The following is a 70,060-nucleotide window of genomic DNA, read 5'->3' as shown; positions in this document are numbered from 1 at the left end:
TTTTTTTTAAATTTTCCACATATTTTTTTTTTCACATTTTAAAAATTTGTTCTCCTTAGTTATACACGATAGCAGAATGCGTTTCAATTCATTGTGCACAAATGGGGCACAGCTTTTCATTTCTCTGGTTGTACACGATGTAGCGTCGCCTGACGTGTGCAGCCGTACATGTACCTTGGGTAATGATGTCCAACTCATTCCACCATCTTTCCTATCTTTCTATTGTTTTTAATATATTTTAGTTGTAGATGGATACAATACCTTTATTTTATTTATATTTATGTGGTGCTGAGGATCAAACCCAGTGCCTCACATGGGCCAGGCAAATGCTCAGCCTCTGAGCCACGACCCCAGACCTACAAAGTCCTTTATCTCCAGAAGTGATTATTGCATCTTTCCCCTTGGTTGGAAAGAAACAGGCTCACGATGCTCAACCCCACTTTTGTAAAACTAACATGGACATTCTAGATCAGCTGGTCCTCATTCCTCTCCGGCAGAGGACTGGCCTGGGCATTTCTGTATTCGAGGGACTAAAAGTGGTTGAGTAACTTCCAACCTTGGTTTGAAGGGACTGTGGAGAATTCAGAGAAATAAAGTCCCTGTTCCTGTCACCCTGTCTCTTCTAACCCCCTGGCCCTCAGACAGACTCTACTTCATCCTCCCTGTGTCCCTCCTCCCTGGCCAGCTGGAGAATGGTCTCTGCCTTTCTCTTCTGAATTGCTCCCAGCAGGCCCCATGGGGAAAATTTGGGATTCGAATGGAGAACATAAAAATGTGGTCAGCATATTGGCCCTGGTATTTTTTTTTTCCATGCAACTGGGCCCAGGAGGTGACTGACAAGTTGGGCCAAGTGCACTGAAAGCCCAGTCCCAGCTGGCCCATAACTCCTGAGCTACACAGACCCCCGAGGACCCCTCAAGCCCACAGAGAGTCACAAATCCAGGAAGCTGGAGCCTCGGCCCTCACTGATTGCACTGAGGAAAAGAGAAAAGGTGTAACACAGCGACTTTGGGGTGAAATGAAGTAACAGAGGGATGGCAGTAGGGTCGGGGCCTTTTCACCTACACCACAAAGAGACTGGATTAAGAGGCATCTGAAACCCTTTCATTACAGAAATCCTGGGTTCCCCTTTTTTGTTTGTTTGTTTGTTTTGTTTGGTATTTGAGATTGAACCCACTCAGCCACATCCCCAGCCCCTTTTTTCAATATTTCATTTATAGATAGGGTCTCGCTGAGTTGCTTAGGGCCTTACTAAGTTGCTAGTTTTGAACTCATGGTCCTCCTGCCTCAGGCTCCAGAGCTGCTGGGATTACAGGCATGTGCCACCATGCCCAGCTTTGGATCCCCTTTTATAACTAAGGTCAAGCATGACCAAGCAGACATAGGAGCATATCAGGGTATGAACACAGTACTGGGGACCTAGAGAAGCCAAGTGGCAAGGAGGAGAAGGCATTTATTTGACCAACCACTGTCCCATTTAATGCTCAAAATACCACTGTCCCGTTTAATGCTCAAAATACCAAGGTGGACATAGTCACTCCAGTTTTACAGAGAACACTGAGGCACAGAGGCTAGATGAACTTCCCAAGTTAGGTATCAGCCTGGACAGAGTCTGACCCGGAGGGCGCAATCTTGGTCATGAAGCCATCAAGCCTGAGACCCCTCTGTGACCAGAAGAACCCTGGAAGATAGGTGTACACAGCTTCGGTTTTCCAACTTTGAAGAAGTGGAAAACGGACCATGCTCATGAAGTGGACTGACCAGACATACACCTGGGAGAGAGAGAGAGAGAGAGAGAGAGAGAGAGAGAGAGAGAGACCGTGCACACACATTGGCCATCAAGGGTGTGGCAGACAGGTCCAAGAAGCACATAGGTGAAAACATTCACTAGGAATGAATACAAACTCCTGTACCTGGACACCGAATCCCCATTATATAGGAACAGGTTTGGGATGGGAGGACCAAAAAGCATTAATTTCGAGTTTCATCTGATGGCAAGCTCAGGTTGGGTCACCAGTGGGGAGAAGCTTCCAGAAAGGCCCACGGCAGGGCTGCATCAGCAGAAGCTAAGGATCCTGAGCCTCTGGAGCATGCATGCTGGGTTGGGTTCCAGCCCCTTGCTGTCAAAGGGACAAGGACAGACAGGAGACAGAAAAAGAAGGGAGGGTCGAGACTGAGATGGACATCCAAGGAAGAGGTAAGACACTCACTGGTTGAAAGAACCAGGTGATCAAGTGCAAGTTATGCAGTATTTCTTATTTACAAAGGGTGCCATGAGGGGTTGGCAGAGGGTAGGGTCAGGCATGAAAACTGCTTAGCTCAGTTAGCAGTTGAGCATGCTCACCTCCCATCAGTCACGGCTGGAGGTTGGAGGATGGGGGTCTCGGTGGCATCAGTCCAGAGCCACCAGTTCTGTGTAGTCAGAGAGTGTGTCCTAAGCTCTGGAATTCCTCCTCTGACATTGGTCCTGATAAACCTCTACAGACCAGTCTTCTTGATGGCCTAGTGAACCCACCTGGTGGTTGAAGCAGAGAGGTGTCTGGCTAGCGCATTTTGTCCTCCCCTGCAGGCCAGTTGGATGGGCAGTGGGAGAGCATGGGACCAGCCTGGCCCTTTCTGACTGCCAGGTCCCAGTGCACCTCCTGCTTGCCCACTGGGCCCCTTCCTGCCTGGTTTCTTCCTCTCTGCAGCCCCTGCCCCATCTCATCCTTTGCCCATCTTCTCTACTTCTTTGCTGGGAGCAGGGACAATGATGTTAGTCTCCTCTATGGCTCTTTCTCTGAGTCTTGGCTGATACTCATTTTCCTACACTGGCAGGGACAAGGCACACAAGAGGCCTTTAAGGACAAGCAGCACAGGACTGAAGGCTCAAAAGACAGGAATGTATATCACAGGTCATCAAGATTGAAAAACACCTATGAGAGTTGGGCGTGGTGGCCAACACCTGTAATTCCAGCACCTTGGGAGGCTGAGGCAGGAGGATCTCAAGTGTAGAACCAGCCTCAGCAACTTAGTGAGTCCCTAAGTGACTTAGTGAGATCCTATCTCAAAACAAAAAATAAAAAACCAGTGGCTAAGTGCCCCTGGGTTCAATCCCTGGTACAAAAAGAAGGAAAAAGAAAAAGAAAAGAGCCAGACATGGTGGTGGACGCCTATAATCCCAGCAACTTGGGAGGCTAAGACAGGAAGATTGTGAGTTCCAGGTCAGCCTCAGCAACTTAGCAAGACCCTCAGCAACTTAGTGAGATCCTGTCTAATAATAATAATAATAATAATAATAATAATAAAAAACATGACTCAGTGGTTAAAAGCCCATGGGTTCAATCCCCGGTACAAAAAAAGGAAAAAAGAATAAAGAAAATCACCTATGAGATCACCTAGGTCAAGCCTCAGACCCACTGGGTCTCTCATTTTACTCAGCGTAGTGTTGTTACCTGGGAGCAGATTCTCAGCCCCCGACCCATTGAATCACACCCTCTTGGGTAGATTCCTAGGAGTGTCATTTGTCAGCAGCTCCAGTGAGTGACAGCCCATGCCAGTCGTCTGGGGAGACGTTTGAGAAACCCCTCTCCAGTTCCCTACTCCTCTCCCTGTTCTGGCTGTCTGCCTACCCCGCACCAGGGGGATCTGTCAGGGTTCACAGCCGGCTCTGCCTGCAAGCTGTTCAAGACCACCTGGGGAAGAAGAGGTCCACGGGAGCAGGCAGCGTGAAGGTCCTGATTTTGACCTGGGTTAGAGGCGACTGGCCCAGTCAAAGGTTCCAGCAGGGCTAGGATGACCAGTTTTCTTCCCCAAGCCACTAGGATCGGCTTCTTCGTGGAGGCGCTCAATTAGCCAAGCTCATGAATTCTGCATGTGCTTCTGGCTTTCATCTCCCTCCCCCTCCTCCCTGCACGGGAGCCCTCTGCTCCCTGGGACATAATTACAATATCTGGCCTGTTTTAATGAAGGCAAAAATATTCAGTATTTGTATGTGATTTCTCCTGTGTTGGCGAGGGCTGAAGAGGGCAGGGAAGGGAGGCGGGGCTCCGGGAGATGAGCGAGCAGTAACCCCACCTCACACCTCCATCAAATATGTCAGTTCACAAAGCCTGTTCGCAGATATTTTCTCATTGAATCCTCCACCCTATCACGGCAAGCATGTGTTTTCGAACCATTTGTGCCCGCAAGGTGTGCCCGCACGGTTTTTTAAATGATGTTGACATTCTGTCAACTCACATAAATCAGTGTTTTCCAGCTCCACCAACTCCTTTCACTGGGCGTTCACAGACCAGGATACAGGTTAGCTCACGTGGTCTCACATCCACCGTGTTTTATGAGGGAGTCAGTTTTTATTTCTCTTATTGTTCACAGTGATATTCACTGACCTATGCCCAGCGTGTCACGCTAACCTTGAACCTCTGATTGTAATAAGCACCATGATTTTATAAATCACTGAGAAAATAAAGAGCTTGGCCAATTACTATACAGTCTTCGGTTGTGAGATGCATGCCAATTTCAAAGAAGTTAACATTTGAAAACTCGTGCATGTTAAAATTGGTAAAATGGTCCACAAAACAGAGAACAGCGCAGCAGACATTAGTCTGCCTGCCTGACTTTGGCATATGAATCATTTTATTCAACATCGATCCCAAATTCAATAGCAAATGAGAAAGGGGTACGGAAAGAGAGAGGAAAAGCACTTTCTACTTTATCAAGCTGGAGGCTACAGGCCCTTTTTTCTTGTGCTCTAAAAGAGCTTTCGAGATTTATAAATTTATAGTTCCATTTTACAGGTAGAATTGTCAAGGCTCAGAGGCCTACATGACTGCTCCAGTCCATACAGGTAGGAGTCGGGTGAGACCCAAGGCTGGGGATTCTCTTTTAAAATCCAATGCCTTAAAAAAACCAAATGTCCATCAACTGATAGATCGTTGGATAAACAAGATATGGTACAATCCTATAGTGGATTATTTTGTATCCAGAAAAAAAAATGAATGAGCCAGGTATAATGGCACACCCCTGTAATCTCAGCAGTTCAGGAGACCGAGGAAGGAGAATTGCAAGTTCTAGGCCAGCCTTAGCAATTTAGCAAGCTTGTGTCTTAAAGTATAAAAAGGGCTGGGGATGTAGCTCCCAAGTTGCTGGGATTATAGGCATGGGCTATAATAGCTTGGTTAATAGGTTTATTTTTAATTATTTTTATTTTTATTTTCCAGGACCAGAAATTGAACCCAGAGGTGTTTAACCACTGAGCACAGTACTACAAAATAAATAATTGAAGCAACAAATAAATAAATTGTGGCTAGAAGGTGGGGAGGGGCTGGTTGCTTTTCAGAGGGCAGGAATCTCCCCAAAGAAAAGGCTGTGGGCTCTCTGGAGGTCACCTCGGGTTCCCGGGACTGGGATGGGCAGAGAAAGAAAGAGATGAGAAGGGAGAATTGTAGACGGACAGAAAAGGGTGAGAAACAGGAGGAGAGAGAAAGAGAAATGGAGAAGGGGGAAGGGCCTGAGCCCCCAGGGAAGGCAGGGAGGGGGAGAGCCGAGGACCCAGAGCCGAGGACCCAGGACTGCAGCCGGGAGGTAGCAGGGGGGTAGGGGAGAAGCGGGGCAGTTGGAAAGCTGAGAGCCAGAGGAAAGGGCACGCCAGGCGCTTGGCAAGCCCTTGCTGCCCCACCCGGCCCCAGGTTGTGACACTCCCCCTCCAGCAGGATGAGCGGAGCTGGCCAGGGATCATCTGTCTTCATTACGCCATCCCCACCAGCCCCGTCACTTCTTGCCAGAAAACTCATCAATATTCCCCTGTGGCTGGGCAGACCCAGCCCCTCTCCTCCCAGCTCCCACCCGGGACTTCCTCCTCCTCCTCCCAGGCTGTGTGTCTGACCCAGCTGATGAGCACAGCCCAGGGCTTCACTCTGGATTTCCCAGCTCAGCTCTCCCTGCTAGGGAGATCCAGAAACACCTCCCTCCTGGTTTCTGGGTTCCTGCTAGGGAGGAAATTCAGGGGGCTTCCTGGAAGAGCCAGACTGAAAGGTGCATCTCAATCCCATGGAGGAGTCTCCCCTAAACCTCTCTTTGAATTTCAAGGCACCCCAGTTCTCTGTGGCTACTTGATTCTCCTCCTCCTCCTCCTTTGATACTGGGGATTGAACCCAGGATGCTTTACCAGTGAGCTATATCCCCAGCCCTCCTTCATTTTGAGGCAGAGTCTTGCTAAATCGTCAAGGCTAGCCTTGAACTTTCATATCCTGCCTCAGCCTCCCAAGTTGCTGGGACTATAGGCATGGGCTGTAATAGCTTGGCTAATAGGTTTATTTTTAACTATTTTTATTTTTATTTTCCAGTACCAGAAATTGAACCCAGAGGTGTTTAACCACTGAGCAGCATCTCCAACCTTTTTAAAGATATTTTATTTAGAGACAGGCTCTTGCTGAGCTTCTTAGGGTTCATTAAATTGCTGAGCCTGACTTTGAACTTGCAATCTTCCTGCCTCAGCCTCTCAAGGTGCTGGGATTACAGGTATGGGCTGTAATAGACTGATTAAAAGGTTTATTTTTTCATTTTATTAATTGATTGATACTTCTGGTACTGATGGTTGAACCCAGGAGCACTTTACCACTGAGATACATCCCCAGTCCTTTTTATTACTTTTAAAATTTTTGAGACAGAGTCTCGCCAAGTTGCTGAGGCTAACCTCTAACCTGCGATCCTTCTGCCTCAGCCTCCGCAGTCACTGGGATTACAAGTGTGTACCACCACATGCAGCTTCAACTCTCTTGAGTCTAAAGCCTCCAGTGTTTTTCACATGGCCTTTCTAGTGAATACTTAATGTTCTTTATACATCTTGACCTGTAAGAGTGCTCCCCAAGGGCAGGACGTTGCCACATGTGTGGTGTTCATTGCTGCATATCCGGCACCCAGAACGGCAGACAAGCACCTGGGACATAATAAGTATAATGAATGAATGTTGGGGTTCGGTGCCTAGTAGCAAGTCCTTAGCACTTTCTGTGGCCCTAATGGTCTCACTAAAGTTTGGGGAAATAGACCAGATTGGAAATTGCCTGCTCTCACCCATACTTTACAACAAAATCCAAATTACTTTCCAGCCTGGCCCAACTTGAAGAGGCCCCTGCCTGTCATTTCCTCCGAGGCTTTGCCTCATTTGCTCTGCAGGACTCACTCTGGACTAAGTTACTCTGTTACTCTGCGCTTGCTCGCTCCAGGCCTTAGCTCTGTGGTTCCCCGGCCCAGGTGCTAGTGCAGACATGTAGCTGGCTCCGGGCAGCCCATTGCTCATTTTGTTTAGATCTCAGCTGAAATCTCATCCCCTCGGAGATGCCTGCCCTGACCTAACGCTGCCTGCCTCCCGCATGGCCTCCACCCGCCACCCTACAGTATTTCCCAGTCTGCAGGGCTCAGAGTTGTGCCTGGAGCTCTCTGAGTAGAGTGGAAGCTCCGTGAGGGCAGGAACCTTCTGGACACACCTCTGCCCTAACCATGAGCACAGCAGGCTTCACTCCCTGCCAGCAGCACTTTGCCAGATGGCTTTCTCCTGCTGTGCCAGTTTGCTTGACTTTGCATAAAGCAAAAGAGAATTAACAGGAAATTAGCACACGCAGGCAGAAGCTCTCAAACAATGGCTGTTTGGAGGAGCTGGTGGATCAGTGCCCATACACAAGCCCCTCAGGTGGGATAACTCTGAAGTACAAGTTCTATACAGCCTACAGAATTTCTCGGGGGGCCTGGTGATTCCATGACTCTCAGAGACAACTGCCTGATAATGATCCTTTTTATTGGCTGCTGTCCGTTCTTTTTTTCTCCTTCCTTTGTCTTCTATAGGTGCTCCTGGGATCACTTCCTAAATGAAATTCTACAATTAAAAACTTATCTTGAGCCAGGTGCGGTGTCCCAGCAGCTGGGGAGGCTGAGGCAGGAGGATCGCAAGTTCAAAGCCAGCCTCAGCAACTCAGCAAGGCCCTGTCTCTAAATAAAATACAAAAAAGGGCTGGGGATGTTGCTCGGTGGTTGAGTGTCCCTGGGTTCAATCCCTGGTACAAAACAAAACAAAACACATCTCAAATTGGAACGCCTCATACGTTGTAGGTGAGAATGTAAAATGACGCAGATGTTTTGAAAAGCAGTTTTGGCAGTTTCTCAATATGTTAAACCTGGAGTTAGCATATGATCCAGCATTTCCACTCCTAGGTACATACCCCAAAGAACCGAAAATCTATGTTCAATCACGCGCACACAGGAACTTGGCCGACTTTCTCAGCTGTTCTTGCACAGTCGTCTCATCTACCCGGGGTTGGAGGGCAGAGAGGAGAAAAGGGAGCCCAGCTCTGAGCAGGGGTAGACAGAAGGGCTGGCTTCAGCCATAACCCAACATCCAAAGCTTTTTCACTTTCTTTTTTTTCCTTTTCTTTTCTTTCTTTCTTTTTTTTTCTTTTTTTTTTTTTAGGAAGGGGTTCATTAAGAAGAAAATAATTTATTTTCTTTCCTTTTGTCCCCTTGTCCCCTGAAGTTATGGGGATAGAACCCAGGGCATCCCTCCCATGTGCTAGACAAGCTCTTTATTGCTGAGATGCATCCTAACCCATCTTTTTTATTTTTCTTTTCTTTTTTTTTAATGGTACTAGGGATTGAACTGAGAGGCCCAGGGCGCTCTATCACGGAGCTCCAGCCAAATAACTTTTAATTTTTTAATTAATTAATTTATTTATTTATTATTAATTAATTTACTGTTTTGTACCAGGGACTGAACTCAGGGACACTCAACCACTGAGCCACATCTCCAGCCCTATTTTGCATTTCATTTAGAGACAGGGTCTCACTGAGTTGCTTTTTTAAGTGCCTCCGTGGCAGAGGCTGGCTTGGAACTCATGATCCCCTTTTCTCAGGGTCCCGAGTCACTGGGAGACCAGGTGTTTCGCCACCGCACCCGGCTTATTTTTTATTTTGAGACAGGGTCTGACTAAGTTGTTCAGGGCCTTGCCGAATTTTGCTGAGGCTGACTTTAAACTTGTGATCCTCTTGCCTCAGCCTCCTGAGTCACTGGGTTTACAGGCTCCTGCAGCAACGCGCCCAGTAAGAAAACCAGTGCTTCACTGACTTGGAGCCTAATCTCCATTAGACAGTGCTGAATTGTCCTCCCAGCTGAGTGAGAACTGGGTCTCCTGTCCCCTCTGACCATTTATCTAGGACTCAGCTGAGCTTCAGGGATAAAAGCAAGTAGCTCCACTGAGGGTTCCGAGGCTGTGTGATGAATGGGAAGCAGTGCGGTGGCCAGTGTGTGGGGCTGGCTCTGCTGACACTTTGTGTCCTGTCCCACAGGGGACAGCCCTCCTCCCGGTTCAATTTGGTAGCTACCAGGATCACCCTTGTCCCTTGAACCCCAGAGTTCTGAGGTGCCCTCTGCGCCTGCCCTGGCCAGCTGGCTGCCCCATCCACCCCGCAGGGCCATGTGGATGCTCTCTCGGGCTGTCCCTGGTCCAGGAGCTCAGTGGCGGAAGCGTAAATCCTCTAGGCTGGCTCTGGGCTCTACTTCCCTGGGCACCTACCTTAGAGGACGTGGCTGTCCTTCCCTTCCCCAGCAGATGGTCACTGTTCCCCGGGATCTACGCAAAGGAAAAGAAGAAGCGCAGCACGTGGACCAGACATCCCCCGACCAGCCTCCTAAGATCCGGCATCTTCTCTCAGACCCTTGCCCAAACAGAGGACCCCTGCCGACCTCTGGGCAGCACTGGCTTTCTGCCCCAGCCCAGCCCAGGGCTCGTACTGACTGCTTGTCAGTTGTCACTCAACAAATATTTTTGGCCTGTCTGCTCTGAGCCAGGCCTGGTGCCAGGCCCTGAGGATACCAAGACAATCAAGGAAGTCAGAGGGTCCCTGCTCTCAAAGACCTTGAGAGGGAAGTGGAACACCATGTGGTGAGAGCTCATCAACACAGAATGCCCTGTGTGCAGTCCCTGTGCAAGCTCTCCCAGACGCCAAGTCATGTCATCAAGTGGACGGCCTTACCAACACAGGAGCGGAGGCTCTCAGAGATTAGGTGACTTGTCCAAGGTCACGCAGCTAGTGAAGCGTTGAGATAGGAATCAAACCCAGGCTGCCTTGTTTCCCAGCTGAGGCTTTCAACCATGTTTGATTGCTTCTGGACGCATGCAGAAGACAAAGGCACAGACATTCATTCCAGCCTCCTGAGGGCAGTAGGGGATGGCTGGGCAGGTGACCTCTTCCCAGATACCTTGAGCTCACTCAGGGTGAATACAAGATGTTGCTGGGGCCTTGGAGCTCCGGGCCTTGGAGCTTTTTTAAATCCTTGCCAGCTCAAAGGCCTTGCAGGTGCGAGAGGAAGCAACTTTGCCTCCTGGGTGGGAGAGTGGGGGTGGGAGGGTCGAATCTGTGACCAAAAGACTCCCTGTTGTTGGCCTCTGTCCCCACAGGAGCAGAGGGAGGTCCTGGGGTTCCCATAGTCACAGTCTGAACTCCCTTGATTGGGAGCATTGTTTCGTGGCGTGTCTGCCTCATAAGTCTCCAAGTGCGTGCGTCTCTCCCAAGGTCACGTCTCCGGCAACTAGAGCCATGCCAGGAAGAGAATAACTCGGTGAAGGCTCAACTGAACGGATGGGTGGGTGAAGAACGGCGGTGGGTGAACCGGAGCCCTCTGGTCACGCTGCAGTAGACTGGGTATTAGTTATTGTCCCCATTCATTGGGCTTGGGGTGGTGTCCCAGCTGAGCCGTGGAGCCCAACCCTTGCTCCGAGTCTGCCCCAGATCCCTAGGGTCACAGGAACCCCTGAGGGTTCAAGGGAAGTTGGGGACAACTGCCTTTTCATCATGCCACTTGGAACATTCCATCCCCTTCCCTCTTCCCTCTGTTGGTCCCTCCAGCAGCCCTGGGGGAGGAGGCAGCATCCACAGACCCCAAGGTGCGGTCCCTCTCCTGGTCTGACCTGTCACTGTCTGCTTGGTGCCCTTTACTAGTGGAGCATGCGTGGGACCTAGCAGAGGGACACAGATGTCAATAAGTACCCCTAGGACCATGGTGACATCCACAAAATCCTCCTACAAAAGCGTCCCCAATCAAGGAAGACCCAAACCCCCAACTTCGTGGCTGGCATTCTACCATTGGCCGAGCACAGGCTTGTTCAGGGCCCCTGGACACCCGCAGACTCTTGGCCATCAGGGACACAGGCCTGCCCTCCGGAGCCCTCTGTCCAGCCAGGGAGACGGGGGAGAAATGAGGCAGCCTCCATCTAGGGGGCCCCATGTGGGGGGAGAGCAGTGGGCCCCAGGGCCGGTCAGAGGAGGCCTCCTGGATGAAGGGCCAGATGCTGGGGCGAGGAGCCGCACAGCTTCCTGGGAGACACCAGAGAAGGGCTAAAGCATCGCAGCATTGTGGAGGCAGGCAGAGCAAGGAGAGGAAGCGGTGGGGGGGGTGGGGGGGTGGGGGGGTGAGGGTGGGGGGGTGGAGGTTAGGGACACACCTGGGTCTAACAGCTTCCACAAAGAAAAAAAACAACAGCTCATTTGCTCCTCACAACAAGGCCATGAGCCCAATGCTGTTAAAATTTCTGACTTCACAGAAGAGAAAATGACAGCACAGAGAGGTTTGGTCACTTGCCCTCAGTCACACAGCTGGAAGTTAGCAGGCAGGATTTGAACCCAGGGAGTCTGGCTCCAGCCTCTGTGCTTCTAAACCCATGCTGTGCTGCCTTGGCAAGCCGAGGTCACAACCACCGAGGCGCTTTGGGCCCTGCGAAGGAGCTCAATGTGATGGGGACAAGAAGACCCTGGCAATTTAAACAGCTGGTCAGGCTGGACCTTTAGGGGGTGAGCCAGGAGGCCAGCGGAGGATGGGTTCTAAGGGCAAGGCAGGAGGGCTGCTAGGAATAGCCATTGTCACAGCCAGGCAGGAAGAGGGCACCGGGAGCTGGGGGTGGGTGGCGGGGGGGCAGGGGTTGGATTTTGAAAACAACTGAGAAGACAAAATTGGCAAAATGTGGAGTTCGGCAGGAACTGCAGACTTGGAAAGAGGGAGGTGTGAAGGGGAACGTCCTCAATTCCTGGCAGGCTGCTTGGGGGGGTGTGCGCCACCAGCCAGGTCCCAGGGAGTGACTGAGTTCACTCGGGGTGGGACACACAGCCTGGGGGGTGTCTAGGGAACACCCAGGTGGAGGTGCTCGGCCTCCCAGAGAGCCCCACACCCCGAGGCCCCTTCCTCCCCCCACCTGGGCCACCCCAGCCTCATCGCCCCGCCCCAGGGCCACCAGCTTCCTGGAAATCCCCGACGCTTGCCCTGGACTCCAGAAGCCCCGCCAGGACCCCCCCCCCCATCACCCGTGCCCAGCGGGCACGGTGCCTGCCATGGACAGGCTGACGGGTCCTCCCCCACTTCCCACCCACGCCTAAGGTCTTCAGAGGCTGGAAGGGACTTTTCCACTCTGTTTTCCCCTGGCAGCTGGGGACATGCTCTCCCTCCATGTGACATGACCATGGCCTGTGATTCCACCCCTGATAAGTGAGCCCGCCCCACGGAGAGGGAGACACCGTGCCAACCCGCACCCAGGAATTGCAGGTTCACCCCAGCGCCCCGGAGGGCAGTGCCCAGGTCGGTGGAGAGAGGGGACATGTGGCAGGCAGTGCTTGGGACAGAATGGGGCCTCTCTCTGGAGGCCATACAACCTAGATGCTGACCCTGGCCCTCTACTGACCTGCCAGGATCTACCCACCTGCACGGGTCTCCTCTCTACTATTAGACTGAAGCAGCGTGGCCTTGACCTTGGCCGCTAGCCCTCCTGAAAGGCAGCCTCCTGCCAGGAGGAGAGGGGAAGCCCACGGGGCAGCGAGGTCAGCCCCGTGGGGGAGGGCCTGGCGGATGTCTCAACAAGGTGTTTTGGCAACAAAGCGGGACAATAGGGTGGCTTAGCGCTGGGAGCTTATTCTGCTTATTTTCCTCCGTGTGCCGGGACATGCCAGGGCTGGGTGTCTGCCTTTCGGTAAGCCTCTTGCTACAATAGCATTCTCGGCAGCTTCAGTCACTTAGACCACAAAGGTAATCCGCTCAGGAAGGGCCTGGCCCTTGTCACAGCCTAGGGCACCATGTTTGGGGCAGGGCGCCCGCCTGCCAGCCTCGGCAGTCCTCCTACTGGTCTGCCTCCCTCTCTCCCCGCGCCCATGCAGCACCTTCTGTGCCCTACAGGCCCACCCACAAGAGCAGGCCAGAGGGAGGGCGGAGAGGTAATCTCAGCAGGAGGAAATGGATTAGACACTAGGATGAACTGGACTGGTATTGAGGTGGAAAAGGAAGAATGTGGTCTCTTTTTGCCTATAGAGTTTTTAAAATAGTTTTTTTTTTCCTTCTCTGAAGAAGTCAGGTGAGTGAGGTTAGCAAGGGGGTAGGGAGTGGGCCATTAAGCCTCCAGAGTTTTCTGGAAAGGAATCGAAGGGGGGGAGGGCTGCTTGGGGGTTGTGCGCCACCAGCCAGGTTGTGGGGAAGGACCGAGCTCACTCGGGTTGGGACACAGAGCCTGGGAGGGGCTACAGGGGCACAGGAGACCCCCAGGACCAGGAATAGCTCCCCAAGGACCAGCCCCCCTGCCCCCTGAGGTACAGGGAGTCCTGAGTCGGGGTGTGGGGCTTCCTGCCTCTGGAAGCCAGTCTGACCCCTAGGTCACAGAGTTTGGGGAAGGCCCTCCAGACCATTCACCCGCCCCCATTCTGACATGTCCTCCCTGATGACCAAGGCACATTCTCCAGGTTCTGCTCCCTGGGCAGGACGGAGACTCTTCCATTTGAAGGGAACAGAAAACGCCCCAATTGACTGAACAGTAAAGGACATTTTTTCATTCGCAAATGGCTCAGGGACAGAGGATGGAGGAACTTGGGGGTGTCACCAAAGACCCCGTTGCTCTGCCCTGTCTTCCTCAGCCTGGTGTCCCCCAGGCGGGCTCCCCTGGGGTTCCGTGGGGCGAGCACTTCCTGTCTCTGTGGTATCCATGGAAAGAGCTTCCTTCTCCAAAGCCCTGTCATCCTCTGAGTGGCAGGATATGGGACAAATTCCCTCAAGGACACCTCGGGGTTGCGGGGTGCCCTGTGACCTGGGAGCCTGTGAGGCTTCCAGACCCAGGAGCTGCCTGGATGTTCCCACTGGAAATCGGAGCTGCTGGGAGGGGGAAGGGGACTGGCTACTGGGGGGACCCCCACACACATGCCCTTCCCCGAGGACCCCCTGCCTCTGGTTCCCCCTCCTGCCTCTCTCTGCACCAGAGTGGCCAGTGTCCATGTCCCCTCTCAGGGCTGCAATGGCCACACCCGATAGAAGCCAGGGACGCTCTACCACCGAGCTCCATCCCCAGTCCTTTCCATTTTTAAATTTAGAGACAGGGTCTCGCTAAATTGCCCAGGCTGACTTGAACTGGCCATCCTCCTGCTTCAACCTCCCTGTGTCTGCTCACAGAGCATTTCTACTTAATGCCCTCAAATCCACCTTCTCATGAAAAGAACGGGTCATCCTCTCGTGACACCATCTCCACTACACACACACACACACACACACACACACACACACACTCCCGTACCTGCTCTCTCCACTCTCCAGGTGTCCCATCTTGGGCTGGTCCTTCTCCTTCCCTCGACCACCCATCAGGTTTGATGCTCTGGCAGTTCGTCCCAAACCTGCACCCTCTTCCTCACACCTCCAGTCACCACAGGAACATCTGCCAGCTTCCTTCCCAACACGGCCATCCTCCTCCTCACTGGTCACTCCCTCCCTCCACAACCTTCACTGTCTCCCCATCGCCCCCGTGACCAAATCTACCTCCTTTCTCCTGACATTCAAGGCTCTTGGTGAATCAGCCTTCTCTAACGTGATGGGCTCCTTGGCTTTGCTGGGTTACATGTTTCTGTTTGTCACTTACACCCTGAAAGACCCTGAGCCTTCCTGCCTTGTCAATCCCCATAGCTTCCCAGGCCACTCCTCCTGACAGCCTTCCCTGACCACTTCAGCCCCCAACCTCTGTCCCTGGCTGACCCTCGAATCCACTGTCTAGTCTCACATCTGTGTGTGTGTGTGTGTGTGTGTGTGTGTGGCAGGAGGGCTCTCTGTGTTCTCAACTGCATCTAAAGCCCTTAAAAGAATAGTCACTGTCCTCAAATCCTCTGGGATTCTCAGTAGGAACGAGCTCCTATGGGGAAGCCCTTGTTATGTGGTGTAGAAGGTGATTTACCAGCCACAGTGGCCCAAGCAGGAATAGGGAGAGAAGCTGTAGCAGGGAGCCTCCTCAGAGAGCGCGTGGGCATTAAGGGCAGCTGCTCTTAGGGGAGAGCCACAGCCTGACGTCAGAACACACCAGCTCCAACCCCAGCCACCTGCTCACTGGCTGTGGGGTCCTGTGCAAGTCACTTGACCTCTCTGAACTCCAGCTTCCTCACCTGGATCAGAGGGTATCGTGCCACCTGCTCTGCTTGCATCCCAGGGTCATTAGAGGATCTTGTGCGAAAGAGCTTTGCAAAGCCCTGCAAACAGACCAAGGAAGTGGCCAAGGAAGTGACCTGGCCATAGTCTGCCCTGTCCATGGGAGAGGGAGAAAGGGCAAGAAGGAGGCTGGCCTGCCCCAGCAGTATCTCTGTACCAGTCTAGCCCTCAGCAGGCCACAGGAGGACAGGAGCTGATCAAAGGCCATAGTTGTAAACAGCAGGGGAGGGCACTCTCCCAGGCCGGGCAACCTGCAGATCAGCTCCATCTGAGCGTCCAGCATCCACAGGGTCTGCCTGCCCTCTAGTGGACATAGGTGGGAGGTGCACTTACTTCAAAACCAACCTGCTCACTTAAAGGTAGGGTCTAGGGATGGCAGAATGCCACGGAGTGCCAGCTGTGGCATGAACTTTGTTGTCCTATAGAATTCCCAGAAAACTTTGCATTTTCCTATACCCATTGTAAATATGAGATCCTAAGGTCTAGAGGTATGGGCTCAGTCAAGTCCTCACGGTTCTTGGTGGTAGAGCAGGAATTCCTCTGTAGACCAGGTTCTGTGGAGCCAGGGGCCAGGAGGACGTAGGTTCCTTTTAGGAGGAAGTTTTGTTATGGCAAAATCAGGGCAGCTTGGCTGGGCACAGTGGCACATGCCTGTGATCCTAACAACTTGGGAGGCTGAGGCAGGATGATTGCAAGTTTGAGGCCAGCCTCAGATATTTAGCAAAGTCCTAAGCAACTTAGCAAGAGACTCTGTCTCAAGTTAAAAAAAAAAAATAAAGTGGGCTCCTGAGTGTGATTCCCCAGTACTGCAATATTTCCACAAGAAAGGAAGGAAGGAAGAAAAAAACATACCTAGCCGGGCATGGTGGTACACGCCTGTAATCCAGTGGCTCAGAAGGCTGAGGCAGGAGGATCACCAGTTCAAAGCCAGCCTCAGCAACTTAGCAAGGCTCTAAGCAACTCAGAGAGACTCTCTCTCTAAATAAAATATTAAAAAGGAGCTGGGGATGTTGCTCAGTGGTTAAGCACCTCTGGGTTCAATCCCTGGTACTAAAAAAAAAAATCATTCTTGTCTCTTGGGTGGTACGAAAACAGGCAGCAGTCTGTACTTTGCCGACCCCTGCTCTAAGATGTAGGAGTCCATCTCTAAAGTATTCATGATCAACTCCTCCCATCTGACTGCTCCTTCAGGCTTCTCCCCTCAGGCTTGCCAGAACCCAGGGTCCTGTGCTCTGCCCTCTGACCCCTTTTCCAGGGACCCATTCATTCAGGGAAACTGGTGCAGGAGACTCAGTGCTGGCTTTCCTGCAGCCCCTTAGCCACCAGCCTTGGTCTGATGGCTCCACGTGGCTCACAGGCCCATCAGGTTCCATACCTGTTTGTTCTGAAAGCCATTTCCCTTCTCCAAACCCCTAGGAGTGACAACATATTAGAGAGAACAACAGGATTGGCCACCACTCTGATTTGGGTCTAAATCCTGCCTCTGCCACCAGCCATCATGTGATCTTTATCTTCCTCCCTCTCGGGGCACTCCGTGTGCTCTTGGCTGATGCTGCATGGTTGGAAAAGCAGGTGGCACTGTCACAGGAGGAGAGCTGGGGTCTGGTTCCTGCTCTGCACTTGGGAGCCATATCACTTGAGGGAGGCGTGGGATGCTGGAGGGTTAGCTGTTCACATTAGGATACACAGACCTGGATCTCAGAAGACAACGATTTGGAAGTCAACAGCATATGGACAGTCCCATAGCCACAGGGGAAGATGACGTCACCCAGACAGAAAAGGGGAAAAATCCTGAAAAACATGCACAGGACCAGTCTTAACTCTCTGTGGCCAGCAGGTGGCAGCATAGGCCATCAAAGGGGGCTAAGAAAAAGTGCTGGTCTCCCCAAGGATTTACCTCTTCCTGAAGCTGAATCAGAGGGAGGTGGGACCTGTAGCCTTTCCAGCTGAAAACGCCCTGGATGAAGCTCACCCAGGTGTTATCTTGGCAAGAACACTCAAGTAGGATCTGGAAGGATAGCGCTCATCTGAGCAGATGAGCTACCAGATCCAAATCCCAGTTCTACCGTTTATTAGCTATGTGGCCTTGTGACCTTGGGCACATTACTTAACCTGTGCTTCAGTCTCTTCAACCATAAAACAGGGACAATGATAGCATCTGTATGCCCAGGGTTGTGTATTGAACGACAATATGTTGAAAGCTCTTAGAACAGTGCTGGGCACATAGGAAGTACTTAGAAATACTAGCAATTAATATTATCTTCAAGATCATCCCTGAATGGAAAATCTCCCAGGTCTTTCCTTCCCAGGAAGAGGTCCTAAGACTCAGAAAGAAAGCAGCCATGACTGATCAACAACAGGGAGAAGGGTCCTAGCAGAAGTCCACATCCTGTCTCTCCAGGGGCCTCAGATTTCAGGGTCATGCCCAGGGAATGGTGGGCTCAGAGGCATGTCCTCCTTCCCTTGATGTCCTTTTAACCTGATTGGTAAGTGTCTAGCACCTCCCTTTCTTCAGACTCCAGGGGTGATTAGAACTAGAGTGTGTGTGTGTGTGTGTGTGTGTGTGTGTGTAGGAGATAGGGAGAGAAGATTGTCTCTTCTCCCTTCACCATGTTTGTCTCTGGGCTGGGCATTAGGTGACCCAAGGTCTAGTCCTAACTTGGTGACTCTGGGTGACTTGCTTTCCTGCTGTGACCTCAGTTTCTCTAAGCTCTAGGTCTCCTATTTCGTGATCTCAGGGTTGACCTGTGATCCTTCTTCTCAAGTCCTGTAGCTGGACCCCAGGCTTTTCTCCCCTCCGCCCACCCCACTTCAGTGTCCCTGTGAGGGGCTCCTAGATCTTGAAATGGGTTAAATGGGGGTGGGGTGCAGAGAGGCCCTAGGCTCTGTTTCCATTCCCCTGTCTTGTCGCTACCTCTCAGGGGTCAGGAGGAGGGCCCAGACTGCCAGTTTAGCAACGGCCTGGGCCTCTGGGGACAGGAGTCTAAAACCAACTAAGGGGTAGACACGGTGGAGGTCAGGCGCTTCTGAGAAGCCTGGGCTGGAGGGAGATGGGGGTTTAGCCCCTGCTCTCCGAGCACCTGCCTGGCACCCCTTCCTGGCTTGTGCTGCTCAGAGCTCAGCCCCTTTCCCAGCCTGCAGCCCTCACCCAGTGTCAGGGGAAGAGGCCACACCACCCTGCCAGCCCCCAGTAGAGGAAGTGAGTGCAGGGGAACTGGAGGTTCCCAAGTTGGGAGGCATTGGATACCTCGCCTGGCCGGTGACACCAGGAACACCATGCTGGATTGCCAGGAGACGACGGCTCAGATCCTCCCCCAAAGTCCCTCTCCTGGAAGGAGCAGGGCGCAGGAGGAATTGCTGCCACCACCCTGGAGGTGCCAGAAGCTGAAAGGACAGACCCTGTCCTGCCCAGCTCCCTCTGATTTCTGTAAGCCACAGTGAGATGCCTAGGGGGTGAGCAGAGAAGCATTTCCTGGGCCTGGGGAACGCGAAAAGGATGAAACAGGGACCTGATTTTCAGTAGGGGGCGCAGTTAGTCCTTTCTGGATTCAGGGAATGGAACCCAAACTAAGTGGCTAGATAATTGGTGAGACGCAACCCAATGAAACGCAGAGCCCCTGGTTCAAAAGTATTACGAACTCCAAGGAGGGCTGGAGATGGGGCTCCTGGCAGGGTGCTTGCTAACATGTAAGAGGCCCTGGTGTTTGATCCCCAGCAACACACACACACACACACACACACACACACACACACACACACAGAATTTCAGGGAGGCACCACAGAATATTCAGCCAAGCATGGTGCCTTCTGAGTGCCCTTCTGAGCACAGGGCCTGCATGACTGCACCAAGGCACGTTCCTGAAGTCAGCCCTGCTGAGAACACTCAGTTCTTAAGCAATTACAAGGTGTTAGATTTTTATAGATACTATCTCATTTAACTGTCAAACAACCTTATGGAGTCGGCTAATCAAGATCTCTGCCTTTGGTGTGGTGCTGGGGATGGATCTCAGGGCCTTGGGCATGCTAGGCAAGTGTTCTACTGCTGAGCTACACCCCAGCCCACCATTCTCTTCGTGGATTAAAAAAAAAAAAAGCTTAGAGAAATTAACTCCTGGCCCAGGGTTGCATATGGCGGTGAGAGGCATCTGGACCAGACTCTTCCTAGCCTCTAGGATGCTGAAGGGTTACCGGGAAGCATGGCATTTGAGTATGGGCTCCCTGAGGTGTGGCAGAAGATTGATTGACCTGCCCGAGTGTGACCTGCCCTGTGCTGAGTTGCTGGCATCTGTAGGGGCCCCAGAGCTTCGGCGCAAGGGCAATACACAAAGCATACATGCTCAGGACAGGCACGCCTGGATCCATATTCAGCACTGTCCCACGCTAAGTGACTGCGAAACTCACTTCACCTCTGTGGACCTCAGTTTCCTCATCTGCAAAATGGAATAACAACAGCTGCTTCATGTCACCCTGAGGACTAACTGTGATCTTGTAGAGATAACGCCCTGACACGTCATCAGTGCCCAGTAAAGTCCATTCTCCTCAGCAAAGTGCCTCCCACTCTCACTTTCTCTGTCTTCCGCAAGCCCTGCTCTCGGCCCCCTCTTGGCCCCTCTTTGAAGCAGCCCAAATTCCCCCTCTCTCTGGCCTGCTTCTCCTCCAGGTGCGGTTGGAGGAGGCCTCTCAGCTGCTTCTCCCTTAAGTAACATGGCAGCAGTCTCTGGGTTTCCAGGCTTGTTGCTAATCACGCCAGGAAGAAGTCAATCAAGATGCCAAGTGTGGGGAAATTTCCAGATTCTTAGAGTCCCCCTGGCCCAACTCCTTCCTGGGGCCTGCAGGGGAGGGGGCAGCCACCAGCCCTGGTGCCCACAGAGCCCTTGCTTCCATTCCTAGCAAGGGTCTTGCCCAAGTCCCCCCTCTTGCCTCCTCCCACCCTCTTTCGGGGAAAACCAGGCCCACCCCTTTTATGGGAGCCCTTTCCTGGCAGCCTCCCACAGGGGTACCTGGCAGGACCAGGCACCTGCTTGTCCCCAGGGGTGGTTTGGGTTTCTGAGGTCTCCTGGCTGAGCTCCCTCATCTCTTGATTTTCACCCCCCTCAGGAATAGTTCCCTGGGGACAAGGTTCCCTTCCAGACCTTCCTGGTGGTGGTGGGGGGGTGCAGGGAGGGATACCTCAGGTCTGGAAAGAAACCCTTGGTCCCAGAAAAACCAACCATTCTCCCTTCTCCTCCCCAGAACCCAGCCAGCTGCTCCTTGGGCTGTTTGGGGTGACGCCTGCCCCTTGCCCTCTTTCTAGGAGCAATATTGGATCAGGTCCCGTCGCCAGCTGTTTAATTAAGAACAAAGTCAGTCGCGATCTGCAGGTTTGTGAATGGCTGGAATCCTGGAAAGAAGAAATGCTGCAAGATATCAGTGCCCCGGGGGCCTGTGGGCGGCGGGCTGCCTGGGGAAGTACCCATTCCAGGTCACAAAGCCTTTGCTTCCCGTGGCTACCTTAGGCACTGCCAGGAACCACCCACCTGTGAGGCTGGGCTGGGCACCTGGAGAGGCTGCCCCTTGGAATGGGTCTTTCCTGCCAGGCCATTTGGCACGCCAGTCTGATTTGGGACAGCTTGGTCTATTAGGTATTGTGTCTGGTCACACCTAGTCACTCAGCTATCCGCACACCGAGGCCTGGCCGCAGGGGCGTTTTTACTGGTGGTCACCGACACGTTCAGATGATTTTAATTGGACGTGCCTGCTCATTTGGATGGAGGGTCCCTGGACCTAGCTGATCACCCAGGTGTGCCCGAGCTGAACAGGCCTGGCGTCTGCCTGTCATGCAGCCAGTTCTGGTCATGGGGCTCACTCCCCCCCTCCCCGCCCCCCCACAAGGGACAGTGAGGATAACCCTGCTGACCCTCCCTGTTCTGCCACTCCCCTCCCTTGAGCCACACCTGGCTTTGCTGGGGCCCCAGTCCCTCCCAGGCTGCAGAGAAAGGGGAAGCTGATCTAGGAGGAAATTAGGGAAATTAGCTGTGACTCCAGGGCTGGGTTCACTTGGGGTGGTGGCAAAGGATTCCCTGCTGGTCCCAAGGAGCTATTCGCTGGGGGCTCCTTTCCTCCAGGCCCCCGTCGGGGTGGGACAGCTATTTTCCCTCTGTGATGGGCACATACTGAGCCAGGCCAAGAGCTGAGATTTCTAGCAAGAGGTGAGAGGGCCACAGCCTGCCCAGGCATTTCTTTGGGCTGTGCTAACCTCAGAGGACAACACCATGAGTCACCACCACAGGCTGTCCTCACCTCTCCCTGCCCACATTGAGGGAGGGGGCAAAAATCATAGCGTTGACCTGGGGCCACTCAGAACCAGAACACCCACCCGGGGAGGGCCGGGCTGGGGGAGTTTTCTGTGCCGTTTCCTGTCAGCAGAGTCAGGGCCCTGGGCACATCTGGATGCTGGCCACCAATCCAGTGGCTCAGTCTTAATATGAAATGTCATGCAAATCCACACCAAGCCGCGTCCACATTCTCTGCGTGCCCTCGGAGGTTTCAGGGGCTCTGGCCTCTAGGTATCCCCTGTCTGTCCCCAGCAAGCTCACCTTCCTGCTTATGCTGGATGATTTGGTCTGTGGCTCTGTCCTTTCCCATCAGGATCCAGAGCCACACACAGCACGGAGCATCCAGGCCCCCGCAGCTGCCCTCTGTCCCCTCTCCTCCTGCCCCCTTCCTCACCCTGGGCAGGGGCCCTTGGGGAGGCTAGAGAAGCCTGGGGCTTCCTCTCTGTCCTCAGGCTGGTGGCCACGGATGGCTGGAGACATGTGGGTGTCCAGGGCAGGCTAATCGCTTGGCACCTTTTCATCAGGACATCTTTTAAATATTTGTTCAAAATAGGCTTAGAAGGGAGGTCAAGGGTTCTGTGGGAGTGGGAGTGGGGAGAGAAGGGTGGCCAGGCCAGCCTTGTCCCTCTTCCCTCTCCAGGCTGGTTTGCATGACCCGCTCAGCACAGCACAAGGCCTGCTGGTTAGCCGGCCCCAGCATCCAGTCACTACAGAAGCTCAACAGTGAGGGGCGTTTGCCCGGCACCCTAAAAGGTCTGTAGAATGATTTCTCCTACCACACATCTGGTTACATGGCCGGCTACCCCCGACTCCATGGGGCTCTAAGGCCTCTGGGGGCATCTCATCTAGGTCCTTGTACACCACTCCAGCACCGATCCCATCAGTCTTTGTTAGGTTTCAAACCAATGGAGTGGGGTGTGCATGTGTGTGTGTGTGTGTGTGTGTGTGTGTGAGGCAGGTGGGTGGGGGTGTCCAGCTGTTCTCAAAGATGGAGCCAGACCTCAAGACCCCTCTTTCTAGAAGTCCAACCCCAGAATCTCCTAGGAGCCAAACTGACTCATTTGTTCCCATTGGGTCCTGGGGGCCCAGTTAGGAAGAAGTAGGGCTCCCTCCTCTCCTTCAGTTCCCTGCCACTTCCCTTTCCCAAGGCTCCCAAATCTGCTTCCAAGGTCATGGGAGGGCCTGGGGGGCTGGAAGTTTGCAACTCGCCCCTCTAGTTACCCTTCTCCTCTGCAGGGCCCAGAGAAAGGCCTCCCCCCTGCTCTGACCCTCCCCACTGTCTCCCTATTCCTCCCAGGAGGGGTGGGTGGGTGCCTCCATGAGGTTGGGATTTTGTGTTTAATTATGGAGCAGGAACTTGGCAATGAGGCAGCTCCCAGTAGGGTGTGCAGTGTCTCTCGGCACCCTGGCTAATGAGATAGTGCCAGCCGGCTGACAGAGGCAGGCTGTGTAATTTACGGGTGCCTAATTACTGTGGAGGCTATTGCTTTTAATGAGATCAAGAGCAAAGGCCTCTCCCCCCAACCCCACTGGCTGGGGAAGCGGAGTTCTGGTCTCTCTCCTACCATATATCAACGTGGCTGGCTACTCTGCAGCACTGGGGGGTCCATCCCAAGAGTCTTGATTTCTGAATAGCTGTTTAGAGCAGGGCCCTGAGCCAGTTGGTGCTGGGGAGATACAGAGAGGAAGTTCAAGGTTCCCTAACTGCTCCTCAGACTAAGTCCCCTTCAGCACCTGTCACAAAAGCCACCACAGTCAGCACACAGATCAGCTTCACCCAATGGATGGTGGCTCCTAGAAGCTTTTGAGAATCTCTTAAGAGCTCCTCTCTTTTTCTCTGCAGCCAACAATGACGAATACTAACCATCCTCTATGTTCCAAGAACTACTCTAAGTTATTTACATACATATTTCATCTGCCCTCACCATGACTCCACGGGAACAGTGCTTACCTTATTCCCATTTTACAGGTCAGGAAACCAAGGTACGGAGTGAAAAATTTGTTTCTGCCACACAGAGAGAACTTGAATTCAGCAAATGGACCACACTTGAACGTGCCAATTTCTAGAGACTCTGTCTTTAGAAACATATTCTGACTCCCCAAAACTTCTCTCTCCCCCTCTCTCTCTCTCCCTCTCTCTCTCTCAATGTTGGCATATAACATTATGATTTGTAGACTCCGTAAAGTCCCATGTGAATGCCTTCCTAGAGCTCAGGGCTATCAAACTCCCCACTTTTAGGAGGCCTGATTCCAGACTGGGAGATGCCCGAGGGCAGCAACTGTGACTGGCATCTCGCCCACTGAATAAACAGCACTTACTTAGTGTCAACTGAAGGGAGCAAAGGGAAAAGTGAAGGAGAGAGAGGGGGGGGGTGGGGGGCAGGGATTGAGGAGGTCAGAATGGAAATAGTTGGGTAATCTTCACAAAGCAAAATGAGATTTTGTTTGTTTGTTTGTTTGGTAGATGGAATCCGGGATCCTCTACCACTGAGCTCCACCCCTAGCCCTTTTATTATTGTTTTTCAAAAGTTTCAACACAGGGCCTTGCTAAGTTGCCAAGGCTGGCCTTGAACTTGTGATCCCCCTGCCTCAGCCTCCCAGGTAGCTGGGATCACAGACGTGCACCACAGCATCTGGCCCCAAATGAGATTCTTAAATCACAGTTCAAAAGTGGAGAAGAGCCCTCAGAGTCCAGGCAGGACCGGTCATGCCAACAGGATAAGACACACAGATGCTTGCAGCAGGATATCAGAGGACGGAGGGTTCCTGGTCTCATGGGGATCAGAGGTGGTGGCAGGACTAGTTGGGTGACCGCAGTAGCGCGCTCGGAGCCCTTCAGGAAGAAGTTATTAAGCGTGTAAGCTGTGTCCCTGACGTCCATTGGCTTTGTTTGCCTTCTCTCCAGGGCAGTGAGGGCAGGAGACACCGGCCCCGGGGCTGGCACAGTCCTCAGACTCCTCCTCCTTTCAGCACAAACAGCTCAGAGCCACAGCGAGGCCAGGGCCCGTCTCCACCTTCCATCTGCCCCTCAGCTCACCACATCAGGCCTCTGCCCAGCTCCTGCCTCCAGAACAGCCCTTGGAAAGGTCACCAATCTAGGGCGACCAACTGTTTCTGTTTGTCCAGGGCTTTCAGTACTAGAACTGGGAGAGTCCCAGGCAAAACGGGACAGTTGGTCACCTTACCAGTGGCTTCCTAATTGCCAAAATCAGTGGTGTCTTTCAGTCCTTAACTACTTGACCTCCAGTCACAAGGGACCTCCTATGTCATACCTTGATGAAGGGAGCCTCTGAGTGAACTTGAAGAGGCCCAAAGCTCCTCAAAGTGCATGGAGAAGACTGTACCTGTGTGTTTTCAGTTCCGGGGAAGGGGTTCCTCGGATTTCATTAGATTCTGAAGGTGAGCTTAGGACTAAGAGGCCCACTGTTGGGAGCTATTGGAAGCAACCGGGCAGGGTAGCTCATTGTCAAGTTGTTGTTAAGGTGACTGACGGAAGCGAGGGTTGTGGGGTGTGAACAGAGGCCTGGTTACAAGTGGGCCTGCGGGGTCAGAGCTTGGCCTCCTTCCTTGGCCCTGAGCCAGGCCTCTAAGTCGTCTGCCACCTCTGCAAGCACCTACCCCAGGCCCGTCCGACAGGCTTCCTGGATGCTTCTCAAAGACTCAGCCCAAGATGTTCTATTGGCCCCTCAAAGTCTGCCTGGCCATAGCTGAACACAGCATCTACCTGAGCATACAGTAGATACTGAATAAATGTTTCCAACCAGACTCAAGGTTAACTCTATGATGAACTTAGGAGCTGGATCTTAGGGCTGGATTTTAGATCTTTCTAGGGATTGGTCAATCAATCCTCTTTTACCCAGAAGCCTCATAATTCTTAAGGTCTTCTGAGAGGAAAATCTATTTTTCCTCATTTATTAGTTGAAAAGTTGATTACATGCTCTAAGTGCATACTACAATACAAGTCAAAGTCTTTGGTCCCATTCTAGAGGTAAAGCAAACCATGGCCCAGGCCTAAAGAAATAGGCTAAGTGAGCCCAGATAAACCAGCTCTCCCCGTCCTCCCCACCCTGCCTGGAGGTCCTCCCGGTGACCTCCCCCACCAATGTTGCCTGTGTCCTCACCCCAGTGACCATTTCAGTCCTGTTGCTAAGGGACACTTTCCCATTTACTCCAGCCCTGTATGATGGTTTCGTTGCCATGGCAATGCATCAGCCTGAAGGAAGAGTGAGTGTGTGTGTGTGTGTGTGTGTGTGTGTGTGTGTGTGAAGTTTGGAAGGCACTGCTGGATGCAGGGGTGAGGTTCTAATTGGTTTGATGGTTGCTAGGGTCAACAGGCTTATGATTGGCTGACTCTGTTTATGTGGCCACCCTGTCCTAGAATTCTCTGGGGATGCAGTTGTCGCCCCACTGAAGTCTAGAGTGTCATGCGAGATGTGTGCGTGCCTTCACGTGCTTGAGCACTCACGTACCTGCACATTTAACACAAATGGTGAAAAGAAGATGAATGCTTGGCCCAGAGATCAGGTAGGAAGTCCTGGGCTCTTGCTGGATTCAACACTAGGACCAAATAAATGTCATTTTTCTCCAAATTACACCCACTCCCCATAAATCACTAGAAAACATCATTCTGAGGTCAGCCAGAGGAGCAAGAATTGGCTCTACCTGGCCCAGTCCTGCTGTCCCCACTGACTCATACACCTCAAACCAGTTGGGCCGCAGTGGGTCCATCCATGCCGTGGTCTCTCTGCTGCCAATCTCTCTCCTCCCTGCCAAGGACGGACATGCTCTGGCGGTGAGCTTCTCTATCCTTGCTTGGCTTCCCATTTTGCATGTCTTCACTTGACTGAGGAGGGCCGTAAGCCAAACACGAGTGACCTCCTACACATGCAGATGGCTTGACGGTTCACAAAGCACCGTCATCTCCAGGCCCTTTCAATGCTCACCTCCCAAGAGGTGGACATTCACCCTCTTCCCATTTTGCTGAAGAGGAACACGGAGGCCCAGATAAACAGAGCACCTCCTGTACCTCAGGGGCAGAATCAGGTCTCCAGCCTCCCAAGGGCCTGCGGTGCTTTCGGAACCTGTGCCTGCTTGGGTGTGGGTAGGGCCAGAGGGGAGGAGAGGCTGTGGGTGGGAAGGAGATTCTCCCCGTCTGGAAGCTGTGGCTGGGATGGAGGAACGGGGCGGACTTGAACTTTGGGTTTCCAGAAGCTATTCAAATGTGCTGCCCACACAGTCTGTAGGGGAGAGCTGTTTCCAGCTTCCCCACTCAGCCCTCAGGCACCCAGAGAGACCGTCCTAGCTGCTGAGTGGTGGCATGTCCCTGGCAGCAAGGAGGACAGCCAGGATGGGAGCCGGGAGTGGGCTGGGCTGCTGCTGCCCCCCCCCCCCCCCACTGTCAAGCTCTGAGGCCCGCCAGCATCCCTGCTGAACTGCTAGGGCCACCAGGACCTCCCAGGGATGCTACAGACACCAAAGGCTGGCAGAGGGAAAGGGAGCTGCAGGGCCCACAGGGGAGGGACTCCAGGAGCCAGGGGACCCCGGGAGTAGGGTGGAGGTGGGAATCCCAGCTACCAGGCTCTTGCCTGACCCTCTGCAAGGAGGAGTTAATGGGCTGCGAGAAGGAAAACAGCATTGACTGGGTGCCAAGTTCCCATCCCATTGGAATCTCACAGCAGCCCCAGGGGAGAGGGGCTGAGTTACAGTCAGGAAATAAGTCAGAGGTGGACCTGCCCAAGGTCACACCGTCTATGTGGCCTTAAAGCCCCATAGGGCTTGCTCCGTGGGCAGCAGGGTGGACGTTCCTCCTTAGTGGGAGGCCCAAGGTGATGTGGCTTCTGTAAACCTGGGCTTTCGAGAGACATATGGAAAGTAAATTGGCACGGGAGGAGGGCCGGGGACCCTGAAAAGTTTGGGGAGAATTTTTGGAAGGGCATAGACAGGAAGCAGAAAAGTGAAGGCAGCCCAGATAGCACATACACAGGGACCTCTCGCCATCCAGCCATAAGCCCACCCACGTGCATGACGTCACTCTTATGCGGCTCTCCATTTATCCCTGAGCATCCGCCCTTTTCTTTTTTCTTTCTTTCTTTCTTTTTTTTGTTTTTGTTTTTGTTTTGGAGGGGTATGGGGGATTGAACTCAGGGGCCCTCAACAACTAAGTCACAGCCCTAGCCCTATTTTGTATTTTATTTAGAGACGGGGTCTCAACAAGTTGCTTAGTGCCTTGCTTTTGCTGAGGCTGGTTTGAACTCGAGATCCTCCTGCCTCAGCCTCCTCCTGAGCTGATGGGATTACAGGCGTGCACCTCTGCTCCTGGCTGCTCATGCCTATTTCTGTGGCTGCCAAATCTCTGCATCCCATCCTCTGGGCTCCATGGAGATACCCACCTGCAGCTTAACCCTTCCTGCAATCCCAAGAAGCAAGACAATGCCTTCAGAACTGCCAACCTCAGAGATACTGAAATGCAGTTCCGTGTCAGGGATGGGGAACTGGGGATGGGTAGGTAGCGTGACAGTCTCTGAGCTGATGGCTGGCTCTGCAGTGTTTAGGCTGTGACTGCTCCCTGTGAATTTGTTCCTGATTGACTGGGGCCTTCTCCTCCATCCTTGCCAATATGACAGTCCTCTGTGCATCTCTCTTCCAGTAGACAGCTTCTTGAAAGCAGGAACTGAAATTCAAAATCATCCCTCTAGGGGTTGGGGATATAGCTCACTTGGTAGAGTGCTTGCCTTGCATGCACAAGGCCCTGGGTTTAATCTTCAGCAACACACACACACACACACACACACACACACACACAATCATCCCTGTAGCCCAAAGATCAATATAGTCCTTGGCACATGGCAGGAGTTCCATAAGTGTTTGTTGAAAGAACAAATGATGGTAACCATATCTGTTATTTATCGCGTTCCTATATGAGCCAAGCCCTATGCTAGGCCCTAAGCATACATTGTCTCTACCATGAACAACTACACAAAACTGATTTTAGTATCTTTGCCCTGCAGACTGAAATGTCGACTCAGAAAGGTTAAGTCACTGGTCCAAGATGACACAGCAATACAAGAGAGTGCGATGAATAAAGGCACACCTCAAGTGCTCCAAAGCCCCACCTGCACTTTGGTGCTTCCAACCTTGCCTGTCTTCACTCCCGTATCTTCTAGAATCAAACAGGCACAGAGTTCTGAGGCTCTGTCTCCCCAATCTCTCTCAAATCAGTTGCCTCCTTTCTCCCTGCTGCTGCTGCTCTGGTCCACGCCTGCACCATTTCACCAGGACCAGCCTCTAAACTGGGGTTTCCACCGTCACATTTTCCTCCATCATGAGTCCTCCACTCAGCTGCAGGAAGGTTGTCCTGCACCACAGACCTGGTGATATCTCTTTCCTCTGAAATGCTCCATGGTGCCCCATGTTTTGGGGGGCAGGGTCCTGGCTCCTTAGCCACGGTGCATGTAGCAGGGTCTTCAGGCCCCAGCACCTCCTTCCCTCTATAGTCAGAGCATGGGTTGGAACCTCCAAAACCACAAGCCAAAAAATAAACCTTTTTTCTTTATAAGTTGATTATCTCGGGTATTTGTTATAGTGATGGATAGCTAACTGACACAAGTCTCCTATTCATTTCCCTCCTTTGTTCGACCACAAGCTCCTGGAGGGTAGGGACTGGGTTTTATTCATATTTTGTGCTCAAAGACCTAGCTATTATTCAGCATATAAGAGATATTTAGAAAATATTTGCTGAGATCTCTGTCTCATCCCCCTGGCTCCTTGAAACTCTGCCCTTTGGCCACATTCTCTCTAATCCTCTAGTAAACACAGGCCCTTAACCATAGTCCTTCCCCCTGCCCCGCCTGCCCTCTCCTGCCTCTCATGGCCTTCCTTCTCCCCAGTATTCTCATTGTGCACAGGGATTATGGAGCCAGGCAGGTGGCTTCTTCCTTCCAGTCTCAAGGCTGTGGGTCCAACCACTCTTTGCAACTCTTTGACACTTGGCAGCTTCATTTTTATGCAGTGCTCATGCCAGGAAATCCGCATGCCCTGGCAGAGGAAACAGAGGTCGCAAAGAGCTGGGAGGCCCTCCATGAGATGCCCCTGCTGACTACCTGCTGGTCACTCTTGAGCATGGGCCCTGTGTCTTCTCTCTCTGTCTCTAGCTGAGGCCGATGTCTTCCTGAAGGAAACTGTTCTCTTCTTAACATCTCTCCCCAGGGAAAGGGGTTCAGGCCGAACACGTGCACACCGTGTGGTCTAACCCCTCCTCAAGAGACCTTGGCCCCAGATGTCCCTGGCTGGGCTGAGGACACAGACCTGCTCGATTTGGTGCCCCCAGAGCTGAAGCATATCTTTTCTCACAACCCTCAGAAGGAAGCAGGCCTGAGAGGGGCCCAGAAGAGGACATTGTGTCCTTCATGCCACCCCAGCCTTTTTTTTTAATCCCCAGTCAGATGGTGTGGGTTGAATGGCCATGCATGGACTCCCCCATGCCCTCACCCCCAGTACTGGGGATTAACCTCAGGGCACTCTACCTCTGAGCTATGTCACCAGTCCTCCCCTTCACACGCACACACCCTCTGCATTTTTTTTTTTTTTTAATTGAGACAAGGTCTCTCTGAGTTGCCCAGGCTCACCTGGAACTTGCAATCCTCCTACCTCAGCCTCCTGGATCACAGGATTTCAGGCATGTTCCAGCGTGGGGGCCTGGCATAAACTGGATTCTAATCATGACTTGCCACTAACTGCTTGTGGGACTTTGGGCCCGTTCAATCTCCTTTCTGGGTCTCATTTTCCTCTTCTGTTAAATGGAAGCTGAACTAGCACTAGTTATTCTGTAAACCTTCTTAGATGTGTCTCAATTGGCCTGTGGGGTTTAACTCTGGAAAGGACAAACTGGATTACCCTTCAGGATGAAAAGTGTGAAGGATGGCTGGTAGCAAGGGTTTCACTGGGGCCCTGGAGACACGGAGTTGACATGGAAGGTAAGTGACAAGTCCCATTGGACAGAATAGAGTCCCAGGGTGACCGCTGTCTTGAAAATGGTGAACAGAACCTATATATGCACATCAGGGTGCTAAGTGCTAGGTCCAGAATCAGACTCAGAGGGTAGGATAGCTACATTTAGAGATCGCCATTCTTGGGGAATCACATATAGTGCCCTGGCCCCTGTCCTGGGGTGATCCAATCTTGAGGGCCACATGCCCCTAGTCAAGGCTCTCAGGGACAGCCCTACGAAGGAAACAGGAAGAGGCAATTGGACCCTGGTTCCCAGAGTGGGAGAAAGGGGTGGGCACCCGGACCAAGGGAGCCCTGGGGATTGGCAGCGGCTGTGGGCAGGGCGGGAGGGAGGGGGAGGAGTCAACTTGTACCGAGAAAAACTCTGGCGGGGGCCGGGCTTTTCCCTTCCTCCTCCTCCTCCTCCTCCCTCCTCCTCCCTCCTCCCTCCTCTCCCCTACCTTCCTCTACCCCTCCCTTGCCCTCCCCGTCTCCCTCCTCCTCCTCCTCCTCTTCCTCCTCCTCCTCCTCCTCCTCCTCCTCGCCCTCCTCCTCCTCCTCCAGCTCAGGTTGCAGTTTCTCTGGGAGCCGCTCACCTTTCGGGAGCAGGGGAAGCGGCCCCACGCCGGGGCAGGGACCCCAGCAGGGCGCAGGGCGCAGGGCGCAGGGCGCGGCGCCCAGCCCCGCAGTCTCCCGGCCGTGGCGGGCGGGCGCGCGGCGACCCAGGACACGCGCGGCGCGTCCCGCGGGAGGTGCGGTGAGTGCGGCCAGCGGACCGCGAGCTGCGCGAGCCGGGAGGTCGGAGGAGGGGGCACCGCGGCGCCCGGGGAAAGGAGCAAAGGTAAGCCGAGCGGCCCTTAAAGGCGCCGGTCTGCTTCGCCCCGGGGCGAGGGGTTGGAGGGCACTGCCGGAGCAGCGAGGGGAGATCGGCGATCACGAGACGTGCGTGTGTGTGTTGAGGGGTGGGAGATGCCCTGGAAAGGCCACTCCCAAGTTCCAGGTGCTCTGGAGGGAAGGCTATTTCGCAGTCGCAGAACCCGCGCCCCGCAGGGACTCTCCATCTGGGACTCGCTTTGGCCCCTGAGCTACCGTCGGAACCCTGCAAAGCAAAGTTTTCCACCCCGTGAGAGCTAGGCGTTTTCTAAGCGCCCTTCCTCTGGGAAGGGCAAGGGTCAGGAGTCCCTGGTGACCAGAGGACCCGAGAGTGTGGGGCCAGATCGCTGCCTTGAAGAGCTTTCTGGGCTCTGGTGAACTTTCCAGATCCGCAGCATGAGAGGTGGAGGGGGTGGGAGTCCAGAGCCCTGGAGAGAACGTGGGAGGACACGTGAAACCTTGCAGGTCCAGCGTCGCGGGTACGTGTTAAAGAGGGGCCGTTGGGGAATGTGCCTCTTCCTTCTCTGGACGCCTGGGAAGTCCAGAGGGGCAGTGACACCCCCGCCCCATCAGCAGTGGACAAAGGGTTAAGGCAGCCATGGGGAAAAAAGGGTGGGTGGCCTGTTGGGCTAAGGAGGTGTGGCTTGAGAATTCTGCTGTCTTTGGGGAAGGCCATCAGGAGTCTGAAATCCGAATGGGGTATGGGCTGCAGGCATCTGTTTCCCAACCTGGGGGCAGGTTCCCTGAGCCGCTGCAGGCCTTGCAGTGGGAATTAGGCAAAGAGGCAGTGACCAATTTTCTGTGCTGTGGCGTAAACACCCTCTTAGGCACCAGTGATCTCTTAATTCTCTGAGACCTTCCTGACGGTGGGGATGGGAGATTTGGAGCTGAGGAGTGGGAAGCCCAGTCCCCAGAACCTCTTTGGCTCTGGGTGCTGCTATCTTCCCTGCATCCCCACCCCCAGCACAGCCTGAGCAACCTTCCCTGGCTTTCCCCATCTGTGGCCTGTGGCTTGATTCCTGTGACTCACAGACACCACAGACTTGCCCCTTCCCTGTCAGCACCTTGTGAGATTTGGCATGTGAGGCCTCCCCCACCCAGGCATGGGCACACAGCCATTCCTGGACACTGACCTGAAGGAATAAAATCCTTGAGAACACCTGGAACCTGACTGACAGGCATGTCCCCGGAAATCCCCCTTACTCTGCCTTGGAAGGAGCCTGGGAAAATGTCGCCTGGGGTCAGGAGATTGCAAGAGGCTTGGGTTTGCATCCTGAAGGAATCTTAGAGAGAGGGTCACCTTGTCACAGCAAAGCTCTTTGCCTGTTACCTCCCGGAGATTCTGGATGACTGACTTCACCGCTGCCCCATAACCTGGGGGTGTCCCTGACCATGCGGTTCCTAGGACTCTCCCTGCTGGCTGCACGTACCCTGCAGGAGGCTAGAAGAAGCTCTCCATCTTCTTCGAAAACTCAGAGCAGATGGACATCGATAAGTTCTATTCCATTTCTGAATGCCTTCGTGACTGCTATTTATTGACCATCTACTGAGTGCCAAACAGTGTGTCCCAACAACTTTGTGAAATATGTACGTGCTACTATTCCCATTTCACAGGCCAGGAAACTGAGACTGAGAGAAACTCTCCCAAGGTGGTGAGGAGATGGGATCCAGCCCACTTCATCCCTCCTCAAACCCCTGCCTCAGCACAGGCAGGTCCCAGGTCACTCTGGAGTCCTTCAGGGGAAGGAAGGCTGGGGGTGGTGCTGTAAGTAATGGGGCTCCCCTTTGTCCCATGCCAGGGAGAACCAGGCAACCAGGCTTCACCGTGGCTGGCAGGAGAGGGGACCAGATGTGGGCAGCAAGTAGGTTCCTAGGCTGGGATCTCATGAGAGACTTCCCCTGAGGTCTAGAGGAGAGGGGCCACCTTTTGGACAGGCCTCAGTCCTCGGTGCATGCGGCCCTGCCTGTGCCTTGGGAGCCGGCTTCCCGCTGCAGAGCAAAGCATGGTTCAGCTATTCCCAGCCTCCTGTCCCACCCAGCCTCTCCTCTCTGGGGTCACCTATATAGGACTTATCCTCCTTTTGATTCCTTCTTTCCTTCTCTAATTGAACTTGGGAGCTGAAGGGGAGGGCAAACCTCACTGGAATCCAGCTCTGGCCACATTAGCTGTTTGACTGCCCAAGCTGTGTGGCACGGGACAAAGGGAGCCTCATTATTCACAGCACCCTTCCACCCTTCCTCCCCTGAGGACTCCAGAGTGGGCTGGGACCTGCCTATGATGGGAGGGGTGGAGAGTCCCCAGCAAGCTCCCGACCCCCCAGCCTTTTCTTCACACACGGAGGGGACTCATCAGAGGAAGGATTGTTGTAGGAATTAAATGCTAATAACACACATTGCCTACAGCAGAGCTACAGGAGTGGTCGTAGTCGCTACCAGGAAAGGGAATTTCCTAGTGGTGGCACTAGGGCTGGCTCTGCAGTAGAGACCAAGGCTGGCTTTCCTAACCCCATCAGGCCAAGCTGTTAGAAAGAATCCTTCTTGCTCCTTCAGGTTGGGGAGGAAGGTTCTAGATAAGAGGATGAGGGTGGAGTTGGATGGGAACTTTCCAGGAGGGACTAGTAGTATGTGTTAGTTTCCAGGGTCCGTCAGGTGGGCACAGGTAGCCGCAGAACCACCAGCCTCCTTCTCCGAGGTGCCTTTGGCAGGGCCTCCTTTTCCTGGGGCAAGAGGACCCTCTCCTTGTACTTAATTATTTGCAGTCCCTGTTCTGCTCTGTTGTCCATGAGGAAGTGGCTGGCCCCGATCCAGACCCACCTGATTAGCTTCACCCCTTTGGGAAAAAGTCACATATCTTTTCTCCAGCCCTGTCCTTCCATGACCCCTTTCTTCCCTTGTCCCGGACCCTTCGCCTTTGCCCTCCAGTTGTCCACTGCTGAATGAGCACTTTCCCATCTCAGGGGGTGGGGACAGACCAAGGCTAGTGTTGTCCCAGCCCCCACAGCTGTATGCAATGTACATGTGTGTGCATTTGCATGTGCATGCATGCGTGGGTGGGAGTGCATGTACACACACACACACACACACACACACACACACACACACTCACACACACACACACAACTTTGGGATTGTCAGGGGCCCAGGATCACTACAGGGTTGGGGCCAGGCCTGGCAGGAACTGGCCTGTCATACAGCAGCAGATCGGGAAGAAGGAGAGCAGGGGCACTCTGAGCCCAGCCTGTCTGCAGGAGAGCCCATCTGCTCCTGAGGTCTCCACGGCTCTGTCTGCAGAGGAGAAGGGGATGGAGTAGAGTGTGAGGTCCACCCTCAACTAATAGGGGTCTTGAAGCTCCCCGACAACCTGGATGATGCTGGTGATTCAGGATACCGTGCTCTGGGAACACTGGCCCAAATATTTGAAGGGACAGTGGTGAGATCCTCTTTGTTAGGACTCTTGTGTGTGTGTGTGTGTGTGTGTGTGTGTGTGTGTGTATGTGTGTGCGCGCGCTCCCCCCCTCCCCCACCAATGCCTCCACTAAAGTCTTCCCTGGAGAAAGAGGGCTGGAGGCAGACAAGATGACCCAAAAGTGGCACTTGACGTGTTCATTCATTATTATATGCTGCGTACAGGTCTCCTGACCACCATGGGTGGAGGCGGCATAAGGACTTTGGGGTTGGTTTGGGGTTGGTTTAAACCCCGACTCTGCCACTCAGTAATTGGTTGCCTTAGGCTAGGTAAGGCATTACCTGACCATCCAAGTTTTATTATCATCCCCATTTTAACTAAGGAAACTGAAACTTTGGGATAGTCAAGGGGCCAACCAAGTTTCAGTTTCCTTAGTTAAAATGGGGATGATAATAGTATTACCTCATGTGGTTGTAGGGTTTCCAATGAGATAATGTCCACGACACTCCTATTATTATTGAGGGATGGTGGCACACAGAGTTCTTGGGCCATCCTTGGAAGTTACAGTGCCTTTGGCCTGTATTCTTTTTTCTGAAGTCAGGACCCCTGTGGACACCAGGGCTCAGGCCCCAAATTAGGAAGGAATTCTCTTCTTAAAATGTTTCTTCCCGCTGGGTGCGGTGGCTCATTCCCATAACTCTATCAACCTAGGAGGCTGAGGCAGGAGGATCACAAGCTAGAAGCCAGCCTCAGCAATTTAGTGAGGTCCCAAGCAACTCAGCAAGATCTTGTCTCAAAATAAAAAAATAAAAAGGCTTTAAAGTGCTCCTGGGTTTGATCCTCAGTATTAAAAAAAAGTTTTGGGCTGGGGTTATGGCTCAGTGGTAGAGCACTTGCCTCACATGCATGGGACACTGGATTTGATCCTCATAACCACATAAATAAATAAAATAAATGTATTGTATCTGTCTACAACTAAAAATTTTTAATTTTTTTTTTTTTAAGTTTCTTCCCTCACTCTGAACTCTCTAACCATTTCATCATTCAGGCAAAGCTCTGGGGTGCATTGCGCCTGCACCCTTGTCTGCCTAAAGAAGCCTGCCCTTTATGTGTGGGGAGTCCCCTCAGGAACCAAGCTTTCTTCTGTCCTCTGGCCCTAGCCACCCAGCAGAGGAGACCTTTGCAGGGTGACTGGGCGCAGGAGGGGACATGGCTGTCCTGGAGGGATCTACTGCCTGGAAGCAGAAGTAATGACAGGTTCTGTGCAAAGGGCATCCCTCATGACAGGAGCGTGGGATCTTTAGGTTAGAGGCCAGTCAGGAGGTCACAGAGCCCCTCCCTGACCTGTGTGGAGACCCGTGGGCAGCATTCTCTGCCGTGGGTGGGTGGAGTGCCATGTTCTGTGCCATTTTCTTCCACTCCATGGAAGGTGGTCCTTGAGTGGGCTGCTGACTTCCTTAGCTATGGTGCCCATTGGCCCTGGGGGAGCAGAGGACGTTGAACTTCAGTGTCCGTAGTTCTGGTCTCCTCTCCACTCTGACATTTGAAGTAGCTTTGGGCAGGTCAATGCCCCTTCTAGGTCTTACCTTCTTGGCCTGAAGAACAAGAGCACAGACCAGGGGATTTCTGAAGCCCCATCCAAGACTGCGGTTGGTGGCTCCCACTTTTGTCAGTGAGCTGTGCTCTGAAGCCCTGGGAGGAACTCGGCCTTCTGTTCCTCCAAACTTCAGAGCCCAGGGCTTTCCTCCATGATGCCTGGCTGCCTGGTCCTTGCCATGGCTCAGATGAGCAAGGAAACTCTAGAAGAGCCCACCCCTATCAGAGAGGAGGAGAAAAGTACTGAAGAAGTGAATACTGGATTCAGAGGCCACAAAGGTACTGGTTGCTCACAGGTTGGCAAAGCATGGCTCTCAGCCAAATCTTGCCTGGTTTTGTTATAGTCCATGAGCTAAGAAATAGTTTTCACAGCCGAGGACAGTGGCACATGCCCATAATCCCAGCAGCTTGGGAGGATTATGGGTATGAGGTTCGAGAGTTCAAAGCCAACCTCAGCAATTTAGTGAGGCCCTAAGCAACTCAGTGAGACCCTGTCTCTAAATAAAATTCAAAAAATGGCTGGGGATATGGCTTCGTGGTTAAGCACCCCTGGTACCAAAAAAGAAAAAGAAAAAGAAATAGCTTTCACATTTTTTTAAATGGTTGGGAAAAAATAAGAAGAAAAACACAATATTTTGTAACACTTTAAAGAATTGTATAAAATTCATATTTTAATGTTCTTAAATAATGTTTTCCTGTAATATAGCCACACTCATTCATTTTAGAGGGTTAGTATTACATCATGGTCACAGAGCTGATGGCCTGCAGAGCCCAAAGTATGGACTGTCTTCTTTGTACTGAAGAAGCTTTCTGACCCCCACACTCAAGATAATCATAGCTCTCTCTCGGCCTTGCACTAAATCGTTCTGGAATCTCAGGCTAAAAATACTTTCTTTTCATTTAAAAAGCTATGTTGCCATTTTCTTATTAGGTAAGCAATAAATGTTCACCGTGGAAGTGTTAGAAGATGCAGATGAGCAAAAAGGAGACAATAAAATCACCAGTAATTCTGCCACCCAGACATGTTGACCTCTTGCCCCCTGGATGATACACGATGTGTCAGTGTTGGCATGTGTGTGTGACAGTAACACGCATCCTGCCCCAGGTGTAGCATCTGCCCTCTTCACTTGGAGACACCTCTCGAGCTGGACCCTGGGGCCTCACATCTGAGACTCAGGGGCCTAGAGGGGCTGGAGCTGGGAATCTGGGAGCCCTCAGCACGTGGCGTGGGTGGTGGTTTCCACCATGGGAGAGGATGAGGTCACCCAGGAAATGGTGCAGAGGGAGGAAGCGCAAAGGGCCAAAGAGGGAACTCTGGGTGTGCCGGCATTCAGGGACAGGTAGAGGAAGTGAGTCCACTAGCTGTGGGAGGGAGACCAGGGGTCAAGGTTTCATGGAGGCCAAGGCAGAGGAATATGAGATGCAGGGCATAGGACGGTGCCTGGTGCCGAGCAGGTGCTTCTGAAATGAGGAAGTGACTGGAAGAAGTCTCAAGGAGCCTGGACCCTGGGTGTGAGTGACACTGACAAGGGGCACTTAGAGAACAGAGAACAACTGTGGGCTGATGGAAAGTTCCCCAGAGAAGATCATGGCCGCAGGGGGAGCTGGGAGGCAGTACAGGTCAAGGTGGTCCGCTGGCCCAGCCTGGTGAGGGAGGCCAGGCAGCATCTAAAGAGCAAGAGGAGGGACGAGGCAGATGACCAGGGACCTGAGGACTGGTCAGAGGAGCCTGGTGGAGTTCCCGGGGGTGACCTGAAGCTCCAGCCACTAAGGTTGGGACAAGGAGGGCTGGAGAAGATGGCCAAGGGACATGGCCTCATGTGGGCCAGGCTGGTGGGACAGAGTATAAATAGGACTGTGGTTAAGGGATGCTGGGAAGTCCTCCCCTCACCCTCCCTGCTCATGAGATTCAGAGGTTCCCCAGGGATGCCAGGGCTCAGAGGCCCCTGCTGCTCTGTTGCTAAAGTTGGGCATGGAGAGAAACCCGGAGATGTGAATAAAGGTCCTTGTCAGGCCACCAAGAAAGCTGATCCTTGCATCTGGATGCCAGGAGCGAAAGGGTGGCTAAGCTTTATGCCCTGTATCTCTTCTGTTTGTCTGTGTGGCTGCAGGTGGAAATGAGTGAGTGTCCCTTTGGGATGCGAGGAGTACCTGAAGAGGTTGCAGACCTCTTTATAAGGTTTTGTTTTTAATTAATTATTCCTACATATTTATAAGTTTTGATGTGATGTTCTGATATATGTGTACATTGTGTAATGATCAAATTAGGGTAATTAACACCTTCTTCATCTCCAACATTTATCATTTCTTCATGGGGAGAACACTCAAAATCTTCTAGCTGTTTTTCTTTTCTTTTTTCTTTTTCTTTTATTTTTATTTTTATTTTTATTTTTTTACTGGAGATTGAACTCAGGGTACTCAACCACTGAGCCACCTCCCCAGCCCTATTTTGTATTTTATTTAGAGACAGGGTCTCACTGAGCTGCTTAGCACCTCACTTTTGCTGAGGCTGGCTTTGAACTCGCCATCCTCCTGCCTCAGGCTCTCAGCTGCTGGGATTATAAGCATGTGCCACCGCACCTGGCCCTTTCTTCTTCCTCTTTTTTTTTTTTTTTTCCATACTGGGGGCTGAACCCAGGGCATGCACCACTGAGCCACATCCCCAGCCCTTTTTTTTTAATTTTTATTTTTTGTGGTGCTGGGGATTGAACCCCCGTCCTTGTGCATACGAGACAAGCACTCTACCAGCTGAGCTGTATCACCAGCCCTGTTTTTTTTTTTTTTTTTTTTTTTTTTTTTAAGACAGGGTCTTTTAAGTTGTTGAGGCTGGCCTTGAACTTGCAATTCTTCTGCCTCAGTCTCCCAAGTAGCTGGAATTACGGGCATGTACACCTGACCTACTAGCTATTTGGAACTATGCAATGCATAATTATTAACTAATCCTCCTACTGTGCAATAGAATACCAGAAGTTATTACTCCTGACTCTAACTTTGTACCCATTGGCCAACATTTCTTCTGTTGCCTCCTACCTGCTCTCCAGCTCTGGTAACCATCACTCTACTCTCTGCTTCTTTTGAGTTCAATGTTTTTAGATTGAACATTGTCTCTCTGTGTCTGGCTTATTTCGATGTCCTCCAGGTCCATCTATGTCACAATTGGCAGGATCGCCTTCCTTTTTATGGTTTAATAATATTCCACTGCGGATGTATATCACATTTTTAAAATCCATTCAGCCAGGCACAATGGTGCACACTGTAATCTCAGAAGTTCAGGAGGCCAAGGCAGGAGGATCACAAGTTCAAAGCCAGCCTGAGCAACTTAGTGAGGCCCTACGTAACTTAGTAAGAACCTGTCTTGAAATAAAAGTAAAAAGGTCTGGGGATGTGGCTCAGTAGCTAAACCCCCCCGGGTTCAATCCCTGGTACCAAAGGGAAAAATAAATCCATTCATTACTTGATAGACACTTATTTTGTTTCATGCCTTGGTTATTGTGAACAATGTTGCAGTGAACACAGGAGAGACGATCTCTCTGGCATACAGAGTTTAGTTTCTTTGGCTATGTGCTTGGTAGTGGGATTGCTGGATTGTAGACTTTAGAATTTTGTAATATGCTGGGTGAGGTAGGTGGAGGTGCTGTTTTGAGGGTCTTTAAAGAGAGCTGCTAAAAGGAACAGAGAGGGCCTGCTCTGGCTGGTGGGCGGGGGGAACACAGACTTTGGGAGCAGGAGGATGTGGGAGGTGGAGGCTATACCTTCTCTGGCCCCTGGCTCCTGCCTATGGTGTGGTCATGCACGGCTTCCCAGGGTAAGTGACACCTGAATTGATTTGAGAGTGATTCCACCAAGGAAAAAATTGAGGAAGGGCATCTCAGGCCAAATAGTTGGCAGGTCCTACACACTCAGGACCAAGGCTCACAGAGGGCATCTTGTCCTGTCTTATCATTTGGAAATTCAGGTCCTCCAAGATTACAGGCCAGCCTTAGCTGGTTCTCCAGAATGATCAGAAAGAAAATACGAGGCCTGGTGCGGTGATGCCTGCCAGAAATCCTAGGGACTCAGGAGGCTGAAGCAGAAGGATTGCAAGTTCAAGGCCAACCTGGACGGCTCAGTGAGACCCTGTCTCAAAATACAAATATAAAAGGGGCTGGATATAAAGATTAGTGGTAAAGTGCCACTGGGTTTAATCCCCAGAACCAAGGGAGAAAAAATATATATATCAGAAGATGCAATATCTGCCTCTATTCCTTGAGCTCAGGAAGCCAGAAGCAGCAGAAAAGACCTCAGTAGGACTATGAGGGGCCCACACGGAGGGCTTAGGAGTAAGATTGTGAGGGGTTAGGAGGGGCTATCTATAGGGTCAAGACCAAGGCCTGAGCCTAGGTCATGCACCTGCCCAGTGAGGTTCTGAGACTCTGCCTCTAAGTGGTGAGAGCCCAGGAGGAGGGTCCCAGGGCCCTGCCAACTCCTTCCTCACAAACCTTGGAAGCCCCAGCTTTCTGCATATTGGGTGGGAATCTCTTGTTAGCATTTTTCTCATTCCATTTCACCCCTCACTGTCGCACCTCCAGCCCAGAGACCTCCACAGACCCCACTCGGGGAGTGGCTGCCAGTCGGGCAGCTGATCTTCTGGCCCAGCCTCCTTCCCATCACCCACTACCATCCAAGCCACGCAGAGGGTGAGGGAAGGGTCAGGTTATAGCTGAGGCCTTGAGTCATTGGTCATTTGTGGGTTCATTCTGGGCCAGGCCCCGTGTCAGGCTGTGGGTGTAATGATGAGTTAGACCCAGCCCTTGCCGGCTCAAGGGCAAACTAGGGAACTAGATAAGTCAAGTAGATAAGCCGAGTGCTGTGGGAGCGTGAGAGGGACCCTCACCTGGCTGGAGTCAGCAAGGCCCCAGGAGAGCCAAGGGGCACTGTGGCCAGCACCAGGGAAGAGGTCATGCCTGACTTGAGCCCTGAGGGATATCACGGCCCAGTTTGGGGTCCACACGGGCTGCTGTGGGTGCTGCAAGGAGGACGTGTCTAATTTTACCTTGAGGAAGGAGGTGTGGCCCTGCACAGCTTCCCAGGAGAAGTGACACTCAAGTTGAGTTTGGGAGTGGTTTTACCCAGAGAAAAATTGAGGAAGGGCATCCCAGGCCGAATGGATGGTCAGTGCAAAGCAGGGAGGGAGGGGAGTGTTGTTGTTGTTTTTTTTTCTGGGAATGCCAAGTTCATTCAATCAAACTGGAACCAGAGGGTAGGAGCAAGAGCTGACCATCAAGAAGATGGTGATCTGAACACAAGAGGCCTGCTCTGTGGGTCCTGGAGCTGGAACTCTTCCTGAGGGCAGTATTAACTCTGGAGCACTTTAAACATGGGAGGGATATCACCAGAGAGCAGCTGAAGAAGTTAAGTCTGGTGCCTGATGGCATCTGGATTGGAGATTAGGTAATGTCCCCATTTAGCAGAGAAAGAAACTGAGACATGGGGTATCTCCCCAGGTCACAGTGCTAGTAAGTGGAGTTTCTTCTGTGACACCAAATGGTACTGAATTTTGGGGAGGAGGGCTGGAGAGCATGTGGCCCTACTGTAGGATGTTTCTGATCAGACTGTACACAGTCTACCTCTGAGCTATACCCCCAGCACCAAATTAAAAAAAAAAAAAAAAAGACACTCTAGGGCCCAGGGGTGCATTTGTCCAAAGAAGTAGGGGCAACCCTGAGCCCAGACACTTCCCCTCCTGGCCTGGCTCCCTGCAGGTCTGTCTGGTTTTCTCCCACAAGGCCTTCCCCACCTGCTTCCTGCATTCCAAACAGAAGCTGTGGGAATGTTCCCTGGTTCCATCACCGTCCAGAGCATTTGTTCCTCATCAGGGTGATTAGAGGCCTGTCTGTTCCCTTTGGTTGTGGCCATCCGGACGGCCCCAGCCCTGCAGTCTCCCTCACCCAGTCTGGGGCAGGGCAAGGTCATTGGAGAGGCCTCCTGGGCTTCTGCTGCTGCTGCTGCTAGAGCTGCAGACAGTTGGGGGGAAGGGGTGTTGAGGCTCCCCCCACCCCCCCAGGTTTGTCCAGCTGTGCAGAGCAGGGTCTGTTGGAGGATGAAGGAAGAGATGGTATCAGCAGGCTCCCTGTGGCACAGTTCTCCCTGGGAGGAGGGAGTGTCTCTGAGGCCCAGCTCATGACGTCTGCAAACTTGGTCAGCCTGCAAACTTGGTCAGCCGTCGCCTTTAGTTCTTTGAAACTCTCCCAGGGCCCAAAGTGGCCAAGTGATCAAGATCGGGGGCAGGAAGTGGGAGGCAAAGGGTATCATAAGGATCCAGGATGTCAGTCAGGCGTTGGAACTAGGGTCAGACCCTGTGGGCTTTGGAAAGTGGACGGTGGCCAGTTATATCCTTCATCCCTTGTGCCTGAGCCTACAGAGACAGAAAAACAGAGAGGGACGTGGGGTAGTATCTACCCTGTTCTGGAACTCGGTAGAAGCTCAGCATGTGCCTATAAAGCAGACACTTGCTGCTGTGTGTCAACAGCACTTGGTGTAGGGATCCAGGCACCCTGGTGAGGGTGACAAGTGGGAAGTCAGTCCCCATCTGAGGAGGGCCCTGGTGGTCCTAGAGGGCTGGAGAAGCTTCTGGAGACCCAAGAAACCTGAGCCGCCTGTAGGCGCTTTGCTGGGCAAAGCCAGTGTAGTAGGAGTGAGGAGGGGCTTGGTCTGGGAGGAAGGAGCCCCAGATCTTGAAGTTAGGCTGGGAACTTGGGGCTTGTGCAGGTGGAAGGCAAAGGGGTGGCTGGAAAGGGTTTTCTGAGTCGTCCCCAAGCCTGGTCCCTGAGGTGAAGGGGTGAAGTCTACCCTCTGTGCCTCACTGCACCCGGAAGCTCGGGCAGGCTGAGGCTACTTCCAGGTCCCCTGCCTGCTCTGCCAACTTCCTGCTCTGCCAGGTTGGGGTCTCCAGGTTGGGGTCTCCCGGGAGCCCAGCCTCCTGGGGTCCAGGGAGCAGAAGGCTGAGAATAACATACTACCTGGACCATGGGCCCCAGAAGCTGGCCTGACCTGCTGTGTGGAACTTTCTTCCCTTCTGAGATGGAGAAGGAGACCTGTCCCCCAGGGCACTGGCCCTGTCCTATGTGGCCCTGCAGAGTTGTCTAAGCAGGGGGACCTGCCTTCCTGGCCTCTCCCCTTCGCAGTCTGGTAGTTCAGGACTGGAGGTAGCTGCCATGATTCCTGCTTCCTGCCCCTCCTCCATCCGGGGTCTCAGCACCCAGGGAGAAGAAGTCTGGAGGGATGTTTGATGACATCTCTCCGGAGCCTTCTCTCTGGCAGCTCCTTCTGTCTGAGCAGGCACTTGAGAGAAGAGGGCCATCAGTTCCTGGATGCTGTCCTGGTGCCGCTCCTGGCTCAGCTGCTCTGCTCAGGTGTCGTTGGACATGGACTTCCCACCAGCACCTTCACCCCCAGAGCTCCTGGTCCCCACCGGGGACTGCTCCATCTTTCTGGTTGCTCAGCCAGATCCTTTCAGGGTCATGCATGCTTGGCTCCTTTCTCATACCCCAAATATAACCTATCTGCAAACTCCTGGGGCTCCTCCCGGCTCCAGCCTCTTCTTATGACCTCCACAGCTCTTGCTGGCCCCCCGCCACCATTACCTCCACCTGGATCACTATAGCAGCCTTCTGACTGCTGCAGCTCTGCCCCTTGTCCACAGCAACGTCTTAACACAGCAACCAGAAGGAGCTATTAAAGTCTCACTGGGATCTTGTCACTCATCTGCTCAAACTCTGGGAGGCCCCACACAACCGCTGCACACTCCCCTTTGGCCTCCTCTCCAGCCACACTTTTGTAGAACATGGAAGACCTACGCCTGCCTCAGGACTTTTGCATCTGCTTTTTTTCCTTGCCAACCTGCTTCCCCCAGATTCTGCAGGAAGCTTCATCCCCTACACCTACCGGGAACTATTTCTGAGACGCTACCTTCCCCGGAAGGCCTCAACGACCCAATTTAAACTTTGCAACACGGCGTACCTCCCACGCCATCCTCTTTCCTGCTGGATTTCCCTTTATTGCACTTGTCGCTGTCCACTATGCATTTGATTTGTTTATATTTTACTGTCTGCATCTCTCACCTCCATTAGAATGGACAAGGGCAGGGGCTGGGGATCTAGTTCAGTGATGGAGCAGTTACCTAGAACCTGCAGGGCCCTTTTTAGGCAGGGGCAGAAATGAGTGTCTGTCTCCTTCCTCCAGGATTCTCAGGGCCTCCCCCAGTGCCTGGCATGTCGTGCATGTTCAACGAATCATCGCCGAGAGCCAAGGCCATGGGGGAGTACACCATGTGGCCATGGCTCACGGGTGGCGGCACTGGGAGCCTGCACTGGGGTTGTCTGGCTGTGACTCAGTGTGTGGCGGGGACACCTGGAGGGGAGATCAGCACAGGCCACCGGAGGGCACAGAGCTGCCAGGGCTCCATGAGGAGAAGGGAGTGATGTGGGCACAGCGTGTGTGCTTGGCAGCAACCGGGAAACTGCGGCATGACTTTGAGCAAGTCACCGCCTCTCCTGGAGCCTCCGTGTCCGGCTGAGTGAAGGTGGGAGTGGAGGCTGCGTGGGGCCTCCCCTGGGTATACTCCTGCAGCCTGGCCCTTCTCGCTGATGCGCGGTGGCCTCCGGCAAGTGCTCCGTTTCCTCCCGATGTGGCTCCTCCTTCCTCCTTCTGTGCCACCCGCTTTTTGGGCACCAACAGGAAGTGCTGGGCAGTCAGTATGTGCCCAGCAGGAAGTGAGGGAGGGAGGCTGGGAGGGTCCCCTGCTTCCCTGGGGCTCTTTGCCCACCCACTTCTGCTGCGGTCCCCTCCTCCATGCCGGGCCAGCACCCTAGACGCCTGTGGCTCGCTTCCCCTGGCACCAGTTGCACGGGGACAGCCCCAGATGGCTCCCTGGCCCAGGGACAAAGGCCACACTGTGCCTGGCCCTGGGCTGGCCTTAGGCTGGGTCACACTGAGCCCTTCTGTCCCAGTTGGGGGTGAGGGGCAGACAGCACCAAGGTGACAGGCCCTTTTCCTGTTTCCCTTCCCCCTCAGCCCCCAAATCTAAGGAGCTGACTCTCCCAAGGGAAAAGTGACAGAAGCATCTTGTGTCTTGAGTTAGGGAACAACAGATCATTCACTGCCCGGTCTGCCCTGTCACACCCAAGGCCCTGCCGGGTTCAATACCCTGATTGTCCCCAGCGGAGAGAGACGTCCCACTCTCTGCTCGGGTCACCACCGCCGCCGCCTGCTCCCCTGTCACCATCAGGAAGTCCATCCCTGCATCTGACCTCCATCCCTCCCGCTGCAGTGACAGCCACTTCCTCTTGGTCTCTTCTCCAGCAGGTGGAGAGCAGCTGGTCCCCATCCCTCTGCAGCACTTTGGCCCTACATTCCTGCTCCAGTCAGCTGCCCCCAGCTCCGCCTTCCCTTTGGCTCCCTGTCCCACCCTCTACCCCACCCCAGGCTGAGAGCTGGCTCCACCATCCGAACTGAACCCCCGGGGAACGGGTGTGATTCAGGGCCGGTTGTCCTTTGTCCGGCAGAAACTGGGGACTCCCCTCTCAGAGGGTTGTAATGAGCTCCCCTCCCCCGATGCCACAAGCCAGAGCCAGGGTGTGAGATTTATGGCTGCTACTGGTAGATTCCTGAGCCACCAACCCAACAGGCCATCCCATAAATCCCAGACGGCAAGATGGTTTTATGAGGAGGCCTTGTTTTTAGAAAGGGGTGTGGCTGGTCCCTCCTGGCAGAGCTCAGACCTCAGGGAGCCAAGAGCCTGCCTCCCCTGCCCCCACTAGGGTAACCATGACCAGGGCTGGGAACATCAGGCTGTGAACCACAGAAGTGCCTGTTTCTGGGACAGTGACACTTCCTCTTCCAGAGGGATCTCCTGCTGCACTGGGCCTACCCCCAGCCCCCTCCACCAATCTGAGGGTGTCCCACCTCAGCAGAGGGCAGGCTGGAAACCTGGGCACATCATCAGCCCTGACTGGGACTCCAGATGCTTCCCAGCTATGGGCTCCGTGTGCAGGTCATTGGAGAGACTGTCTAAAAATGCATTTTCCGTCGGACACAGTGGCACATGCCTGTGATCTCATCTACTGAGGAGGCTGAGGCAGGAGGATGGCAAGCTCGAGGCCAGCCTGGGTAACAATGAGAACCTGTCTCAAAGAATGCATTTTTCTTGCCTAGTATACTCAAGGCCCTGGGTTCAACCTCTAGATCATAGTGGCAAAAAAAAACAGAAAATAAAAAATAAAAGAAAGCATTCTCCCAGGCACCAGCCTCCAAGCCTTAAGAATTTGAGAGTGAGACCCAGACATTTGAATTTTTTTTTTTTTAACTTTGCTCCCTGGTGATGCTCATAGCCACTTTTGCAAACAATTCATCTGTACAAGGATATCTCTGCTCTCCTTTTTGGCTGAAAAACGAGTCACCAGGTAGGGCATGTCTGACTCTTCTTGTCATATATCCTGCCACCAACATGAAGCCTCCATCTGGGTCCCCTTGGCTGGTGGCTGCACACCGAGGTGTGGGACAGGGTGGCTGTCCTCTGGGAGTTTCTGTCAGTGACAGTCCTGCAGACCGTGGACTTGCGACATCACACAAAGGCCCTGAGAGTGGCTGAGGCTGGCTGGCAGGAATGAGTTTGGGGATGGAAAGAGTCTAAGGCTCGTGGGCTTTGGCAAGGAAGCTGGGAGAAGAGTTCTCTGCTAGCCTCTCTTGGATGGAGGCATCACTAGTCCCTGAATCCCTTGAGAATAGGAACCACGCATCTCTCACCTCTCTAACCCCAGGGCCCAGCACCCTGTAGCCTATAGGTGCTCAGTCTATGGCATGTTGAGCTGACCTGAGGGACACTTCAGGACCTCATGGCCTCATGCTGGAAAATACGGACCCGAGGCTTCTCCTCTGAGAGGTGCTGGCCTGGGCTTAGGCAAGCTGGAAGGCCACAACTTAGCTATGTTTGGGGGCAGCCAGAAGCATGCAGTGTCAGAGGGAGAATCCAGGCTGGCTGAGGACAGAAGGACATGGTTATTAAGCAAAGCAAACATGTTACTGACCCATAATCCCTTAAAACTGGGGAGGGTTCAGGAGGGGTCGGGTTTCCTTGGCAACTAGGTGCTGGCCAGGGGCAGGACTGAGCATCCTCCAGGAATGGTCTGTGCCTTGCAGGGGACTGTAGGGCGGCCCCTCCCATCACAGAGTGACCCTGGTGCCTTCTTAGGGTGGGGAGCTTGGGTAGCCTTTTGGTCCAGGGCCTCCCCTGCAGTCGAAGGCTATATGGCAAAACAGGATGAGGGGACAGCTGCATTGGGAGCTTATGAAACCAGGAAGGGAAGGAGAAGGGAGGGGAGGAGAGATGGGAAGCCCGACTTGGAGGTTTCAGAGCCAGGGGGAGAAAGAGGAGTCTGGGATGGAGCAGTTAGCAAGGGTCATTGGCAGGCCAGGAGCCTGTCCTCTTATACTGAGGCCAATAGGAGCTAAGCAGCCAGGGAGGGGGACTTTTCTGGCTGGGGAAGGGGCCCTGGGGGTGAGAGTAGCCCCCTGCCTTGTGTTCTTAGTGGAGGACACCCTGCCTGCTCAGCAGACTCTGGCTTGGGAGGGGCCAGAAGGGCTCTGACCTTTCCTTCCCTGGGGGCCTTCTCTGTTTCCGGCAAACTTCTGTATTTCCCCTGGGACCTTCAACTGCTCCTGGCCTCCATATTTCAGCTAGAGAGAGCTAGGGCTGGGCCCGCTCCTGGGCTCCTTCCCTCCTTCGCTCCTCTCCTCTCTTTTCCGGACTCCTGTGGCCCAGGGCAAGCCAGACAGACTTTCCAATACCAATATCAGGGTGAAAAGGAGGCTGGGACCAGATGGTGTCCTAGGGGTGCAGACCATGCCGACGCTGGGCTCGTGGGCATCCATCAGTGTGCCTCCCTGACTGCTGACCCTCTGAAGCTCCTGCAAGTGGACAAAGAGCTGCTGGCCTGAGGAGCAATTCTGGCCCCCTCCCTGCCATGCCAGCCCTCCCCTGAGAACTCACTAGACCCTCAGCAGCCAAAGAGTTAGCATGGCAGGAGGGGTCCTGAAGGACCCCCCGCACATCGTGCAAACTAGGCAATGCCGTTGTGACCATCTCCCCAGGGAAAGGATTGGGGAGGGGGCTGAGAGTCACTGGGAAGAAGGAACTGGGTTAGGTCCCACCCCCTGGACTCTGGTTAAGAAGTCACAATTCTGAGCCAGGCACAGTGGTGCATGCTTGTAATCCCAGCGGTTTGGGAGGCTGTGAAAGGAGGATCACAAGTTCAAAGCCAGCCTCAGCAACTTAGCAAGGTCCTAAGCAACTCGGCAAGTCCCTGTCTCTAAATAAAATACAAAAAGGGCTGGGGATGTGCTCCGAGGCTAAGCACCCCTGGGCTCCATTCCTGGTACACACACACACACACAAGTCAATTCTGCAGTGTGCAGGGCTGCAGAGCTTGGTGGGAAGAAGAGCAGCCCCCAAATGTGGATTTGGTTCCAGGACTCTGCTGCTGGTCCCTGATGATCATGAACAAGATGAAGAACTTTAAGCGCCGGTTTTCGCTGTCAGTGCCGCGCACGGAGACCATCGAGGAATCCTTGGCTGAATTCACCGAGCAGTTTAACCAGCTCCACAACCGGAGGAATGAGGGTGAGGGGTCAGGCCACTCTGTGCTCTCCTACCCCGACTTTCCAGAAAGCTCCTGCTTGCCCTGCCCACCAGCCACCAGCCACCACAGTTCCCCACAGCCTTGGGGGAGAAGGACAGGTCGGGTGGGCAGTGGGGCCTTCCTCCCCCTCTGGCAGACTGGCAGGGAGGGGCCCTGATGTCTGTCCCTCTCAGACCTGCAGCTCAGTCCTCTTGGCAGAGACCCTGTACTGGAGCCCAATGCCTTCTCCCCTACAGACAGCGGGGAGGAGCCCGGGCAGCTGTCCCCTGGCACGCAGTACCAGCGACGGCAGAACCAGCGTCGCTTCTCCATGGAGGTGAGGGAACTCTGTCTTTACTCCACCTCTGTGGACTATAATCTCCTGGTCTTTAAAACTGTTGTCGTGAGGATTAAATGAATTGATATTTGCCAAGTGCTTGGAATATTCCTGGAACATAGCAAAGGCTAGACAACTTGACTGTCGTTCTTGTGACTCATCGGCATGTGCCAAAAATATGAAAAATAGGCTTACAGAATTACAGTGTCTGAAGGCACGAGATTTATGTTCTATAGGTGGTGGTACTGTGGCCCAGAGAGGGGAAGGAAACTCCTAAGGCCACACAGCAACCCTTGGGTATTCACATGTGACTCTGAGCACACCCTTGAAGCAGCCGTGAGCCTGGGGTCACGGCCTGTGGCTTGGTTCTGCTACGGTTGCTATATACAGACCTGGACCCAGAGTGAGGATCCAGGGCCCTGAGGTCTTAGCTACCCCTGGAGCCAAAGCAGTGACTCCATCTCAATCTGGTCACCACAGGACATCAGCAAGAGGCTGTCTCTGCCCATGGATATCCGCCTGCCCCAGGAATTTCTCCAGAAGCTACAGCTGGAAAGCCCAGATCTGCCCAAGCCTCTCAGCCGCATGTCCCGCCGCGCCTCCCTGGTGAGTCCAAAGAGGGTCAGAGGTCCTGAGGGTGATCTACCCTCTTTCCAGCATCACTTACTTATCAGTCCTGACTTTGTCCCAGCTGTGGACTGTAGTGGTTTCCAGAAAGATTCCTGGGCTTCTGGTGCCACCTGCTGGCCTCTGGATTCAAATAGATGTCCCACCGGTTCAGATGATCCCACCCGATAAGACTGACAGGCCAGCTGTCCTGTGCTTCTCCGTCCTACCTGCCTACCAGATCTGTGGGGAGCATTGTACAAAACACAGACTCCGGGCCCCACTCCAGACACCTGCAGAATTAGCTTCTGGGTGGGGCCCGGGAATCTGTCTTGCTCCGAGTTGGCAACACCTGAGCTAGAAGAGGTGTGCCCATGAGAGAGTGCTGGCGAGGCATGTTCTGTCCCAGACACCACCGTGCGAGGCAGAAAAAGACCCAGCACCTGCCCAGAGGGACCTAGTTATCTGAGCAAGACAGACAGGGGATCGAGGCGGGCAGCGATCCCAGGTGCAGAGCTCTGGGTCCCACACCTCCCAAGGTCATCGGAGGAAGAAACTCACACTTCAAGGGCCCTCTCCACTGTCACAGGGATGAAGGGGAAAGAAGAGGAAGGATTTGAGGCTGTCCTCACCTCTGCAGATGGGGGTCTCACTCTCTTTCCTCCCAGAGGCTGGAGGTGGGGGAGGCGGGCAGTAGGTGGGGTTGTGGGGACTTTCCATCTCAGAGCACCTGTGTCTCCCTTTCAGTCAGATATCGGCTTTGGGAAACTGGAAACGTACGTGAAGCTGGACAAACTGGGGGAGGTAAGTGGCTGGGTTGGGTCTCCTCCTGGTAGCCATGCCAGGGCATGTGGGGCCTGCCCCCCCATGTTGCCTGCCCCACCAAGGCACATGACCTTGGCCTCCTGGCCAGCCTTTAGCAGGCTTTGCAGTGAGCCTTGACCCAGAATGAGGGCATGAGGACAGTAGCCCATGGGCTCTGAGCACAATCTAGCCTTTTCTTCTTGTAAGTACTTCCGGCCGAGATTTCAATCCCAAGTCTGCTGTTCACTAGCGCTGTGACCTCTCTCTGCCTCAGTTTCTCCTGCTCAGTGTTGATAGTGACTGTTCCACCTCCTAGGGTTGTTGTGAGGACCGAGTGGGTCACTATAATAAGCTTAGGTACAGCATTTAGACATTGCCTGGCACCTAGTCAGGGTATGTCCCTAAACTATTTCTGTCACCACTGCGTCAGGCTTTGTGTTACAGGCCTGAGGTGGGCGCAGGGAGGAGGAAGGCCTTTTCCCTCAACAGGTTCAAAGAGGAGACCTGCGTGTCAACATCAATATGATATGAGGAAGAACAAAGCTGGCATTATAATTAGGGGGCACTCGGCATGCTGGGGCTGGAGGAGGGAGCAATGTTCTGACCAGCAGGTGTTAGGGTGCTCCACAGAGGAAGTAGCTTAGGGAAAACCGAATTCCAGTGAGGGGAAGGGTGCTCAGGTAGAAGACCCAGCCCATGCACAGGGACAAAGGGAAGGCCCGGGACAGTGTGACATGAACGTTCCTGGGGCTGATGGCTGGCTCTTCATCCTAGGGCACCTATGCCACGGTCTTCAAGGGGCGCAGCAAGCTGACAGAGAACCTGGTAGCCCTGAAGGAGATCCGGCTGGAGCACGAGGAAGGGGCGCCCTGCACTGCCATCCGAGAGGGTACAGTGTCACAGGGCCCTGCATGCCCCCGGGGCTTCTTGGAGGAGGCATCGGCCACTTGGGCCCCAGTGGGAGCCCGGGGTGGGGGAGCCACTGTTAACCCCAGGAAGACAGGGTGTGAGGGGTACGTGGGGCCCTGGGGACCCAGGCGGGCCTGTCTCTCCAGTGTCTCTGCTGAAGAACCTGAAGCACGCCAATATTGTGACCCTGCACGACCTCATCCACACAGACCGCTCCCTCACCCTGGTGTTTGAGTACCTGGTGAGCTGGGCTGAGACTAGCAGCCTCTCCCCCTTGCGGCAGGGGTGGGGTGTGGCCAGGGACAGGGGGGACGAGGGAGTGGGAGAGGTGGGGCAAGGGGTGGCCCAGGCCTTGTTCTAGAATCAGGCTTTCGGATGCTCCTGTGCAGCAGTGGGTCAAGGGCTCAGGCTTAGGGGCGACTTGGAGCCAGGGACCTGTCCTGAGGCTTGGGCTCTGCCCAGACCCCAGTCTGATCTACTCAGTCTATTCAGGTCAACGCAGAACTGAGTCAGGCTCTATGTTCCAGGACAGTGACTTGAAGCAGTATTTGGACCACTGTGGAAACCTTATGAGCATGCATAATGTCAAGGTGAGGGCCTCCGAGGCAGGGGTCCCCACCTACCGTGACATCCCCCTTCCCAAAAGCCCAGCAAGGGAGCCCACTCTCACCACCAGGGCCCCGGTTCCCCCAGCTACTGTGTTTGCTCAGACCTTCAAATGCGGGAAGCAGGGAAAGCCACTGCCATTCAGTGAGCCCAAGAGCTGGGCCGAGTGCCTTACCCCAGGAGCACGGAAACATGCCCTCCCCGACTGTCTAGCTGTTGATGTAAAACCCTTCTAACTCGGAGCATCCGTTTCCCCACCTGTCAAATGGGAGCATGAGCTACCTGCCAGAATGAAGAGAGGCTTCTGGGGAAGCTGGGAGGGATGGAGAGCCTCTTCTGGTATTTTGTTAAAGAACCAAGAGCATACATCCCCACACAGGCAGGGGACCCAGTGTGCCTCTCGCCATACCCCTTGGCTGGAGAATTCTTGGGCATCCTGCAAACTCACTGGCTCCTCTCCACAGCTGGGGCCTTCTGGTCCGATGGGATTCCCTGTTGTGCATGGGGACCAGGATGGGGCTGCAGGGTGGGTAGGAGAACCAGGTAGCTTCTCCAGGGACTTTCCTGACCTCACCCCAAGTCCCTGCCCCTGGTCCAATCCCAGCCTTACAGATGGGACACACTCCTTTCTCTTCCCTCCTCTTTAGATTTTCATGTTCCAACTGCTCCGGGGCCTGGCCTACTGTCACCGACGCAAAATCCTGCACCGGGACCTGAAACCCCAGAACCTGCTCATCAATGAGAGAGGCGAGCTGAAGCTGGCCGACTTTGGTGAGGCGAGGGTGGGGATGTGACATCACCGAGGTGCACAGCTTCTAAGGATGCTGGTGCTGCGGGAGGGCTCTGGTCTGCCCAGAAGTACCTGTGAGCAAAGGTTGTGTGATATGTCTGTTCCTAGGACTGGCCCGGGCCAAGTCGGTGCCCACAAAGACCTACTCGAACGAGGTGGTGACCCTATGGTACAGGCCCCCGGATGTGCTGCTGGGATCCACAGAGTATTCCACCCCAATCGATATGTGGTGAGCAATCAAGGGTGGAGGGGAGGAAGAGGGGCTGTCCACACCCCTAGACTCTGGAAAGAACTGCCAGGCCTCCTTGATGAAGCCACGGGGCTCCCTCCTGCACTGGATATTAAAAAATTAATAAAGGCTCCAGCACTGTGCTTAGGTCATACCCCCCCAAGGGGTGTGTAGGGGGAGGGTACTGGAGGGTCCCTACAGTAAATATGAATCTTCTCCAAGCATCAGTCCTTGTGAAAATTTTGAAAAGGACAGGATACATTATTTTTCTGTTAAAATTAACAGATATATGATTTGGGATAAAATGAAAAACAGCCCAAATTTAAAGCTAACACATAGGCTTCTGCTGAATAGCCACTGTGTGTTTGCCCCCAGGGCTCCCTAGAAGTCCTGTTGAAAGAACTGCTATTTGGGTAGTGCACATTTATACCTATTAAGGGTGAAAGGTAAAGGGCACACCTCCTAGTGCCCATGGCAGCCCCCAGAGAGGGGCTGTAGTAAGAGACTGGGTAATTCTAGGAGGCTGCCCTGTCCTGAGCCACCCCCACCCCTACCTTGACCCCTCAGCCATCTGTGGCAGGGTGACCTTGGTACCCTGGTGGAGCAACCTTAGTAAGGCATGCTGCCCCATCCTGATGCCACCCTGCCCCTTGCTCCCCGCAGGGGCGTGGGCTGCATCCACTACGAGATGGCCACCGGGAGGCCCCTCTTCCCCGGCTCCACAGTCAAGGAGGAGCTGCACCTCATCTTCCGCCTCCTCGGTTAGTCTCCTGCCGCTCCCTCCCTCTCGCCACCAGGGGGCACTAGAGCTCTTCCAGTCCAGGCGCAGGGACGCCCTGGGAAGAGCCGCTTATCTCAACCGAGCAGGGACCTCATGGCTTCGGTCATTCTTGGCTGCCTCCTTTGACACTGCACCCCTCACGTCGGCCTTCACCCCGCCCGTATCTCTTCTCTCCAGGGACCCCTACAGAAGAGACGTGGCCCGGCGTGACGGCTCTCTCCGAGTTCCGAGCCTATAACTTCCCGGGGTACCTCCCACAGCCGCTCCTCAGCCACGCCCCCAGGTAGCCACGCCCCCAGGTAGCCACGCCCCGCTGTGGTCCAGGCTCTGAGTCCTGGAGCGGCCCCTCCCCGCCCTGCCCTGCGGCGCAGGTGCCAGCTCCTCCTTCTTGCAGGTTGGACACGGATGGCATCCACCTGCTGACCAGCCTCCTCTTGGTAAGTGCCCCCCCACCACCGTTGAGTCCAGGAAGAGGCAGCCGGAGAGCCCAAGCCCCAAGTTCCCACCCCTGCCCTGTGCCCCAGTTTCTGAGGCTCATAGTCTCCCCGCCATCTGCGCCCCCAAGGCCCAGGAGGAGCGCTGGTTTCCATACCCTGCCTTTGAAGACAGCTTCACATTCCAAATCCTAGTTCAGATCTGCTTCCGAGCTGGGTAGCTTTAGGCATGTTCCAGAGGACTTTTCTGTGCTTCCGTTCCCTCAACTGCAAGATGGAATGAATGATTCATACTTTACAAGGTGCTCTTGAGCAAACAGTGAGATTGTGGGATGCAAAGTGTTGCAAACCATAGAGGACAGTTATTGGTCTTACTCACGAACATTACCACTATTTCGGGTGATGATCTTGGTTGTCTTAGCATCTGTATTTCAATCTCAAGATCAATTCACTCCCCTGAAGTCCTTTTTATGTGAGCTGGACACCTGGGAGCCTGGGAGTCTGAGACTGCCCAGGATTGGGTCAGTGGGGGCCTGTGTCTGACTCCAAGGGCTCCTCAGGATAGATTCTGCCCACCCATCTTGGTGATCTAACTTAGCATAGGAGACACTGCCCATAGGGGCCTCCATGTCCCCCAGCTGGGACCCAGTAGCCCACCCTATGCTTTCAGTATGAATCCAAGAGTCGCTTGTCAGCAGAGGCAGCCCTGAGTCACCCCTACTTCCGGTCTCTGGGAGAGCGAGTGCACCAGCTGGAAGACAGTGAGTATCTAAGGGGCCAGGACCATCCCAGAATCAAGGAAAGCTGGCAGCAGGAGTGGGTGGGACAGCTGAGACAGAGAGTCCAGAGGCCCAGTTCCCACTGAGCAGCCTTGGGCGTTTGGCTTCCCCCCCCCTCTAACTAAGGGGGCAGACTCTCAGATCTGAGTGGTTGCTGAAATGCTGGGTTAAGTCCTCCTGGGCCAGTCCTGAAGGGCTACCCAGCCAGGGTGCCCTCAGCTCCATGGACTCAAGGGGATGAGGGCAGCAGGTTCCAGGAACAGGTCTGCTCTACCCAACCCGCTCCCCCTCTTCTCTCATCCAGCTGCCTCCATCTTCTCCTTGAAGGAGATCCAGCTCCAGAAGGACCCAGGTTACCGTGGCTTGGCCTTCCAGCAACCAGGTAGGGCCTCATGCCTCCCAGCGGCTCCCCTTGGTAAAGGAGGCCAGGCAGGCTACCACTCCCCAGTGGGGACCTCCCTCTCAAGGAATAGAGATGAGCCCAGAAGCTCCCTGTGTTAGGGAGTCATCATGGTCCCTCCTCAACCCTGTCCAGACTGCCTTGTCCAGTCCTTCCTCAACACCCCAGATAGATTGCTGCATTTGACAGGTGCATGCCCTTTTTGGTACATTCTCTCTGCAGACCCTGAGCCCTCTGGCATCTGGGAGAACTACTTTGTCCCCAGAACAGCCAGTGGCCTTGGACCTGACAAGTGTTTTCCTTGCATTATCTCATTCAATCCTTAAAATACCCCATAAAGGTACAAATCATGTTCCCTAGTGAAACTGAGGCTCTGAGAGGTTAAATCACAATTTCATGCAGCTTAAAAGTACCAGAGATGAGCGATTAGCCCAGGACTGCCTGGCTTCTGAACCCCCAGATCTCAGGCATTTTGCAGCCTAGCCTCCTCCCTGCAGTCCCACCCATTCCTCCGTTCTCCAGGTCGAGGGAAGAACCGGCGGCAGAGCATCTTCTGAGGTGGGCCCACCCTGCTGCAGCTTGGGGGACATGAGGTCACGTGGAATCCAAGTTTGGGTAGGATGAGACCATTGGAGGACTGAGGAACGAGAGCCCGTGGCTGGAAGACTGTGTGGCAGCCTTGCTGGTCACAGCTGTTTCCTCTCCCTTCTTCCCACACACCTCCCTGGTGGCCTTTGCCTGGACACCAACCCTTGTCAGCCACTGTGGGGCCTGAGTTGCTCCCCTGAGAGGAGATGAGGGGGCAGGGAGAGACCTGGGACCCTCTCCCAACCTGAAGTGCTTGGATGTCAGCGTGGGACCCGCCTGGACAGGAGAATTCAGGTGCCTGGCTGAGTACGGTGCCCCGGATAGGGGTTCCACCGTGCCTCCCTCTGGGGCCTGCCTGCCCCAGTTGGCAGATCCCCTTTCTGACCCCTTAGAGCCCACACACATTTCATCTTCTCCTTTGAGAGCAAGAAGGGGCATGGCAGCTTGTCTGGGAACCCAGAATACTGGGTGCTGATATGTGCCTAAGGCCAGCCCCACCTCAGGGGCAGATGTCTCTGATGTCAGAGGAATGGCAGCCTGTCCTCTTGTCCTCCCCAGCCTGCTGTCTTTCCCCTCCTAGCCAGAGGCCCCGTGTGCCCCCTGGCTTGAACCAAGGCCGAGCAGCACCAGCCTGCTGCTCCATGTCCAGCTGCATCCGGAGGTGGCCTGGTACTGCCGGCCGCACTCCTGCCACCTCAGCCAGCCCCCGCCCGTCTCCCCAGTCTGGATGGAGTTGCCTTAATTTGGCAGGTGGCAGAGTGTACACTGCCCTTGGAGCTCTGACCCAGCTCCTACTGTCCCCTTTCCAAGAACCGCCCCTGCTGTTCTTATCCCTGAGTGTCGATAAGTCAGCCCTGGGTTGGGGCCCTGAGGACAGCACCCAGATATGCAAGGTCACCCTGACACTGGTACCAGGCCAGCCTCTGCCCTCGGGGGCCGGCACAACCTTCTCTGTTCCTTTCTTCCCAGTCCTATGGGTCGGTTCACCTGATCCTGGCACCAGCTTCCCCAGAAGGTGGTCATGAGTAGGACGGGTGTCAGTGCCACCGCCTGAGGTAAAATGGGAGGGGAGCAGGGTTCACCCCCCAGCACCCCTCTTATATCCCCAAGGTTTCCTCAACATGTGGCTGAATCTTGAAGGGCAAAGGCTGAGGGGAGGCCAGGCCCTGCTTCCTCCATGAGCCCCCTCCCAGCCCCAGCCCCTCAGCCTGGGGAGCAGCCCTGGAGTCTGGGCTCCCCCAGCCCCCCATTCTTCCCCCACTGTACTGTGAATATCCTGTGACTCAGCACAAAGACAGATAATATATTTAATTCATGTTGTACAGAAAGGAGCGATTAGTCTCCTGCAGGAGAGCTGACTGGTAGATCAATGCCAAAGATGGAGAACCGAAGCCCCCCTCCAGCCTAATGAGCGGGGCTGGGGCTTGCTTGTACACACACACACACACATAAAGTGGAGAGAGAGTTTGGTTTGTGCTTGTCTCTGAACCATCCTGGGTGCCAGGGAACTCCCTGCTGCATTCAGGGCCGGATGAATGGGGATCACTGAGGGTTGCCTCAGTGGGGATGGAAGGGCCTGGGATCCTGTATTCTGGATCCCTAGGCCCAGGTTGGTGCTTGGGGCTGACCAGTAGAACAGTGTGCGGGGGGGCTGGGGGGGTCCCTAGTCTGGGGTGGAGCCCAGGATCTGGTGCACCGACCCTGGAATCCCTATACTAAATAGGATTATTGCTAGAAACCTCAAGTCCACCTCTTCTGCTGCTCAGGTTACCTCTTTATTAGGCTCTGGTCACCTTTCTGTCACAGACAGGCCTTGGTTCTCAGAGTCCTGCAGTTTTCCAACTCAGTGTCCAGGACTGTCCTCCCAGGACCATTCTGAGAATGCAAGACCCCCCCAACCATGCCCCCTGATGCTACCTACACTGTGTCCTCAACCCGGGTCTTGAGAACTTGGTGATTTGCCATCATACTTGAGGGGCAGCTGCTCCCCAGAGGTGGAGACCAATGTTTAGAGGCTGTTGATGTCTCCTCAGGCCACAAAAGTCAGGGGCAGGGTGGGCTTGATTTCTGCCCAGCACCAATTCCACGACACTAGACCTCTTCAGCTGTCCTAGGCAGCTAGACACCAAAGTGTAGGACCCGACCAGACCTCAGACAATTAGTGCTTACTGGGAGGGGACTGGGGGATCAGAGTGGAGGCTTTAAGCTGATTTTTTTTTCTTTTGATACATATCCCCAGCCCTTTTTATTTTTTAAGACGGGGTCTCAGGCTACATTGCCCAAACTGGCCTTGAACTTGAGATCCTCCTGTTTTAGCCACTGGGATTACAGGTTTTCACTGCTGCCCCTGACTTTAAGCTGAATTTGAAGGCAACCAGATGAAACCTGTCTATTAAGCACCTGCCCCATGCCAGACACCGTGCCCAGGCTTGTCTCATTGATCTGCACAATATCCCCTTTCCCTCTGCTTTGCCCGTGACAGCGGGCCCCCAGAGGTTAAGTGATTTGCCCCAGGTCTGTGTGCCACTCCAGCCCTTGGTCTTCAGGGAGGGGAGGAGCACGCAGGAGGAGAGATGAAGACGGTGCAGAGGGCCACAGGCAGCAAGCAAATGCGAGGAAGAGCCTGGGCATGCTGCTGTGCTGGAGCACCTGGAGGCCACTGTGTGGCCAGGGGACATGGCGAGCTTCTGCACGCAGACGCACCTACATCTTTCAGTCTTCCTGGGGCAGCTGTTCTTGCTGCTGCAGCTGTGGAGATATATTGAGGATTCCTAGTGTCCAACTGGAGCCATCAGAAGCTTCTGTCCTAGAAGGCTGCGGGACAGGACCCTGTGGGACATGCTCACAACAGGTCTTGTGTGTGGCAGGTGCTTGAAGACTTCCAGGGTAAAAATGATGGCTCTCAAGAAGAAGGGAGCTGAATTTAGGAGTGAAAAGGGTCCGAGTGACTGAAGGGCTGCAGGACCTGCCCCTGGGCTCCCCAAGGACAGATCGAGGCACAGCCCTGCCCCAGGTCCTGGTGCCCTCAGTTTCCTGGGCATCTGACAGTCACTTTGTTTTTGTCTCAAGTTGTAGGTGGACACAATGCCCTTCTTTTATTTGTTTATTTTTATGTGGTGCTGAGGAAGGAACCCAGTGCCTCACATGTGCTAGGCAAGTGCTCTACCACTGAGCCACAGACCCAGCGCGTGACAATCACTTTCCAATGTCACCTGTGGCCCTCTGCACCGTCTTCATCTCTCCTCCTGCGTGCTCCTCCCCTCCTTGAAGACCAAGGGCTGGAGTGGCACACAGACATGGGGCAAATCACTTAACCTCTGGGGGCCCGCTGTCATGGGCAAAGCAGAGAGAAAGGGGATATTGTGCAGATCAATGAGACAAGCCTGGGCACGGTGTCTGGCATGGGGCAGGTGCTTAATAGACAGGTTTCATCTGGTTGCCTCCAAATTCAGCTTAAAGTCAGGGGCAGCAGTGAACACCTGTAATCCCAGTGACTAAGACAGGAGAATCGCAAGCTACTAAACTCTTGAAAACAGGAGTCTGCCCATCAGTTGGAGTCCCTGGCTATAAGCACCTTCTGGTGAGCCATTGTCCCTTTTGGGTTCATTTTGCCATCTGCTCCTAGGATGGGTCAGGAAAGCCTGGTCCCTCCCACCGGCCTTCCCTTTCCCAATGCCCCCCACGTGGCAGGACCAGCCCTGTACTGGGCAGTATTGTGAGACCTTTTCCTTCTTCCTTGAAGCAGCATGGCCCTTTTGACCCATCTTCCCACCTCCACCTTCCCTAGGTCCTTCACTTCCAGGTGTGACTCCGGGGCATGCCCCTAAACCCTGTCTCCAGAGCCAATCGTCAGCACCATAAATTGGTCACAGCCTCAGTGCCTGAACCTGAGGACACAGGTGCAGGACACTCCAAGCTTGCCTTCCAGAATCTCAGTCCTGCTAGTAAAAATGGCCTTGCTTGTGACAAATTTTGTCAAGCACTCTCCTCCAGGCAGAGTGCCAGGTGCTGAGGATGAATGGTGAACAGGTCGCCGAGTCCCTGCTCCATGGAGCCCACATTCAAGTGGAGAAGGAAGACATTCCCCAAATCAACACAAGGCATGCCAAGGGATTGGAAGTTCAAGAAGATCAAGCAGGGTCAGCAGATGTCAGGGTGCAGTGTGGAGGGCTGATGTACTAACATGGCCTGGGGCCCCTCTGGTGGAATCTGGGGGTGTTATGACTTGTAAGCGAGGGAGCCAGGAGGACACTCAGGAATATTCCAGCACAGAGAAGGTGAGAGAAGCACCTGCTGGCTATAAGCTATGAGCAAGAGAAGGTGAGACTGGAAAGACATTGCGGAGCAGCAAGAGGGTTGGATCATATATGCCTCTGACTTATTGAGTCAGGTGTGGTGGCACACACCTGTAATCCCGGTGACTCAGGAGGCTGAGGCAGGAGGATCCCAAGTTCAAAGACAGCCTCAGCAACTTATAAAGACCCTGTTGCAAACTAAAAAAGGGGGGGGGGTGCTGAGGATGTGGCTCAGGGATTAAGCACCCCTGGATTCAATCCCTAGTACCAAAAAAAAAAAAAAAAAACACCAAGACTTAGAGATAGCTGGCTTCAGCAGCTGCGCTGGATTCAATCAGTTTTTAACAGTGGGACCAGACGTCAGCCATCAATAGTTTTTAATAGATTCCCACAATGCCCCCCCCACTCCACATCTGGAGCTAGGGCTATAGCTCAGTGTTCAAGTGCTTACTTAGATGCACAATGTCCTGGGTTTGATCCCCAGTACCACACACCAAAAGGTCCCCAGATGACCCTGATGTGCAGCCCTGATTATGCAGAGTCCTGTAGGCCATGGTAAGGGCTCTGGATCTCAGTCTGAAATGGAAACTACGGACCTGCTTTTAAAAGCTCAGGAGATGGGGGCCCCCATTTGGATGGTGCTGTGTGGGCAAGGGAGGACCCCCTCTGGGCTATTAGCAGAAGTGTATCCGGCGTAGTGGGAGGGAAGCAGTGTGTCACTATGAGGTGGAATCTGCCAGCCTATTTCCCAGGGGAGGTAGCCAGGGCTCTGGGGTTAGGTGACTCTCCTGGCCACACAGTAAGGTGGAGGTTTGGTCCCAGGTCTGCCTTCCTGAGCAGCGGTGTGTTTTGCACCAATCCCGCTGCCTGGGGTGGGGTCGGGGCTGGCACTGATGCTCCACCTCTTTAGTTGCTTGGAGGACACACATCTGGATCCCCAGGGACTTGGAACAGCACCTTTGCCTTCTGGTTGCCTACAAGCATGCCTGGTGGGTAGCCAGTAGGTGCTGAGAGTTAAGGCAAAAGTCACTGTCCCCTCATCCCACAAGTGCCTCCTACCATTAATCACCTAGTCCCTCCTCTGGATCCTGTAGGCCTCTTACCAGCCACCAACCAAAGAGGCAGGATTGGGCAGTGGGGACCCCTGGTCCTGCTCTAACCACTCTGGCACTCTGTCTAGTGTCAGTTCTGATGGGCAGTGTCCAGCTCCAGACAAGAAAGCAAGAATCTCTGTAGTGGATGGAGAAGGGAAGTTAATGTGTAATGATATTAAATTGATCCTTCTGTGTGCCAACTTGTCACCTTGTTGTTGGTGACAAGTTGGATGGATGGGGCCTGGAGCAGCACTGATGGAATCACAGATGCTACTTGGCCAATTCCATTTTCACCCAAGGTTTTCGCCTCTCCTTTCCTTCCTCCTTCCTTCTCTCTCTCTCTCTCTCTCTCTCTCTCTCTCTCTCTCTCTCTCTCTCTCTCTCTCTCCCCTCCCCTCCCTTCCCTTCCTCCCTCCCTCCTCTTCCTCCCTCCCTCCCTCCCTTCCTCCCTCCCTCCTCTTCCTCCCTCCCTCCCTCCCTCCCTTCCTCCCTCCCTCCTCTTCCTCCTCCTGTGGGGCAGTAGGTACTACAATGAGAGGTCCTGAGTAACACTCAGACCACGAGATCAACAACCTGACCCAGCCAGGCATGCAGGCGCCTGTAGTCCCAGTTCCTTGGGAGACCAATTCAAGGGGAGAACCCCACCCCCCGCATCTCTTGCATGAGTAAATAAGTAAATAACAACCTGGCCTCTTCCCTGGGGAAAACTTTTTACAGTTCCTCTCTGTCCACTCTGGCCTCAAATCCCTGAACAAGTACCTCTTTGTGTGTGTGTGGTGCTGGGGATGGAACCCAGGGCCTTGTGCATGCGAGGCAGGCGCTCTACCAACTGAGCTCTATCCCCAGCCCCTGAGCAGGTCTTGATGTCACTCTTTCTCCTGCACTCTGCTCCGCTTCCTGGTGGTGTCAACACATGACTTGGGGCACTGTGGCAGCAGCCAAGTGGGCCTGAGGTGCTCTGCCCCAGCCCAGTAGACGGTGTCACCTGCTTTCCTGACACTGTCATCATTTGCCTCTGCTCCTTTCTGGGCTAGAAGCTTCTCCCCCCAGTTTCTCATCTTCCTGTCTCCTGAGCTTCTCCCTCTATTTCCTCAGTCTCCATCAGATGGTTCCAGACTACCTGCCAGGCTCTGTCTTCAGGATGCGGGATGTAAATTTGACCCAGACTTGGCCCTGTCTACTCCTAGAGCTCAGAGTCTCAATCAATGTGGCTTAGGATGTGGTCTTTCCTCCTTTTGGTGAGCTCTCGGATCTTTGGGAAATAGGGAGTTGTCCATTAGTCATCTTCTAAAATCTACCCAGCTGGGGTGTAGCTCAGTGGTAGTGGTAGAGCACTTGCCTAGCATGCACCAAGTCCCTGGGCTCCATCCCCAGCACTGCAAACACCAAAAACAAATAAACAAACAAAACTACACACAAAAAAATTAAAATCTACAAATCTTTTTTATTTTTCCAGATACTTTTGAAACTATGTTTTCCCTGAGAAGGGATTGGCTGGGCCCTGGATTCCTGGGGGAAAGTTTTGCACATTCAGGGACACAACACCAGATTCCAAAATCACACAGACCATGATTCAAATCTCACTTCTCTTGCTTGCTGAGTCACCATGGGCATGTTACTTACCCTCTCTGTGCTTCAGTTTCTTTCTTTGTAACACCTTTCTCACTGGGTTGTGCAGATTCAAAGGAGAATGTTCACATTGTTGTGAACATTCTCCTTTGAATGGTGGTCTGAGTTGAAGGGAGCGGGGTCTGCGGGGTGCTAGCTGTTGCAGGGAAGGGAGGGGAGGAACTATCTCACTAGGTTGTGCAGATTCAAAGGAGAATATTCAGAAGGATCAACTTAATATCATTACACATTAACTTCCCTTCTCCATCCACTACAGAAATTCTTGCTTCCCCCCTTCCTGGGGATCCCAGTCCTGGAATTAAAATTGAAGATCCTTAAAATTTTTCATTCTTCATCCATGATAAGATCTCAATCAGCAAGAATGTATTCAATACATTCTACTTAAAAGAGTTTGCCAGAGTTTTTTAAAAAGTTGACCTCATCTCAGGGTTTTGTCTTCACAGCACTTTAAATGTGTCTAGAAAAGTAAACGCAGAAGGATTTGTGATAAAAACCATGAGGTCACAGGTGTTGCTCAGTGTGGATCACTCTCCTAAGGTAGTGAGGCCTCCATCGCCAGGAGCATTCAAGCCGAGGCAGGGAGATCACTTATGGGAATTCCAGGGGCACCCCTGTTCCAGGCAAGTCATACCAATTTTCTGAGGAAGGGGTCGTCAGATCTGCTCCCGGTCTGATCCTGTTCCTTGAATCTGTCCTCTTTGCCATGCAAGGCAGCAAGCTGTACCTGGCAAACAAGACACATCTCTTGGAGAAGCTGAGAGGAATATGGCAAACCTTGGTTCTGGGCACATAAGCACCCTGGATCCAGGAGGCTGGGGTCATCCCCTCAGCCCCGATGCTGGCTTTGAGCCTGATTGAATCCTAACCCTCGAGTTGATAAGGGTCGGAGGGCCACCCAGGCAAGAGGACATGGGGCCAGGGTGAGGGCCTGGTACTGCTTCCTGCCTCAGATAGACACCTTGAGCCTTATCCTCAGCCACATGTGGCTCTGCACCTTGAGCCACATGTCCCACTGAATAAAGGGCTCAGGTATAAGAGAGGAGGCGAGGGTGGAATTTACAAGCAACAGGCGGAGCAGTGTGGAGGTCAGGAGTGGAGCCCAGGACCAGGCTGTCTCGCCTGCATTTGAACACCACTGTGTTCTGAGTGTGTGACCATAGCCACCTAACGGACTTCTCCCTGGGTGGTCTCCCATCTAAGTACTAACCAGGTCCGACCCTGCTTAGCTTCCAAGACCAGATGAGATCAGGCACGTTCAGGTGGTATTTATGATGTCTGTTTGCTGCAGACATCAAATGTTACACGTTTTTATTTTCTTAGTGCATTATAGTTATATATAACATGGAGGAATGTGGCTTCTGTGGGTCTCGGTTTCCCTCATCTGCAAAGCAGGGTGCTCATAGGTTGGGCCTGGAGATCAGAGGGGTTAGCACAGGGAAAGCCCTCGGAATTTACTGGACACACAGAAAGCTCTGCATAAGTGTCAGCTGTTAGTCTCTGCCCCCAGGATAGAAACAGGCATCATAGACTTACTTCACCTTGAGGGTGGTGACCAGAGATCAAATGTCGCTTCCTAGAAGGGCAGGGGTGACACGGGGGACAGGAGTGGATCAAACCCCTTCTGTGTGTGAAGAGCCACCTATCCTCCCAAACTGTCACCAGAGTTTGGGAATTCTGGTGTCCCTTATCCTGATAAATATATGTGTTAGGTAGGGTGATTACAAACATCTAATTTAATAGACATTGATTAAAAATCTTCTTAGCCCAAACCAGCCTGAAACACCGGAGATCCAGAAATAAGTAAACGGTGTTGTCTCCTCCGGGAACTTGTTCTGGTCAGGGAGAGAAGAGCCAACTGAAGAAATAATATCAAGACTGGCTCTGAGCGGGCACCCTTATCTGCATGTCACAGATGCAGAAAGCGGTAATCACAGAGGGAGCCACAATCCCAGAGGGTGTAAACGGCTTCCCAAAGAACCTGCTCCTTCTGTCTCCTTGGCCTCCCTGCCCTCCGCCCCTGCCAGCCTCCTAAACGGAATTGGACCTCCACCTCGAGGTCATGGGTGGGAAGGCAAACAGGAATAAAAGCATAAACACGAAACATCTGCTACATTAGGGACTTACTGGAACCCACCCTGCCCTGCTGGTTCCTCCCCTCCCTTCTCTGCCACAGCTAGCACCCCGCAGACCCCGCTCCCTTCAACGCAGACCACTTTATAGACTGAGTGCCCATTTACAGTCGCAGGGTAACCTCATATTATTTCCAGGTGTTTCCATATTCTGCTGTCCACATCCCTGATCCCCAGGTATTTCCAGGTTGCAGGGGAGCTGTAGAGAGCAGCTTCGGGACATCTTGCTACTTGTCCCTTTGTCGTCTCTAAGAAGCTGTGCCCACTCCTCAGCAAGGTGCTGAGGACCCTTGGTGCCCGTCCTCGACCTCCCAGTCTTACTGCTAGACTACCACCCTCCGTCCCCGGAAGCTGCCTCCCCCTTCAAGTCATTGTGTTTTCTAGAGTCTGCCTGGTCTTCCCCTTCCACCTCTCCTGATGCACCCTGTCCAGCCCAGTCATAGCCCACTGGGCCTTGGCCAAGTGGGCTCCTGTCCCTACAATGAAAGTGGCCCCTAGATGTCCTCGGAATATCCTCTTTATATCCACTGTAGTGTTTGATTGTGTGGCCGGGCTGGGAGTGGAACCCACCAGCTGGCACAGGCTTGGCAAGTGCTCTGCCCCTGAGCTACACCCCCAGCCCCTCACTTGTGTTTTATAAGAGCCACTTCCTTCTCCTTCTTTCAAACACATCTCAAACTACCCCGCTCCAGGAAGCCCCCCCTGACCAACCCCACAAATACTCCCTTAGGTGCTCAGTTCTGTTGGTACCAATTGGTATCCCACCAAGGCTGGTGCCAAGGGCCACGGGGACTTGAGCCGGCTTCTTACTGCCATTGCCCAAAAGACCACCCAATTACATACAGTCTAAATAAAATCAGAGCTTACTTTGGAAACAATTATCACTTCTAAGTAAATCCTCCAATCCATCATCCCTGCCCCAAACCAGACTATCAAGAAATTCTAGATAGAAATTCTAGAAAGTCTGAACTTGTATGCGCAGGCGCTCAGTATCTGGAAGGCCTCTTTCTTGGGCTTAGGTGGTAAGCTGCCTGGGCTCAGGGCAACATGCCTTCTCATTCTTGGCTGTGACCTTCTGTAGGTGTGCACCCCACAATGCTTTGTTAGAGTAATAATGCCACTCGGTAACCAAGTAATGCCTTTATAATGATTGAGGTGCTTTCATGCATAGTAGCCCATTTTGCTGTGAAAACATTCCAAGAGGAAAACAGGGCACATATAATTAGACGGATGTGGAAACGGAGACCCCGAGAGTTTGAACACCTTGCTCATGGTTAGCTGAGCAAACCCTGCACCAGCCACGCCTGCCGGCCTCGCCCTGTGACCCTCAGTCACTCTCTCAGAACTGCTTTGTTTGCCAGCTTAGGTTTAATCCTTCTACTGTGGGCTGTAAGCGGTGGCCCCAGGGCCGGCAGGAGAGCCAGAATAAACAGACTGGACTTCTAATCTGCCTCCCCAGGCCGGTCCAGAATGCTGCCCAGCTGGGGGGGATCTGTCTGTGCTTCCACCCCTCCCTGTCCCCGCTGTCCTCCAGCCCCTCTGCACACCCCTCCTCCTCTGGGAGCCCCATGTGTGCTGGGTGGGGTCCCAGGAGGATGTGAGCTTGTGGACAGGCGGGATGTTTTTCCTCCGGGGCATTGTTCTGCCCCTGTCCCTTGTGTGTGCAGAGAGCAGGACGTCACCAAGTCGTCTGGCAAGCTCATAGCACCACTGGGGAAAGTTTCCGGAGAGGGACGGAGCCATTAGGAATAGCGGAAGCTTTTCAAAAGCTCTGGATCAGCCATACTGGGAAAGCCGAGGAGAAGTAGGGCTTGGACACTCGGCTTCCTGGAGGCCCACTTTATGGATCAGGGTCCCAGGAAGGTCGGCAAGCCAAGGTTTGCCAAGCAGAACTCTCAGACTGTGCCTGCCACCCAGGGAGGGGTTTGGCAATGGGAAGTGGAGGGGTCCTGGAGCCTGAGCCCAGGACTGGTGGGCAGACGCCCAGCCGTGGGCGTAGAGGGAACCAATATTGTATTTATTTACAACACTTACATCCCAACTTGGGGTGGCTCACACCTCAGGTGGAAAAGGATCCAACCACCTTTAATAGTTCTACTGAATGGAGCCCAGAGGAAAGGGAAATAGAAATTGTTTTGAAACAGCTCAGGATTTGCCACTGGGCATGAAAGGCTCAGTGTCCTTAATTGGCAAAGACTCTTCCCTCCCAGAAAAGGTATTTAAATATGCATCTCTTTATCACCAGGCTGGGTGTGTCTGGGTAGATTTCCTCCTTCCATGGGCTTTGTGTTCTTTTCAGGGTTGACTAGTCCCACAGCAAGACCAATGAACCCATAGACAGCCTCACTGCTGATACACCAGGAAACTGAGTCTCACCGAGGTTAGGGATAGTTCCAGACCGCACGGCTACTCTGTGGCAGAGCCCTCGACTGTGCTACTCCAAATCCCACATTCTACAGCGCTTCTCAAACATTCCAGGGCATACTTATGACTGGGTGCTGGCTAAGACTGCAAATTTCTGGGCTCTGTCCCTTCTCCTCTATTCTAATCCACTAAGTCAGGGTGGGGACTGAAATCTGCATTTTTGCTAAATGCACAGGTGGATCTGAAATGACTGAGTCACAGGTGAGTCCCTGTCTGTTTTAGGACCTTAGCCAGAGAGCAGCAACCTGGTGGGAAGCTTGTCGGACCAGGCTGCTGCCGCCCTCAAGAACTGGCCCTCTCCCTGCACTTCTCCTTGCCCAGGCAGGTCAACCCAGGAGAAGCATCCTGGCCCCTCGAAATCAAAAAGGACTGATCTGCCTTCTAGAAAAGCTACTGAGCTTTTTAACATTGTAAACCCACAAGAGAGAAACCTGAACAACAAAATCAGGAATGAAGAGACACTCATTCATCCTTAGGTGTCTGTAGACTGCTGTCAGGAGTAAGATCCGGGGCAGACACCTCCAAGATGGCTTGTGAGCAGTTTTCTCAGAGTTGAGCCCACCAGGAACCTCCTCCTTTAGAAATTGTCAGAAGTTTGCTAAAAATGAACATCCTGGACCCCAGCCCAGACCTCCAGGTCAAGATCTCTGAGGGTAGACTCTGGGAATCTGCCTGGGAAGTACTCTCCCAGGCAACCCAAACAAAAGTTTGGGAAAGAATAAGACTAGGATGGCATGACTCTGGGTCCTGAGGTTAAGGATCCCAGTAGGACCCCAAAGCTGCAAGTTGTGTGTGCGTGCACGCGCGTGCTGGTGGTATGGGGATTGAATCCAGGCACTCACACATACTGGGCAAGTGCTCTACCACTGAGCTACACCCCTGGCCCCCCAAAGCTACAGCTTTTACTGGGAATCCCTGGGGTGAAGCGATGGATTGGTGGAAGGAGAGCCGCACATGGCACGTAGAGTTCTGGGTTTGAACCTGGCTTGGCCACGCTGATGCTGGGTGACTGACTTAACCTCCCTGAGTCCCAATTCCTCACATGCCTAAGGAGGAGAATCTGGCTCACCTGGAGCATCCTGTGGAGACCTGGGTGGAGTGCGCATGAATGGGCCCTGAGGGAACAGGAAGCTCACTCTGTCTGATATGTTTTTGGCAATGCAACAGGGGGCTCCCAGAAGCTTTACACTGGCTTAGGCCCTCTGCATTCCATTTGGGGAGTCAAGGGCCGGATTGGAAGTGACATAGTTAGGGCTCAGAGTCATGACCCTGGACCCAGATGGGGTGGCACAGGGCACCCTCAGAGGCTCAAGGATGTCAGGGGTCAGGGTCTAGCTTGCGGAACTCTGCAGAAAGCAGTGTACCCCTGGCAGGACAGCCTCGTGGTCATGGGCATGGCTCTGGAGCCAGAGGGTTCAAAATCCTGACTGCACCACTTGCTAGCTGAGCCACTTGGGCCACTTTGCCTCTCTGTGCCTCAATTTCCTTGTGTGTAAAACAGAAATATAAACGACCCATTTCCTTAACCCAGGAAAGCACTCAGATTAAGTATTCACTGAGTATCAGCCATGATTGCTTATTAATGGAAGGATTTGGAGTGTGGGAGAGCCTTTTAATAGTCTTAACTTCACAGGTCACTTCCTGTGTGTGTGTGAAGGGAGGTGTGCCTGCCATGGCCAAGGTCAGCCCTGGTTGCCCTGATCTGGAGGCGAGGCTGAAAATGGAACCAGGAGTCTGAGTTCTCAGGCTGGGATTTCTGCTCTTGGTAAACGTTCCTGGGAATCAGAATCGGGATGAGGCAGCAGCTGCGGGTTAGGGGAGCATCTCACCAGTGCCTCTTAAGTCAGAGCTTCCATTTCCTTGGGTTCCTCGGGTTCCACTTCGGCATGAATTGAGGGCTGGGCTGGGGAGAGAGACCAGGCGGGAGCAGGTTGTGACTCAC

The 70,060-nt window shown here is 53.5% G+C and overlaps 1 protein-coding gene across 1 annotated transcript; it reads left to right on the top strand.

Annotated features, from left to right (window-relative positions):
• Positions 1 to 31,533: 31,533 nt before the first annotated feature.
• Positions 31,534 to 57,981, top strand: Cdk18 (cyclin dependent kinase 18). Its single transcript, XM_026387427.2, has 16 exons — positions 31,534 to 31,597; positions 49,137 to 49,286; positions 49,542 to 49,621; positions 50,102 to 50,227; positions 50,975 to 51,031; positions 51,806 to 51,920; positions 52,087 to 52,181; positions 52,468 to 52,530; positions 53,194 to 53,317; positions 53,445 to 53,565; positions 54,229 to 54,326; positions 54,524 to 54,629; positions 54,741 to 54,783; positions 55,451 to 55,541; positions 55,864 to 55,941; positions 56,482 to 57,981. Exons 2-16 carry the CDS (start codon positions 49,157 to 49,159, stop codon positions 56,514 to 56,516), a joined length of 1,362 nt encoding a protein of 453 aa, XP_026243212.2. The 5' UTR covers positions 31,534 to 31,597; positions 49,137 to 49,156; the 3' UTR covers positions 56,517 to 57,981.
• Positions 57,982 to 70,060: the final 12,079 nt, after the last annotated feature.

Source organism: Urocitellus parryii, chromosome 9, assembly GCF_045843805.1.
Source record: "Urocitellus parryii isolate mUroPar1 chromosome 9, mUroPar1.hap1, whole genome shotgun sequence".
In the NCBI taxonomy this organism is placed as follows: domain Eukaryota; kingdom Metazoa; phylum Chordata; class Mammalia; order Rodentia; family Sciuridae; genus Urocitellus; species Urocitellus parryii.
The sequence above is the reverse complement of the archived record's forward strand: the minus strand, read 5'-3'. Positions and strand labels throughout refer to the sequence as shown.

Coding starts and splice junctions, on each gene's coding strand:
- Cdk18 (XM_026387427.2), top strand. CDS start 49,157: ATGATCATGAACAAGATGAAGAACTTTAAGCGCCGGTTTTCGCTGTCA. Junction 49,622..50,101: donor AGCGTCGCTTCTCCATGGAG/GTGAGGGAACTC, acceptor TGGTCACCACAG/GACATCAGCAAGAGGCTGTC. Junction 55,542..55,863: donor AGTGCACCAGCTGGAAGACA/GTGAGTATCTAA, acceptor TCTCTCATCCAG/CTGCCTCCATCTTCTCCTTG.